The sequence below is a fragment of the Phyllobates terribilis genome, unplaced genomic scaffold, assembly GCF_046119375.1.
Source record: "Phyllobates terribilis strain yellow unplaced genomic scaffold, ASM4611937v1 Scaffold_7__3_contigs__length_470593459, whole genome shotgun sequence".
Classification (NCBI taxonomy): domain Eukaryota; kingdom Metazoa; phylum Chordata; class Amphibia; order Anura; family Dendrobatidae; genus Phyllobates; species Phyllobates terribilis.
The window spans coordinates 358,065,381-358,137,469 of NW_027362767.1; the positions used below are offsets into that span (position 1 = coordinate 358,065,381).

General features: G+C 48.8%; 1 long non-coding RNA gene across 1 annotated transcript; it reads right to left on the reverse strand.

The window, feature by feature from the left end:
• Positions 1-31,402: 31,402 nt before the first annotated feature.
• LOC141153219 (uncharacterized) lies at positions 31,403-52,062 on the reverse strand. Its single transcript, XR_012247267.1, has 5 exons — positions 51,895-52,062; positions 47,981-48,045; positions 47,676-47,768; positions 34,663-35,087; positions 31,403-32,010 (listed from the first exon to the last, which is right to left on the reverse strand). It is a non-coding gene; the product is annotated as an uncharacterized lncRNA (long non-coding RNA).
• Positions 52,063-72,089: the final 20,027 nt, after the last annotated feature.

Consider the following 72,089-nt stretch of genomic DNA (forward strand, 5'->3'; position numbering starts at 1 on the left):
CTTAAATAGTCCGACTAAACCACCTGTGGGATGCGGTTATTGGGAACCGCCGCTGTGGAGCAGTCCACTGAAGCTGATGGTGTGTGCAGCAAGGTGATGTGACTCCCCACAGGAAGAGTGGAGCTTCAGGGCAGCGTGTATGGATGATGGTGGTGATAGTGCCGGGATCAGTAATGATAACACGGAGTCTTTGCAGTGCAGTCCTAGGGTCCTTACTGGTGACAATTATATAGGCCCCAACGGGAGTACTTGCTAGGGATGAGGGCCTGGTCAGTCTGGGAGCAATCCTAGAATCCCCCTGGCCAGGTGGAGTTGTAGGCCTCCCGTTCTGATTGTACTCTTTTGGCTATCCCACTTATAGTCGTGTTGTAGCCCACGTCCCTGAGTGTGATGCGCTGTGCTCACCCGTATGGCTGGCGACTTGGATCCCGTGTATTCCTCGCTCCTCTGTGGCGGTACTGGTCCTTTCGTGTAGCAGAGCCTCCAGGCTTCTGTTGGGCCAGGAGACCTACAATCTCCTGCCGTGTGGTTTCTGCTGCTGGATATACAATCCCCACAGCCTCGCACTCCGGTGTCCGGTTCTCTGTATGTACTCTGGCCAGGACGAGCTAACTTCAGCTCCAGTCCCTGGCTCCTTTCTCCTTAGTGTCCTATCTGACTCCTGACACTAGACTGAACTAACCCCGCCTCCAGACCCAGTTATATAGGGCAGGATCCTCCCCTTTCTGGTCTGGAGCAGGAGGTGTTGCATGTTGTGTGTTCTCTGACCAGGAAACTCCTGTTTTGCTCCCAGACATAGTATTACTACCACTGTGGCAACCAGACCCTCTGGGGTGCCACATTCCCCCCTAGTAAATTTCAGTACTCCGGGACTGAACATATTTTGCAAAAATATAACAGATAACAATATACAATACATGAACATATTACAGTCATTACTGTCTCTTTAGGTCATGGTATCATCCGTAACCAGGTGTCCATTTCACTGAAGATGTAGTTTGAGGGACCCGTCCCAAACCCTCCACGGGGGCCCTGGGGTGGCTACAGGGCATTCATGATCCGGATGTTGGACCACGTATTCAGCCACCTCCACGGGTTTTTGTTCTGTGGTCTGGCACAAAAGGGGCATTTTACAGGTGAAACTATTTACAGGCAAAGTTTTTGGTTATCCATTGTCCATAACCTGAAAGTCTTTTTGGACCCTGTCGGGTAACTGGAAAAACATATTTAGTACACACATATACAACATTTACAATAATACAGTTATACATTACACTTCAAATTCTCCATCGAGCAGGGATCTTACCTCTGATGATTCTGGTAGACCTACGGAGTACACTTTCTGTCAGTGCTCTACCTTGGTCCCCTGTATTTACCCCTGGTGTGGTGGGCACTGTGTGATCTGCACTACTGGTATTTTGAGGTGTCACTGGTAGGTTGGGCAGCTTCCTACGGATCCTTTGGCTTACCGTGGGTACGACAGGCTCGCTACTAGCAGAGGGTAGATTCTCCTGGTCTGCTGGTGTGGAATCTTCTGCCTCCGGGGCCAATGGTTCTTCCAACTCTACTGAAACTTCCGTAGCTTCTTGGGGGGCTGGTTGGAGAAATGTAAGGACTGGCACAACTATTGCATTATTTACTTGTGTCCATGACCGGGGAAATTCTCCGAGTACTGTGCTGACCATTTCTTCCACTTCCTCTGCGGGTTGAGGGATATCTTGGCCTTCTTCAGCATGCTGTAGCTGCTCGGGACATTTCTTCAGGTGGTCTCTGGAAACTGTTGCTGTTGTCTCGCCTCCGTCCTTATTTATGAGGCACACCTTGGTGTTATCATGACTTGATGGTAGAATGGTGTACGGCTCTTCCTCCCACTGGTCATCCAACTTTTGGAGTCGCCTCTTCCTCTTTAGGACTTGCTCTCCAGGTGACAGGGGGGCAGCAGGTGCATGTTGATTGTAAGTCCTCTCTTGCCTTTCTCTTGCTTGGGACAGACTTCTTTCAACACTTTCCTGTACCTTACGGTATCGCTGTTGCCACTCAGTGTCCCACTCCGCATCCGGTGAGGCGTCCTCTGGTGTCAGAACTCCCATATCCAGATCGATGGGCAGCTTACCAGGTCTTGCTCTCATCAGGTAAGCAGGTGTGCAGTTGGTGGAATTCACTGGGATATGATTGTAGAGGTCCACCATGTCTGGCAACTTTTCTGGCCACAGGCTGCGTTCCTCCAGGGGCAACATCTTCAGTAGGTCTATCACCACCTGATTCATCTTTTCACACATCCCGTTGGTCTGGGGGTGATAAGGCATTGTCCTGATCTTCTTGCAGCCGTACAGGTTGCAGAACTCCTGGAATACTTCTGACTCGAAGGCCGGACCTTGGTCAGTTAGCACACGTTCTGGGTAGCCATGCGGGCGGCAGAAGTGCTGTTGGAAAGCTCTGGCTGCTGTCTGAGCCGTTTGGTCCTTGACTGGCACTACTACCAGGAACCGAGAGTAGTGGTCTACAATGGTGAGAGCGTAGATATAGCCTGACCTGCTCGGGGATAGCTTCACATGGTCCAGGGCTACCAGTTCGAGTGGCTGCTTGGTGATGATGGGCTGCAGGGGAGCCCTCTGGCTGTCACGGTCTTTTCTTCTCAGGTTGCATGGTCCGCATTCTCGACACCACCTCTCGACTGCTTTCCTCATGCCAACCCAATAGAACCGTTCATGTAGCAGGACTTCCAGCTTCTTCCATCCAAAATGTCCCGCTCCATCGTGGTACGCTTCCAAGACCATAGACGCATCCCGCCTCGGGACTACCACCTGCCAGACCAGCTCATGTGTCCGGGAGTTGACAGTTCTTAGACACAGCTTCCCTTCATAGATGAACAGCTTGCTCTTTTCTTTCCACAGCTGTTTGGTCTCTTCTGGAGCATCTGAATCAGGGTATGAGTCAATTTGTGTCAGCAACTCTTTGACTAGACGGATAGCCGGGTCACTGTCTTGTGTTTCTGCCCATCCATGGTGGGGCAATGGATTGAACGTGGCTTCTCTGTTGGCAGAGCACCTGTTCTTCACACAAGGGGAGCACTGCTTTATCCCATGGCGGTGGAACGCGGGGATTTCTATCTCTTCCAGCTCCTCTGGGTCTTCTCCCCCGTCTGGCAAGTTAGGCATTCTGGACAGCGCATCTGCGTTTGCATTCTTGTGCCCAGCCCGGTACTTGATGGTGAACTCGTAATTAGACAGTCGGGCCATCCGTCTTTGTTCCAGGGCACCAAGTTTTGCAGTGTCCAGGTGTGTCAGCGGGTTATTATCCGTGAAGACGGTGAATTTGGAGGAGGCGAGATAATGCTTGAAGCGCTCTGTCACGGCCCAGACGATGGCAAGGAACTCCAACTTGAAGGAGCTGTAGTTCTCTGGGTTTCTTTCTGTGGGCCGGAGCTTCCTGCTGGCGTAGGCTATTACCCTCTCCCTGCCTTGTTGGATCTGGGACAGCACCGCTCCCAGTCCCACGTTGCTCGCGTCCGTGTGAAGGATGAAGGGCTGCCCATAATCAGGGTAGGCCAGGACCTCGTCTCCTGTGAGAGCCATCTTCAGCCTGGTGAAGGACTCATCTTCCAGCTTGTCCCATTTGAATGGTGGTTTCTGGTTCTTGGCCTTTCTGGACTGGCCTATCAGGAGGTCCTGCATGGGTGCCGCCATCTTGGTGAAGCCTGGTATAAACCTTCGGTAGTAGCCTACCAACCCGAGGAACTGCTGCACTTCTTTGATGGTGGAAGGTCTCGGCCAGTCCTTGATTACGGTGATCTTGTCGGGGTATGGTGCTACACCGTCAAGCGCTTACCACATGTCCTAAGTACTGTACTTTGGGCTTCAGCAGGTGGCACTTTGATGGCTTCACCTTCAGGCCAAAGCCAGCCAGGGCTTCAAACACTTCCGCCAGGTGCTTCAGATGATCCTCATATGTCTTGGAGTATGCTATGACGTCATCCAGGTACAGGAGGACTGTCTCGAAATTCTTATGTCCTAGATGTGGCACCCCAGGGGTCTGGTTTTCCACAGTAATGTAATGTTATGTCTGAGAGTAGGTGGGAGGTCCTTTGGTCAGGGATCCTGTGCATGCCACACCTCCTGCCCAGTCTTGGGAGGGGAAGAACTTCCCCTGTATAAACCCGGGGCTGAGGCAGGGTGAGTGAGACAAGGAGAGTGGAGAAGAGAAGCAGCATAGGAAACAGCAGAGTTACAAGGAGTCAGGGGCTGGCAGCTACAGAGCTCGCCCTGACTAAGAAGATTCTTTACCGGACTCGGAGTCCGAGGCTGTGGGGACTAACTCCTACCCAGCAGCAGAATCCGTCGGGCAGGGGATTTCAGGTCCTCTGGCCCAGAAGCCCGAAGGCACGGTCACACGCGTGGGACCAGCACCGCCATCGTGGAGCGGAAGCCATTAGAAGGCCCCGAGTCACCGGCCATACGGGTGAGCACCACACGGTACACTCAGGGACGTGGGCTACTTACATCAGCTTCTAGCAAGGTAGCCAGAAGAGTACAGTCAGTTTGGGAGGCCTACAACTACGCCTGGCCAGGGGAGATCCCATCTGCTCAAAGACCGACCAGGCCCCGTTTGCTAGCAAGTACTCCGGGAGGGTCTGTCGTTGTTACCAGTAAAGACCCTGAACTACACCGTACCGTCTCTGAGTGGTTCCTGCTACCCCCATCATCCACGTCGGCTGCCCTGAGGCCATACCCCTCCCGTTGGGGGTTATACTATCACGCTGCACAATCCTACCACCGGCCTCAGCGGTCTGCCCTGCAGCAGCAGCTTCCTGGCTGCACTCAACGGGTGGCGTAGTCATCAACTATTTACTACTAATAGACTGCCGTCTAGTTTGACTCCCTGGGCACGGACCGGGTCACCGCCACGAGATTACAACCCTCCACGGATCCGGCTCCGGGTAAGCTCCCGCGTGCGCACCGCAGCGCGACACAGGCCCAGGGGCGCGTCAACTTTGGCGTAGTCGGCAGGATTTCGTGCCCGCAACCACCGGGTACTGCGTGCCTGAAAAGCAAAGACTGTTCAAACTTACCAGTGGTGAAGGTTTCCCGCCATCCGGCGCCATCTTCTACCTTCTTCCCGCTATCCGCGAAGTTTTCCCGCCATCCGGCGCCATCTTCGACCTTCTTCCCGCCATCCGTGGAGTTTTCCCGCCATTGGACGCCATCTTGAGGACGCCGCGCGGGAAGAAGAGGGGCGTGGACTCCGAAAGCGCGCGAGAACTGAAGCCCCGCCTCACGTCCGGACGTTGCGTAAGGTCCTGGAAGGAGCCCAGCAGACGCCGACGTCACAGGAGCGCGACGGAAGGTCCTCAACCCTGACGATCCACTGCGGAGCCGCGGCCTACGGAAGAGGATCATCGCAAGGTAGGCCACGGTCCACTAGGGGGGAGGAAGATGTCGGATACGGAGGAGAGCTTCACTGCCTCAACCCCCGCCAGCGCTACCGCTGCTGCAGTTATGCCCTTCACCATGCCCTATATCCCGGGAGCAGCTTGGCTACCCCAGTACTCAGGGGAGTCACATACCCTGCATGACTTTAGAGAAAAGCTGGATAGCCTCTTCCAGGTGTACCCCCTCACAGAAGAGCAAAAAGTGAGCATCCTGGTGGCCCAACTAACCGGGGCAGCCAAAAGGGAAGTAAAATCCTGGCCACCTGGGAGGAAGACTGTCGCAGGGATACTAACCCGGCTGAAGGACACCTTTGATACCCGCACCTCAGCCGAGATTAAGCTTAGATTCTACGGGTGCAAGCAGCGAGCGCATGAGAGTATAAGGGACTATGCACTAAACCTACAAGAGGCCCTGAGGGCCATAAAGCAGACCGACCCTGATGGGGTGGGAAACGAGGACAGGCTGTTGACTGAACAATTTATAGAGGGTTTATATTGCAATGCCCACCGAACCCAGTTGCGGGCAATGGCCTTACAGGATCCCCATCTGGACTTTGCACAGTTCAAGGACAGAGCCATCCGGGTGCTCCGAGAACCGGCACCAGGTGGCGTTGTGACCCACAGACGCCCCACTACCACTTACTACCAGGAGGCGGCGCCCTTGTCAGCAGGGCCTGTGGGAGCTGATGCGCAGGCTTTGGACAATGACCCGGCTCCAGACCTACACCATCAGGTCCAAGAGCTAGCTAAGAGCGTTGCTGCGCTAACCCGAACTGTGCAGTCTTTACAGGTTTCCACCCCAGGGAAGATCCAGCTGGCATCCGGACCGGAGGACATCCCGTGGCGTCGACCAAGGAGGACCCCACCGGCCAGAGCAAGACCCAGTGACCGATACAGTGAGGATGGACGACCCATCTGCCGCCGCTGCAATCAACCCGGACATATGGCAAGGTACTGTTCTTTAAACGGGCACAACCTGGGGTAGAGGGCCAACCCCCAGGAAAAAGATCACCAGGCCCATCGAACTGGCGCGACAGATATGTGGGAGGACGTCCAGTCTTGCCTGTGGTACTGGATGGCATTCCCATGAGTGCCCTACTGGACACCGGGTCACAGGTCACCACCATCCCGTACGTGCTCTTCAAGCAGTACTGGAATGACTCGGATATTACCCGCTACCCCGACGACGACTTGAGTATCATCGCCAGCAATGGTCAGCCCGTGCCACAGATCGGATTTAAAGAGGTGACCATCAAAATTGGTAGAGTCGAACTGGCCGCACAGGGACTGATCATTGTAGATATCGATAAACATGAGAGTCACCCAAAAATAACTCTAGGAACTAATGTAATTGAAAATTGTCTTGCAGAGGTGATTTTCCTTTTACAGCAGGTTGCCAAGAATGCCAGCTCCGGCGAGCAGCGGGTGCTCCAGAAAGAGATCCGGGCACTGATGCAACGGCAACAAGTGGAACTCTCCGGCGGTGAGATTGGTAGCGTAAGAATGTGTGACCCTTTTCCTATTGCCATGCCCCCAAAAAGTGAAATGATGATTTGGTGCCGGGCAGCTATTGGTCTGAGAGGTAGAGATTACCAGGCAATGGTAGAACCAGTTTACTCAGACAGTAGGCCCACCATTTTGACAGCACGGGGGGTGGTCAATGTACGCCATGGGAGGGTGCCCATTCGCATAATAAATATCGGGGAGAGGGAAGTGTACCTGCCCCGGTATGCCACGCTAGCCAAATTATATACCACTAATCAAAGTTCTATACAATCTGTGGAACCCTTGCCTCCATCTCACCCGGAGGAAGGTAACGGCTCTAAGAAAGACATGGAGGACTGGTGTCAGCAACTACATTTGGGTACTGACTCCACTCCCTCACATCAGAAACAAGGAGTCTATCGGGTGGTTCAAGAGTATGAGAGAGTGTTTAGTAAACACCCGTTAGACTTCGGGCGAGTCAAGGGGGTAGAACATCGCATCCCCACGGGAGATCATCCTCCCATAAAAGAGAGGTATCGACCCGTACCCCCTGCACATTACCAACACGCCAAGGGGATGCTTAGAGATATGAAGGAGGCTGGGGTAATCCGGGATAGTTGTAGCCCCTGGGCAGCCCCATTAGTTTTAGTCAAAAAGAAAGACAACACCATGAGGATGTGTGTAGATTACCGGAAAATCAACCGTATCACACACAAGGATGCGTACCCCTTACCAAGGATAGAGGAGTCATTGGCTGCTTTAAGATCTGCTAACTTCTTCTCTACCTTGGATCTCACTAGCGGGTACTGGCAGGTTCCTGTAGCAGAGGCGGACCGGGAGAAGACCGCATTCACCACCCCGATGGGACTTAGCGAGTTCACCTGCATGCCGTTCGGACTCTGCAACGCACCAGGAACCTTCCAACGCCTAATGGAGTGTTGTCTGGGCCACAGAAACTTCGAGACGGTCCTGTTGTACCTGGACGATGTCATCGTATATTCCAAGACGTATGAGGACCACCTGAAACACCTGGCGGAAGTGTTCGAGGCTCTGGCGAGTTACGGCCTAAAGGTGAAACCCTCCAAGTGTCACCTCCTGAAACCAAAGGTGCAGTACCTGGGACACGTGGTGAGCGCTGACGGAGTGGCTCCCGACCCCGATAAGATCACCGCAATTAAGGGATGGCCAAGCCCCTCCAGCGTAAAAGAAGTGCGGCAGTTCCTCGGGTTGGTAGGCTACTACCGAAGGTTTATTCCCGGTTTCACCAAAAAGGCAGCACCTATGCAGGACCTCCTGATAGGCCAGTCCCGGAAGGCCAAGAACCAGAAGCCGCCCTTCAAATGGGAAGAGCTGGAAGAAGAGTCCTTCCGCCAGCTGAAGATGGCCCTCACGGGGGACGAAATCCTGGCGTACCCGGATTATAGCCAGCCCTTTATCCTCTACACCGACGCCAGTAACATCGGGCTAGGAGCCGTACTGTCCCAGATCCAGCAGGGGAAGGAACGAGTAATCGCCTACGCCAGCCGAAAACTGCGACCCACCGAAAGGAACCCCGAGAATTACAGCTCATTTAAGTTAGAGTTCCTGGCCGTAGTATGGGCAATCACTGAGCGCTTTAAGCATTACCTCGCTTCTTCCCGGTTCACCGTGTACACGGATAACAACCCGCTGACACACCTGGACACGGCAAGACTCGGCGCCCTGGAGCAGAGGTGGATGGCCCGTCTGTCCAACTACGAGTTCACAATTAAATACCGGGCAGGACGCTCCAATACCAACGCGGACGCCCTGTCCAGGATGCCCAACCTGCCGGACGGAGGAGAAGATCCGGAGGGACTGGAAGAAGTTGAACTCCCTGCGTTCCACCGTCATGGGACTATTCAGTATTCCCACCGGGTAAGGAGTAAGCAGGCTGCTACGTTGAACCCCTTACCCCACTACAACTGGGCGGAAACGCAAGACAGCGACCCTGCCGTCCGACTGGTGAAGGAGATGCTGACTCGGCCGGAGGCTTGCCTTGAACCAGACGCTCCGGAGGAAGCCAAACAACTATGGGCAGAGAAGAGTCGACTGTTCCTTTACAAAGGGAAGTTGTGCCGCAGAATGGTTAACTCCCGGACGCATGAATTACTCTGGCAAGTAGTGGTGCCACGAAGAGACGCAGCCATGGTGATGGAGGCATACCACGACGGAGCTGGACACTTTGGGTGGAAAAAGCTGGAGTTCCTGCTGCGCGAGCGGTTCCACTGGGTAGGCATGAGGGGAACCATCGAGAAGTGGTGCAGAGATTGTGGCCCGTGCAACCTGAGAAGGAAGGACCGAGCCAGCCAGAAGACTCCCCTGCAGTCCATCGTCACCCGGCAACCGTTGGAACTGGTAGCCTTGGATCATGTAAAACTGACCCCAAGCAGAAGTGGCTACGTCTACGCGTTAACCATCGTGGATCATTACTCCCGGTTCTTGGTTGTCGTCCCCGTCAAGGACTTAACGGCTCAAACAGCAGCTAGAGCCTTCCAGCAGCACTTCTGCCGTCCACACGGGTACCCGGACCAAGTGCTGACGGACCAGGGACCTGCCTTTGAAGCGGAGGTCTTTCAGGAATTCTGCAATCTGTATGGCTGCCGGAAGATAAGGACGACACCCTACCATCCGCAGACTAATGGACTTTGTGAAAAAATGAACCAGGTGGTAATGGATCTTCTAAAAACGTTGCCCCTGGAAGAACGCAGTCTGTGGCCTGAAAAGTTGCCCGATCTGGTGGACCTATACAACCACATCCCGGTAGGTTCCACCAACTGTACCCCGGCTTACCTAATGAGGGCAAGACCTGGTAAGTTACCTGTTGACCTGGAAATGGGAGTCCTGACCCCCGAGGACACTTCACCAGAAACAGACTGGGACACAGAGAGGCAGCAGCAGTACCGGAGAGTACAGGAGAGCGTGGAGCGAAGTCTCTGTCAGGCTAGGGAAAGACAAGAGAAAACTTACAACCAGTATGCTCCCGCTGTTCCCCTGGTACCCGGAGAGCAGGTCTTGAAGAGGAAGAGACGGCTCCACAAGTTGGACGACCAGTGGGAGAAGGACCCGTACACCGTACTGCCCTCAAGCCACGAGAACCCGAAGGTCTGTACCATCAGTAAAGACGGAGGGGAAACCACAGCCATTGTATCCCGGGACCACCTGAAGAAGTGTCCCGAACAACTGAGGAACCCTGAAGAGGAACAAGAAGACCATCGACCCGTGGAAGAAAGGGAAGATATGGTTAGTACCGTGCTCGGGGACTTTCCTCAGTCTTGGACTCAAGTCAATGGTGCAGTTGTGGTACCCGTACTCACCTTCCTCCAACCATCATCCCAAGAACCTACGGAGCAACGGGTAGAGCTGGAAGAACAGCCGGTCCAGGAGGCAGAAGACTCCACACAAGCAGAACAGGAGAATCAACCCTCTGCTTATAGTGAGCCTGCCGTACCCCTAGTGAGACAAAGAGCCGGTAGACAGCTGCCCAGTTTACCCTTGACAGCTCCTACACCCTGTAGTTCAGGGCCAGATAGTCAGCTCCGTAGGTCCACTCGGGCCACTAGAGGCCAGTTACCCGCACGCTGGAGAATTTAAAGTGTATAAATTGTTTTATTTATGTTTTTCTGTGTCTTGTTGCTTGTGTATAATTTTGTGTTTCTAGTTATTTTTAGGAAACCTTGGTGGATTTACCGGGAATCCTTGTACATAGTTGGAGCGTAACCCAGGACGGACTAAAGACTGTTAAGGACTCGGGGTAGGACAAACCCCTACCTGGTTACGTCTCCCTGTTTTGGTGAAATGGACACCTTGCTTTTCTTCAAAGACTGCACCCGGTTACGGACATGCCGTAACCAACTTTATATGTTTTTCTTATTGTATTATTAATGTTTTTGCCTTGTTATGTTTTTCTAAATGTGTTTAGTCCCGGAGTACTAAATTTCACTAGGGGGGAATGTGGCACCCCAGGGGTCTGGTTTTCCACAGTAATGTAATGTTATGTCTGAGAGCAGGTGGGAGGTCCTTTGGTCAGGGATCCTGTGCATGCCACACCTCCTGCCCAGTCTTGGGAGGGGAAGAACTTCCCCTGTATAAACCCGGGGCTGAGGCAGGGTGAGTGAGACAAGGAGAGTGGAGAAGAGAAGCAGCATAGGAAACAGCAGAGTTACAAGGAGTCAGGGGCTGGCAGCTACAGAGCTCGCCCTGACTAAGAAGATTCTTTACCGGACTCGGAGTCCGAGGCTGTGGGGACTAACTCCTACCCAGCAGCAGAATCCGTCGGGCAGGGGATTTCAGGTCCTCTGGCCCAGAAGCCCGAAGGCACGGTCACACGCGTGGGACCAGCACCGCCATCGTGGAGCGGAAGCCATTAGAAGGCCCCGAGTCACCGGCCATACGGGTGAGCACCACACGGTACACTCAGGGACGTGGGCTACTTACATCAGCTTCTAGCAAGGTAGCCAGAAGAGTACAGTCAGTTTGGGAGGCCTACAACTACGCCTGGCCAGGGGAGATCCCATCTGCTCAAAGACCGACCAGGCCCCGTTTGCTAGCAAGTACTCCGGGAGGGTCTGTCGTTGTTACCAGTAAAGACCCTGAACTACACCGTACCGTCTCTGAGTGGTTCCTGCTACCCCCATCATCCACGTCGGCTGCCCTGAGGCCATACCCCTCCCGTTGGGGGTTATACTATCACGCTGCACAATCCTACCACCGGCCTCAGCGGTCTGCCCTGCAGCAGCAGCTTCCTGGCTGCACTCAACGGGTGGCGTAGTCATCAACTATTTACTACTAATAGACTGCCGTCTAGTTTGACTCCCTGGGCACGGACCGGGTCACCGCCACGAGATTACAACCCTCCACGGATCCGGCTCCGGGTAAGCTCCCGCGTGCGCACCGCAGCGCGACACAGGCCCAGGGGCGCGTCACTAGACAGCACTCCATCAACCGATGGAAGGTTCCTGGGGCGTTGCAGAGCCCGAATGGCATGCAGTTGAACTCGCTGAGGCCCATCGGGGTGTTGAATGCGGTCTTTTCCTTATCCGCCTCTGCTACAGGAACCTGCCAATACCCACTAGTAAGATCCAAAGTAGAGAAATATTAGCAGATTTTATTGCAGCCAGTGACTCCTCTATCCTGCGTAGCGGGTATGCATCTTTATGAGTTATGTGGTTAATTTGCCCGTAGTCTACACACATTCTCATTGTGCCATCCTTTTTCTTTACAAGAACTAATGGAGCTGCCCAGGGGCTACAACTGTCTCTTATTACCCCAGCCTCCTTCATCTCTCGTAACATCCCTTTGGCATTTTGGTAGTGTGCTGGCGGTACAGGCCGGTACCTTTCTTTGATGGGTTGGTGGTCTCCCGTGGGGATATGGTGTTGAACCCCCTTTACCTGCCCGAAGTCGAGTGGGTGTTTACTGAAGACCCTCTCATACTCCTGGACCACCCGGTATACTCCTTGTTTTTGATGTGGAGGGGTGGAGTCAGTGCCCACATGCAGCTTCTGGCACCAGTCCTCCATCTGTCCCTTGGAGCCATTATCCTCCACCTGTTTGGATGGAGGTAAGGGTTCCACTGTCTTTATAGAATTTTGGTTGACTGTGAATAGCTTGGCCAGGGTGGCATACCGGGGCAAATGGACGTCTTTTTCCCCAATGTTCAGGATGCGGACTGGCACTCTCCCATGGTGGACATCAACCACCCCCCTGGCTGTCAAAATGGTGGGCCTACTGTCAGAGTAGACGGGCTCTACCAGGGCCTGGTAATCTCTACCCCTTAGACCGATGGCTGCCCGGCACCATATCAGCATTTCACTTCTTGGGGGCATGGCAATAGGGAATGGGTCACTCATCCTAACACTGCCAATCTCACCACCAGACAGTTCTACCTGTTGTCTTTTCATCAGGGCTCTGATCTCTCTTTGTAGAACCCGTTGCTGGCTGGAACTGGTGGTTTCCGCAACCTGCTGTAACAAGACAATTATTTCTGCAAGACAATTTTCAATGACATTAGTGCCTAAGGTTATCATGGGATGACTTTCTCGGCGATCAATGTCGACAATAATCAGTCCTTGTGCTGTCAGTTCAACCTTGCCAACCTTTATGGTCACTTCTTTGAACTCCACCTGAGGTACGGGCTGACCATTGCTGGCATAAATGCTGAAATGTTCATCTGGATGGCGGGTGATGTCAGAGTCAGTCCAGTACCGTTTGAAAAGAATGTAGGGGATGGTGGTCACCTGGGATCCAGTGTCCAGCAACGCGCTCATAGGAAAGCCGTCCAGCACGACAGGTAGGACCGGTCGTCCTCCCACATATTTGTCTCGCCAGCTTGATGGGCCTGGTGGTCTTATGCCTGGGGGTTGGCCCTCTGCCCCAGGTTTTGCTCGGTTAAATGACAGTACCTTGCATAATGTCCTGGCTGGTTGCAGCGGCGGCAGATGGGTTGTCCGTCCTGGTCGTAGCGGTCGCTGTTCCTCCCTCTGGATGGTGGAATCCTCTTCTGTAGGCGCCACGGGACGTCCTCCGGACTGGAAGCCAGCTGGATCTTTCCTTTAGGAGACACCTGCAAGGACTGCACAGTTTTGGTTAGCGCAGCTACACTTTTAGTTAACTCTTGGACCTGATGGTGCAGGTCTCTTGACGGGGCACTGTCCAGAGTTTGTGCATCAGCTCCTACAGGCTCCGGGGAAAAGGGTGCCACCTCCTGGTGGTAGGTGATAGCTGGGCGGCGGTGAGCTGTAGCGCCACCTGGTGCTGGTTCTCGTAGCACCCGGATGGCCCTGTCCTTAAACTGAGCAAAGTCTAAGTCAGGGTTTTGCAGAGCCATTATGCGCAGCTGGGTTCGGTGGGCGCTGGACAGTAAACCCTCAATAAATTGTTCAGTTAACCGTCTGTTTTCATCACGCACACTGTCAGGGTCTACCTGTTTGATGGCCCTCAGCGCCTCCTGCAGGTTTAAAGCATAGTCCCGTACACTGTCCTGTGCCCGTTGTTTGCACCCATAAAACTTCATCTTTATCTCTGCTGTAGTACGGGTGTCAAAAGTGTCCTTTAGGCGGGCCAGTATCTCTTTTACAGTCCCTTTTTCCCTGGTTGACCAGGACTTTACTTCTCTCTGGGCTGCACCAATCAACTGGCCTATAAGGATGCTCACTTTCTGCTCCTCGGACAGGGGGTATACTTTAAATAAACTGCTTAGTCTCTCCTTGAAGTCTCTCAGAGTGTGCGACTCTCCTGAGTACTGGGGCAACCATGCTGCCCCCGGTATATAAGGCATGGTGAATGGCATTACGGCGGCAGTGGCCGCTCCGGTGGTTGAAGTCCCCTCCATATCGGGTGTCTTCCTCCTCCCTAGTGAACCGTGGCCTACCTTCCTTCTCTTTCCTTCCGTAGGCCGCAGTTCTGCAGGCGAAGGTCTCCGTCGAGGATCTGGCGTCGCACGTGTCTGACGTCAGCGTTTGCTGTGGCTCCTTCCAGGACCTGGCGCTGCATCAGTGCGTGGGGCGGAGCTTTGGACTTCGTGCCTTTTCAGCGATCACGCCCCTCTTCTTCCCGCGCGGTGACCCGAAAATGGCGGACAATGGCGGGAAAACGGCAGCAGATGGCGGGAAATCTTCACCACGGTATGCGACACAGTCTGTGAAGGCGCGTAGTACCCGATGGTCGCGGGCACGAAATCCTGCCGACTAAGCCAAAGTTGACGCACCCCCTGGGCCGTGGGGATACCCGGAGCTGGGGGTTGTAGTCACCGTCTCGGCGACCCGGTCCGTGACCCAGGGCGGTCAAACCAGGGTAGTCTATGTGTATCTGTTTTAAATAGTCCGACTACGCCACCTGTGGGATGCGGTTATTGGGAACCGCCGCTGCGGAGCAGTCCACTGAAGCTGATGGTGTGTGCAGCAAGGTGATGTGACTCCCCACAGGAAGAGTGGAGCTTCAGGGCAGCGTGTATGGATGATGGTGGTGATAGTGCCGGGATCAGTAATGATAACACAGAGTCTTTTCAGTGCAGTCCTAGGGTCTTTACTGGTGACAATTATATAGGCCCCAATGGGAGTATTTGCTAGGGATGAGGGCCTGGTCAGTCTGGAAGCAATCCTAGAATCCCCCTGGCCAGGTGGAGTTGTAGGCCTGCTGTTCTGATTGTACTCTTTTGGCTATCCCGCTTATAGTCGTGTTGTAGCCCACGTCCCTGAGTGTGACGCGCTGTGCTCACCCGTATGGCTGGCGACTCGGATCCCGTGTATTCCTCACTCCTCCGTGGCGGTACTGGTCCTTTCGTGTAGCTGAGCCTCCGGGCTTCTGTTGGGCCAGTAGACCTACAATCTCCTGCCGTGTGGTTTCTGCTGCTGGATATACAATCCCCACAGCCTCGGACTCCGGTGTCCGGTTCTCTGTATGTACTCTGGCCAGGACGAGTTAACTTCAGCTCCAGTCCCTGGCTCCTTGCTCCTTAGTGTCCTATTTGACTCCTGACACTAGACTGAACTAACCCCGCCTCCAGACCCAGTTATATAGGGCAGGATCCTCCCCTTTCTGGTCTGGAGCAGGAGGTGTTGCCTGTTGTGTGTTCCCTGACCAGGAAACTCCTGTTTTGCTCCCAGACATGGTATTATTACCACTGTGGCAACCAGACCCTTTGGGGTGCCACACTTGCACTTGAAATGTGGCCTGAACATTACTGCTGGTACTTTTCTGTGGGAATCTGCTTGCCTCGCACCAGCCTGGAATATTTCCAGCAAACTATGGTACGACGCCATGGTATTAGCACTGCCCCCAGTACTAGTAATGAAGCCATCCCCAATTCCCTTCTCAGGAATTTTATTTGGTAGACTGAGTGGCGGCCCAAATACATTTTCTCACAAAGGAGCTGAAGATAGAGTGGTAGTAGGTGCAAGTTTCTCCAGCCTGTTAAATATTAGAGGGTAAACGGCAGCACATTGGATCAGTGGTTAACACTGAAGCCTTGCAGCGCTTGGATCACCTTTCTTGAGAACAATAAAATTACATCTTATGCTTAGTTAATTAATCCAGGGACTTAATCTGACTGCCAGATTGGAGTCGGGAAGTGAATTTTTCCTCAATGATGTAAATTGGCCTATACCGCATGGTTTTTTGTTGCCTTCCCCTGGATCAACGCTGCGGAATAGCTGCAGTGCACAAGAAATAGGCTGAACTGGATGGACGCTTGTCTTTTTTCGGCCTTATAAACTATGTAACTATGTAACTATGTAACTATGATCCTGGGTTCAAATCCCAGCAAGGACAGCATCTGCAAGGACTTTGTATGTTCTTCCCGTGTTTGCGTGTGTTTCCTCTTCTGTAAAAAAGCAGCCATAGAGTGTCTGTTAACCTTCCCACACACTTTTCTTAGCCAGGATTGCTTCTTGGCAGGGTTGGACGGTCCCACCAGAGAATCCTCTGGTGTTCCTTGGCTTCTACCTCAGGAGAGTTCATGATAGCGCTAACTTTGCAGCTGCTATGGGGCTCTTGAGCGGGTGAGAAAGGTTAGCCCTCAGAATCAAATCCCCTGGTGGGCACAATGTTTTTCAATCTAAAACAGCTCCTCTGTGGGAGTTATATTTCACCACAGCCATATTCTTTAGGTCGGTGAAAGGACTGGCATAGAGGGAAACCGTATCTACCCCGGCTGTCATTTCTCCGTCACCAGGTTCTGCCCATTGTCACACATGACCATGCCTGGCTGTATGTTCAGCGGTGAGAGCCACAGATCAGACTGCTGTGTTACAGCTTTCAACAAGCGCTGGGCGGTTTGTCAATTAAGCATGTTATCTTCAGCACACCCTGTTGTCGCTTGGCCAAGGCAGTGCTGCAGTGCTGTCAGCTTGTGACTGATGTGGTCATTTCGGAGATGGAGGAGGAGGTGCATGAGCTGAACAATGTGATTACATTGAGGTTAAATTGGTGACGCTGTTTTTTATACTAAAGAAAGATCCTATTGTTTTGTTTTTTTTACGTTATTTTTTAAGACAAATGCATTCACCGGGAAATGTCATTTTAACATTTTACAACCTTATCTGGCAATATGGTGTGTGACACATCATCAGACACATCCTTTTTTATTTATGATGGAGGGACTCTGAAAGTCATAAAGCCTACTTTTATAGGGACATCGGACGGCCCTTACTATTCTTAAAAGGCCAGCAGTCGGCCCTAGCTATTGTTAGAGAGCCATCAGCCGGCTATGATTGTTGTTCCCATTATTAAAAAGTGGGTCTCCTATTTTGACGCAAGCCATTACCCCTTTGAAGAGACATAGAGGAGGGTCTCAATTAAAAAAATGTTCCCATTATAAAGGAGCGGGTCTCCTATAGTGGTAATGCCCATGCTGTGACTGCAAGGGCTACCAAAATTTGGGAAAAACTCGACTAAGAATTTAAAGACACATAGAGCAGGGCCACAGTAACAAGGTACGACATGTTCCCATTAGAAAGGAGAGGGTCTGCTATACAGTTATAGGGTATGCAGTGAGTCCAACGGCTGACCAATTTTAGGAAAAACTCCACTAAGAATTGAAAGACACACGGAGCAGGGCCACAGTAACGAAAAATTCCCATTAGAAAGGAGAGAGTCTCCCATAGTGTTGGCCTATGCAGTGAATGCAAGGGCTGCCAAAAATTTGGAGGCACTTCAATGCCCCTTGACAGAGACGTGGAGGAGGGCCTCATAAAAAAATGTTCCAATTAGAAAGGAGCGGGCCTCCTATACTTGTAATGCCCATGCACTAAGTGTATGGGCTGACAAACATTTACCCCTGGGGGGTATACATGAACATACTGTATAAAAAAATTTTTTTACGGGCATCATAAACACCCTTTAAAAAAATTATGTGGGTGTTGCATCACGAACCACGGTCACCCTGGTGATATGGTGGTGGAGGATGAGGAGAAGGAGGAGGACAAGAGCAAATAGACAAAATCAGGAATCGTATACCCATGTGTGGGTGTGAAAAGATGCATGAGAATTCACCTCCCAAGAAAAGACACTGGATTTGAGTTTATGTTACGCTGCTATCATTCGGTGGTGTTGAGAAGTCTGGCCCAATCCAGCCCTTGTTCATTTTTATAAGAGTCAGCCTGTCAGCATTTTCAGTTGACAGGCGGATGCGCTTATCAGTTATAATTCCACCAGCGGCACTAAAAACCCGCTCTGATAAAACGCTGGCGGCAGGGCAGGCCAGGACCTCCAAGGCATAGAGAGCCAGTTCATGCCACGTATCCACCTTGGATACCCAATAATTATAAGGCACAGAGGAATCACGGAGGATGTTGGTACGGTCGGCAAGGTACTCCCTCAGCATCTTCCCAAACTTTGCACTCCTTGTGAGAGTACCCCGCGCCTCAGGGCCTGTGCGATGGGAGGGTCTGAGAAAACTGTCCCAGAACTTTGACAGTGTTCCCCTGCCTCTGCTGGATTGAAGTTGTGTCTCTCTTGCCTGTACTCCTTGGCTGTCCAACGAAGTGTGCCCTCTGCCGCGAGCGTTTTCAGATGGGAATTTTTTTAATAGTTCCGCAACAAGGGCCTTCTGGTACAGCCCCATTTTTGTCCGACTCAGGAATAAGAGATATAAAGTTCTCCTTGTAGCATGGGTCTAGAAGTGTCACCAACCAGTAATGACTGTCACCCAAAATTTTGAGAACACAAGGATCATGGGAAAGCCAGCGTAACATAAACTCAGCCATGCGTGCCAGACTACTAACAGGCAAGACTTTCGTGTCCTCACCAAGAGGATGACTGACCATGCTCTCCTCCTCCTTTCTGTCCTCTGGCCATCCACGCTGAACAGACGGTATGACAGCTGTGCAGGTAGTACCGTCTATAGTGCATGAAACTAGCTCCTGTCCTTCCTCCTCCTCCTCCTTCTCTTCCTCATTGTCACCCAATCCACGTTGGGATGAGATGAGGCTTGGCTGTGTGTAATCACCCTATATGGTTCCTTGCTCCATCTCATCGTGCTCTGCCTGCAATGCATCCTCTTTGATTGTGAGCAGAGAGCATTTCAGAAGATAGAGAAGCGGGATGGTGACGCTAATTATGGCATCATCGCCGCTCACCATCTTGGTGGAGTCCTCAAAGTTTTGGAGGATGGTACATATGTCTGACATCCATGTCCACTCCTGAGGTCTTATGTGTGGAGTCTGAACTGAATACTGATGGCCTTGTTGATGCTGATACTCAACAACTGCCCTCTTCTGCTCATAAATCCTTCCCAACATCTGCAGTGTAGAGCTCCAACGCATGGGGACATCACACACACCAGTCGGTGAGCCGGAAGCTGCAAACGCTGCTGAAACACTGCAAGGGCTGTAGCTGACTTTCTAAAATGGGCACACAGGCAGCGTACTTTAACAAGCAGATCCGGCAGCGCCGGGTAGGATTTGAGAAACCGCTGAACCACCAGGTTAAGCACATGAGCCAGGCATGGTTCGTGTGTGAGCTCGCCTCGCCCTAGAGCCGCCACCAGGTTCCGGCCATTGTCACACACGACCATGCCTGGCTGTAGGTTCAGCGGTGTGAGCCACAGATCTGCCTGCTCTTTCAGAGCTGTCCACAACTCTTCAGCATTGTGCGGTTTTTCACCTAAGCATATTAGCTTCAGCACAGCCTGTTGCCGCTTGGCCAAGACAGTGCTGCAGTGCTTCCAGCTTGTGACTGATGTGGTCATTTTGGAGATTGAGGCTGAAGAGAAGGAGGAGGCTGAGAAGGATGAGGTGCAGGAGCTGTAGACCGTGGGGGCAACCCTGATTGACCTAGGGCCCGCAATCCTTGGCATCGGGAGGACGTGCTCCGTGCCAAGGTCTGACTGGGTCCCGGCTTCCACTATGTTAACCCGTCTGCGAGATGTACCGTCCCTGCCCACAAGCACTTGTCCACGTGTCCATGGCTAGGTGGACTTTACCGGTAACTGCGTTGTTAAGAGCACTGCTAATGTTTTGGGACACGTGCTTGTGTAATGCGGGGACGGAACACCGGCAGAAATAGTGGCGGCTGGGGACCGAGTACCGAGGGACAGCCGTCGTCAGGTTGTGGAAAGCAACATTTCGAGCGCAAGCAGTCGTGAAATGTGGGAATTTAGTAGTGTGGCCTGTGGGGCGTTGGCTGCATATTTGCGCTTGCGTTCCAAGGACTGAGGTATGGACAACTGAATTCTGGGACAAGGACATGGATGTGCTTCCTGATGCTGCTATTTGAGAGTGTGCAATGACAGGTGCAAGGCAGGAGGCATCATCGCATTCACCATGGACAGGGGATTGGCTTGCATGAACAACAGTGGAAGAAGCAATGGTGCCACCCGCAGACACTGTTCCTGTACCCTGGGGTTCGGCCCACAAAGTCGGGTACTTTGCTGTCATGTGCCTGATTATGCTGGTGGTGGTCAGGCTGGTCGTTTTGCCACCCCTGCTGATGCTGGCCTGGCTGGTGGTGCAAATGGCCTTTTTGAGGTTATTGGCAGAGTCTTTAAAAAGCAACCAGACTCGGGAAGACCTAACAGTTGTTCTGGCAACTTCCTTCGTGTTGGTGTTACGGGGAACTGTTGCCTGCCTTCTGTCTGCGGCGACCACACTGCTTCTTCCTGCCTGTTGGGGTGCTCTGCCTCCCTCCCCTTGTGTGCTACTGTCCTTGCTCTGCATGTCCTCCTGCCAGGTTGGGTCAGTTACTGTATCATCCACCACCTTGTCTTCCACTTCCTCACCCTGGTCCTCCTCCTGACTTTCTGGCAATTGTGTCTCACCATCATCCTTCTCTTGTGACACTTTCCCACTGTCGCCTTCGTGTGACCATGGCTGCTCAAATATTTGGGCATCGCTACACGCGATCTCCTCTTGCCCCGCTTCAAGTGGACCGGGTGAGAGGCCTGAATCTATAAATGGAAAAGTGAACAGCTCTTCAGAGTGTCCAAGTGTGGGATCAGTTGTCTCTGGGTACTCGGCATGGTGGGAGGAAGGAGGATCAGGGTGAGGAATATGCGCTCCTGACTCACGGCTACTGAGACTTGACCATGTGGAAAACAAGGTGGTGGTGGTGGCTAAGTGACTGGAAGCATTATCCACTATCCAACCAACAACCTTTTGACACTGCTCTGGGTTCAATAGTGGTGTGCTGCGGTCCCCTAGAAATTGGGACAGGAAGGTCAGGCGAGAAGATGTGGGTGTTTGTTGTTGCACAATTTTGGCTTGCCCACGGCCTTGTCCTCGGCCTCTGCATGCACCATTAGTATCACGTCCAGTTCCCCGTCGCTTGCCATGTGCCTTGCCCATTTTAAATGGAGGACAGTATCTTCCACGCTCACTACAAATGACTGAGTTTGGAGCGAACTTATATGTGATCCATGTGACAGAGAAAACAGAGTTTTAAATACGTGGCCTGTAGGTAACTAGTTTGACCAGCAAACTACGGTGAACTGCTTCACTGACACACTAAAGGAAGTTTTTAATGGAGGCCAGAAATGGCAGTATTTTCTGACAACGTATATGTGATCCGTGTGACGGAGAAAACAGAGTTTTAAATAGCTGGATTTCTAGCGCTCTAATATGGAAAGGACCTGGCTGTATTCTGCAGTGCCAACAAGCAAATGGCGCAGAAAAAACGATGTTCTCTGGATTGCTTTTTAAGCAAATAATGAGGATTAAGATCCAAAGAAAAGTATTCCTGGCCCCTGAGACCTGGGCCTTTGTATAGAAATATCTAACAGGAGAAGGCAGAATTGGAATGGAGCCTCTTGTGCTATATGCACTGCAGTCTGCTATATACACTGCCTGCCTATACACCCTGCCTGCCTGATATCTCTGCAGATGGATTAGTCCTCAGAAGGACTGCTTGTTAAGATGGTGTGAGGTAGCGCTATTCATCACGCTGGGGGTACTCGCTTCACTGGATCAATTAAAGCACACATGCAACGTCTTTCCGGTATTTCACAGTCCAGCAATTTATTACACATCATAAACTGCACATAACATAGTCCATCTCAGTGGCTCACCGACATATTACACATATAATGGCCAAGAGCCTTTCCAGTGACAGATATGTCCACTTGGCTCCCGATACAGCCTTCAGCAAGGTAACAATATCAATGTCTACATCAAGCAGCGTTTTTACCTTTGCCGGGTTTTAGCTGCTTCTCTCAGCTCGCTTCTGCCACTGCAGGGGCTTTAAGGCTTCCCAGACGTAGTCTCCAAGCCACGTGCCTTCAAAAGGCTACTAGTATCCTAGATCCAGCCTCTGTCTTCCAGGCTTCACCAGGCCTCACCAGGCCTCTCTCTTCCAGCCTCTCCAGGCTAATGGTGTCCCACACACAGGGATCAGGCCTCACGCCTTTCACCCTGTTTCCAAACCACCAGGATTTATATATCCTTTAGTGCACACAGGACCTGAGATGATGTCACAGTCATGTGATCAGTCACCTGAGGGAGAGGTAAATGGTCAGCTAGAGCACACCCCCTGGACCATTACAGTAATGCCACAAGCCGCTGCATTACATATCCCCCCCTCTGTTCAAACTTGTGGGGTTATAACCCACAGTTCACACAGAGACCATGTACTTGACAATTGCGCTGCTCAGCCCCTGGAACATTAGTCATCGACATTAGCCCATTCCTTAGGGACCTACCATCTGTCATTGTCACTGACTTTGTCAAGTCACATTTCCGGGTCGTAACCTTGTCAGACCTCCCCCGCTCCCAGCGGTCAATACAGCAGTGTGACTTACTTGCCCTTGTATCTAAGGTCCGGTTAGACTCCGTACTGTCCCGTACTCTATTGGGTCATTTGTATGGGCCTCTCAGACCTGAGTTACTGGAGGTCTCACTACCTCTAAACCCACGCCCACTACTCTCAGGACATCTTGAAAGGTCTCTAACTTCAGCTGTAGCTGTTCTGTTATTTAGGGGGCCCTTTCTCTGTCTGGTCTCACAATTTCTAGACGGCTGTCACCTTCTGCTGCTCAGGCGATGCTGCCTTTCCATTCGTAGTCTGGCGAGATTCAACTGTTCTACCTCTCACAGGTAGGTCACTCGGTACTCCATCAGCATGGCATGCGTATATATGCAAGATTTTCTTCCATTCCTACAGCGGAGAATGACACCATGGCGTCTTCATCTAGTATCCAGTCCTGACGATCACGTGGACTGCTTACTTTCATCACACCAGACTTCTTTACCATCATTTGCATGGCTTGGCCATTTCTCCCAATGAGCTTTCTTACCAGAGCATGAGGCACCCGGATGACCTCTTCATGCAGACTTTGAGCTTTTCTCATAAGCTCCAGTTGTCTAATGGCTTGTTCCGTCTTCAACCGGACAAACGTGTTTGTGCGAATACATCGCCAGTGCATGTCACTTAGGATAGCCACCCTCTTCACTGTGACTTCGGTTGTGGACAGGACCACCAGTTGTTTAGCTTCTGAGGTCGAGTATACCTTACAGGCTCCCACGGCCTTCTTAAACTCTTCATGCACGGACTCACTGGTGCATTCTTCTCTCAAATCCTCGGGTACATCTATGAGGCACTTGTACCGAGAGGTTTCTGTCTCACCAGTGGTCTCCAAACGATCATCTGGCTCAGTTTTCAGGGGCTACTGACTTTCAGCTTCTTCACCCTGTATGCTTCCCCTGAGCTGACTCACAGCTACAAATTCAAGAATTTTCATCTTGACCACTTCCATTTCATACTTATCTTCTGTTAACACTCTCTTAGCTCTCCTCAGGTCCACCTTCTCATGGTATAAAGGAGTAAGTGCAACTTGTTTGCCCTTTTCCTTCTCCAAGGAGGCCTCGTTCACTGAGTGATACTTTGCCAGGCGACCTTTGAGCTCGAAAACTTCTTCCTCTAGCTCAGCTACTCGCCTCTCAGCAGCCCATCTCTGAAGCTCTTCCTGCTTCAACTGCTCCTTTAACAGTAGAGTTCTCTCAGACCTCTCTGTCTCCAATGCGCCCACTCGGCTCTCAACAGCCAGTCTCTCAAACTCCTCTTGCTTCAAATGGGCTTGTAGCGTCTCCTTGAGCTCCTTGATCTCGGCTCTAACATCCACCGAATCATCCGAGCTCGCCTTATTCGAGGAGGTATTTGCTTCATACCTCCCATCTCCAGTGGCCAACTCCTGGCCCTGGTCTGTGGCTTCTCCGATAGACTCCTTCATCTTTTTCCGCTCAGCTTCCATCTTGCTGATTCTTTCCTTAAGGCACATCTCTGCCCTCTGGAGATTATCACAGAACGTCTGCAGCTCCTTCACCTGAGCTTCCAGACCTAGAGTCTTTCTGCGGAAATCATCATTTACATCACGGGTGTCCTGCACAGTGGTCTCAATCACTTGGCGCCTGTGCTCTGCATCCGCCTTATCATCCTCTAGTTTTTCCTTAACCTTGAGGAGATCCTCATAGTCTCTCTTAGTTTGTTGCAGTTCCCTATTGAACTTTTCATGCCTCTTTTCTGCCTCTTTCAGGGTGGATAGCTCTCGGTCTCGCTTGTACAGAGAGTCCACCAGCCACTCCTTCTCCTGCATTAGAGGCTTTACTTGGTCCTGGAATTGCTGCAGCTCCCTCATTAGTTCACCATGCTCCTTCTTGGATTCACACAGCTCCCGGTTGAACTGTTCGCGCAGTCGTTCTAGGTCTTGATCACGTCCGGAAACTTCATCCTGCAGCCCCCCTTCTAAGGCAGATAGCTCCCTATCCCTCTGGTGTAGACCCTCATCCAGCCTTTGCTTCTCCTGCATCAGATCTAACTGTACCAGGGAGAAATGATCTTTCATCTCGCACAGCTCATCTTCAGACATCGCTTTGTTAAACTGCAACCGAATAACCTCCTCTTGGGTTCTGCGGAGGTCCTCTTTAATTTTCTGGAACATCTCCTTCCATTTCTTGATTTCCTCGCTGCTTTCCTCCAGTTTTTGCTGCCCATCACTCTGACACTACTGCCTGATAGGCTCCAGCTCTTGGTCATGACTGGCCACCTCCTCTTCCAGGGCTGTCAGATCCTGATCCTTCTGTCTCAGTACTGTACCGGAGGTTGCTACTGCAACGTCACCTCCTCTTCTGCCTCTAAAGAAGGATCCACACTTGGAACAAAGGCACACAGCATTACATTTTATTTATTTTCACTTTCAGCAAAGACTACAGGAGCAACCTTTTTGTGGCCCTTGCGCCGTCGACGGCGAGAGGGGGACTTTCTCCCCTCGTCTAGCCCCTCCTGACTGAACTCTCTTTCTACTTTCATAGCGTCACCGTCAGTTGTGGGGTCTGTGTCACTCCCCATGGTGTCGTGGACCAGCAAGTCACCTCCCACCTTGACGTCAACCCCTTCTAGTGGAGCTACCCCGTTATCAACGGTCAAATTGTCATTTTTAGGCGGTACCAACCCACAGCCAGTAACATATTTTGGTTTTCTATACTCCACGCTCTTTTCAAAATCTGCCCCCTTTTTAGACTCTGCCCCTTTTTGGACAACCAAACCTAAAGGGGGTACTTTAACAAAAAAAAACGCAACAGTCTTAGGACTCAGTTCACAACATCTCTTACCACCTCCCCGGGCACTCTGGGACAATACTGGTGCCCCCGGAGAGTTCACAGAATGGTCCACTGCCGCCATTCTATACGGTGCCAACAGCTCCTGCCGTTCCTGCACCATGTCCTGTAGACATTTCTCAAATATCTGCTGCGATTTTAACCGGCACTTTAATCGCTCAATAGCTTCAGTCTCATTTGCTGCTCCGTTCACAGCCATCGCGGTACGCTGTTCACACTAGACACTTCACACCGCTCTTCCCGGAATAATTTTCGTGGCCCCACTGAGCCACAGCAAACCAGGTTTGGGTGCGACGAAAATTTTCGTAACCCCACCGAGTTACAGCCAGATGCTTTAATCTTCGTGACCCCGCCGGGCCACAGCAAACCAGGTTTGGGCGTGACGACAATTTTCGTAACCCCACCGAGTTACAGCAAGATGCTTTAATCTTTGTGACCCCGCCGAGCCACAGCAAGATGCTTGTATCAACACTAGTCGTCCTGTGCCGTTACCCCTAGCAACCAGGCTGCAGTTGCCCGCATTCTCTAACCACATGTGAGGTAGCGCTATTCATCACGCTGGGGGTACTCGCTTCAACGGATCAATTAAAGCACACATGCAACGTCTTTCCGGTATTTCACAGTCCAACAGTTTATTACACATCATATACTGCACATAATATAGTCCATCTCAGTGGCTCACCGACATATTACACATATAATGTCCAAGAGCCTTTCCAGTGACAGATATGTCCACTTGACTCCCGATACAGCCTTCAGCAAGGTAACAATATCAATGTCCATATCAAGCAGCGTTTTTACCTTTGCCGGGTTTTAGCTGCTTCTCTCAGCTCGCTTCTGCCACTGCAGGGGCTTTAAGGCTTCCTAGACGTAGTCTCCAAGCCACGTGCCTTCAAAAGGCTACTAGTATCCTAGATCCAGCCTCTGCCTTCCACGCTTCACCAGGCCTCACCAGGCCTCTCTCTTCCAGCCTCTCCAGGCTAATGGTGTCCCACACACAGGGATCAGGCCTCACGCCTTTCACCCTGTTTCCAAACCACCAGGATTTATATATCCTTTAGTGCACACAGGACCTGCGATGATGTCACAGTCATTTGATCAGTCACCTGAGGGAGAGGTAAATCGTCAGCTAGAGCACACCCCCTGGACCATTACAGAAATGCCGCAAGCCGCTGCATTACAATGGATATATGTAATGTACGCTTTTTCTCCCTACACTACCTAATACACAAGCAAATCTGTCCCTCACGCAGCAGCACCTCTGCCAAAACAAGCAAATGGCTCAGAAAAACGGTGTTCTCTGGATTGCTTTTTAAGCAAATAATGTGGATTAAGATCCAAAGAAAAGTATTCCTGGCCCCTGAGACCTGGGCCTTTGTATAGAAATATTTAACAGTAGCAGAAGGCAGGACTGGAATGGAGCCTCTTGTGTTATATGTAGTGATAACCTCAGCACACCAAATGATATAAAAGGTACTTTTATTAGCAGTCCACAGTAAAGACGTTTCGGTCAACACGACCTTCATCAGTGTACTGCATGTAAACAGAAATATACAGAAATAGAGACATTACAATAATTGTAAAATTACAATTAATATATGTTAGACATATATAAAGAGAAGAGGTCTATGTGTCTATGTAACCTTTATCCAGCAAATAAAACAAGAAGAACGGAGCAACCTACCAAATTACTGGGATGGGAGCAGGAAAAAGGAAGGAGATGGGACCCAATACTGGGGATCCTATGGAGAGAGTGCATGTTATAAAGTTATGTGGAGCTGGAATAGGGTGAGGGCTATAAGAGAGCTAAACATACCGTATTTGTAAAGAGCCTGGAGTGAAGTACTGCCTGGATCGCGGTATCCACCGCTGGATATTTGCAGGGTGTACGTATAGAGGGACTGTCTATAAGTATGGGTGAAGGGGAGGAGGGTTTAGCTGTCAGCCAATGAGAGGAGTGGATGTGCCGGTGAATCGCGCTATTAGCGGTGACGTCACAGGAAGTGACGCGAAACGGGGAGGTGCCGGCTTCTGATTGGTCCGGTGCCGCGCTTGCGCACATGCGTGCGTGTCAGTCGGCGTGCAGGTGCGTTCCAGGGACCAGGAAGTGGTTTCTGTATTGGAGTATGTGATACACTGCCGGAAAAAAGAAGCAGGAAGCGTTTCACCATCGGGAGAGGGGGTAGTAGAGAGCAGGAGAGGTATGGGAGGACGAGGGTGGGTATGGATCCATGATCTGTAACATGAAATAAATTATCAGTTGAAGTTACATGGCACAACACAGTCAAAAGCACATCACAATATTGTTATGATATCCTGTAATAGGTAGGTATGTATCAATCATGATCCTCATGATGAATACCAAATAAAGATTCAATATTAACCCATTCGAGAGTAAGAGGAGTATCCACACATAAGCTAAAGGTCCCTGCTTGAGCAATATAGGATCTGGTGAATTTATATCAATGAGTGAAGATAATAATCCTAGTGTGGTCAAATTACCATATACTAGGTGAATATGCGTCAATCATGATCCTACTGATAAAAGACAAAATCAAGATTAGATATTGACCCATTATGGAGTAGGAGGGATATACTCATATAAGCTAAGGTCCCTATTTGAGCAATTTAGGATCAGGTGAATTTAAATGAATGAATGGAGATCATAATCCTTGTTGAGCCCTTTGGGATGAAGGGACTGCAGTTCATGAATCCAAAATGCCTCTCTCTGTTTGAGGGTTTGGATTCGATTACCCCCACGGCGGGGTGGTCTGATCTGCTCTATGACTTGAAATCGTAATTGGGACACATTGTGTCCTGCTGCTATGAAGTGTTGGGGAATAGGTAGAAGTAGATTTTTGCATCTGATGGTGGATTTGTGTTTGGAAATTCTGTCTTTGATAGGTTGAGTTGTTTCCCCTACGTAGACCAGGCCACAGGGGCATTTCACTAGGTATACAACAAAATTCGTGTCGCAGGTATAGTAATCCTTAATTGTGTATTTCTTGCCTGTTTGTGGGTGATGGATAGTATCCCCTCTAAGGATATTGTGGCACTGATGGCAATGTAGACATGGGAAGGTTCCTTTCTTAGGGGTTTGTAGGAATCTTTGCCGGGGACCGAGGGACGTTGTCCCTATGTCAGCTCGGACTAATGAGTCTCTAATGTTAGGTGCTCTTTTAAAGCAAGGTAGGAAAGGTTGATGAAAGGATTTGATGGTAGGGTAGCCTGTTTGAAGAATATTCCAATGTTTGCGTATCGTGCGGTGTATAGTGTAAGCTAGGGGGTGATATGTGTGTACAAATGGAATGCGATCGGATGCGTCTTGTCGTGGTTGTGTCCGGTGGTGCTGTGATTCGTGTAGAAGATCCTGAGGGTATCCTCTTTCTACAAATTTCTGTGTCATTTCTTTTACTCTGACTTCACGTAATGTCGTGTCTGTCACAATACGTTCAACCCTCCGGAATTGTGATTTGGGAATGGCATGTTTCATGGGGGTTGGGTGGTTACTTGAAAAATGTAGGAGTGTGTTGCGATCTGTGGGTTTCCTGTAGATGTCAGTGGTCAATAGTCCTGAAGCATCTTTGATAACTAAAGTATCTAGAAAGTTGATCTGATGTGGGTGATGGTTGAGAGTGAAATGTAAGCCTGGACAGGAGGTATTAAGAGCCATGAAGAATTCATCTAAGGTGTCCTGGGAACCTGTCCAGATACAGAAGATGTCATCTATGTATCGTTTCCATAGAATGGAATGTTCTTGAAACAGTAAATTACTGTATACAAACTGTGTCTCAAAGGTGGACATGTAAGAGTTTGCGTAAGGGGGGGCTACATTAGAGCCCATTGCGGTCCCCTTGGTCTGTATGTAAAATGTATCCTGAAAGAGGAAGTAGTTATTTGTAAGGACTATTGTTAGGAGTTCTACGGTTAAGTCAATTATTGATGGGTTGGTATCTGAGTCTCTCAACATTTGTGTGACTGCTTGGATACCCCGATCATGGGGAATCGAAGTATAGAGACTGGTGACGTCTAGAGACACTAAGATGGCTTCTGGAGGAACTTGTTTGAGTGTCTTGATAGTCTCAAGAAAGGCACCTGTATCTAATAGATAAGATGGACTTTTTTGGGTAAGTGGTGTGAGGATCTTTTCTAAGAAAATTGCCAGAGGTGATAAGACGGAGTCCGTGGAGGCCACAATAGGACGCCCGGGGGGTTGGGTAAGACTTTTATGGATTTTTGGTAAGACATAAAATACCGGTATAATTGGATGTGGATTGATTAAGTATTCGTACGTTTTTAAGTCAATGACATTGGCTGTTAAGAAACGTTGTAGTGTAGAGATGATGAGTGTTTGTATTTTTGTAGTCGGATCCGTAGGTAGTTTACGGTATGTGGACTCATCATTAAGTTGTCTCAGAATTTCCGTAATGTAATCACACTTGTTCATGACCACTACCGCTCCACCTTTATCAGCTGGCTTTATAACCAAATCTTTGTCCTCTTGCAGGCTTCTTAGGGCCTGTCGGTCAAGGGGAGAGAGATTCGTCTGATAATGTGTTCTGCCTTTGTCAATATTGGAGCGTAATTTTTGAAAAGCCCCATCCACGAACCCGATGAAGGTTTCAAGTGGATGTGTGCCTCGGGGAGGCCTATATTTGCTCTTAGACCGGAGACCTAAATCTTGGGCTGTAATATCGGTCGTAATGACCGGGGGAATGACGTTAGAAGGATTATGTGCAAAGTGAGTTTTCAGACGTAAGGTACGATAAAAGCGTTGTAGCTCCATGTCTAGTTTAAAAGTATTGTATTTGTATGTGGGGCAGAAAGAGAGTCCCTTTTGGAGAACAGATGTTTGTGCAACGTTGAGAGTTTTGGAAGAAATATTTACCACCAGTTGTGGGTCTGTGATCGGGTAATTCGTGTGAAGTCCAGATTTCCCCTTGTTCCTATTGCCTCGCCTCGTCTTCTTCTGTTGGGACGTCTTCGTGTTTGACCTAAAAAAGGAACAGACTGGATAATGGATGGTCTTTGGTCCATGTCGGACCCGGAGGAAGTGTAGTCGGTTGAAGACTTGGCTGTGCGGTGGGTATATTTGTTTGTAGAGGGATTGTCCTGCCATCTATATACTCGGTTCTGTTCGTAGTCCTGGAGATCTCTAGCGAATTTATTCCTTTTTCTGGTTTCGGTATCACGTTTGTGTAGATCAATGTTGGTCTGGATTTTGCTTTGAAGTGCCTGGAGATCCTCAGGGCTGATCGAGGTCGTCAATTGGGATTCGATGTTTTTAATCTGTTCCTTCGTTGTAGTGATTGCCTTATGTAAAAAGTCCACTGTTAGTAGCATCAAATCAAAAGAACATTTATTAAGAATGAGTTCAAATTTGCTACAATAATCAGGAATGTCAGAGAAAAGAGTAGGGCGGATTGGTACCCTCAGTCCCCTAGGGATCCTCTGAACTCTTAGATACTCTGTGAGTGTTGCGCAGTGTAACTCAATATTAGTGAGATGTCTGCGTTCTTTTTCCAGGTCCCGCCCACGTGTTTCACTGGGTGGTACCCTAAGGAATTCGCTGGAAAGGTTGGTTTGGGAAATGATGTTTGATGCTTCATCTGCGTTATATGAAAAAGTTACTGATGACATGACACAACAGTGTGCTTGCGGACAGGAGTAAGTAATAATAAGAAAAAACGCAGCACTACTGGACCTGGGTGCTTGAGTTGGGTCCAAAGCCTTGAGATATAGTGATAACCTCAGCACACCAAATGATATAAAAGGTACTTTTATTAGCAGTCCACAGTAAAGACGTTTCGGTCAACACGACCTTCATCAGTGTACTGCATGTAAACAGAAATATACAGAAATAGAGACATTACAATAATTGTAAAATTACAATTAATATATGTTAGACATATATAAAGAGAAGAGGTCTATGTGTCTATGTAACCTTTATCCAGCAAATAAAACAAGAAGAACGGAGCAACCTACCAAATTACTGGGATGGGAGCAGGAAAAAGGAAGGAGATGGGACCCAATACTGGGGATCCTATGGAGAGAGTGCATGTTATAAAGTTATGTGGAGCTGGAATAGGGTGAGGGCTATAAGAGAGCTAAACATACCGTATTTATAAAGAGCCTGGAGTGAAGTACTGCCTGGATCGCGGTATCCACCGCTGGATATTTGCAGGGTGTACGTATAGAGGGACTGTCTATAAGTATGGGTGAAGGGGAGGAGGGTTTAGCTGTCAGCCAATGAGAGGAGTGGATGTGCCGGTGAATCGCGCTATTAGCGGTGACGTCACAGGAAGTGACGCGAAACGGGGAGGTGCCGGCTTCTGATTGGTCCGGTGCCGCGCTTGCGCACATGCGTGCGTGTCAGTCGGCGTGCAGGTGCGTTCCAGGGACCAGGAAGTGGTTTCTGTATTGGAGTATGTGATACACTGCCGGAAAAAAGAAGCAGGAAGCGTTTCACCATCGGGAGAGGGGGTAGTAGAGAGCAGGAGAGGTATGGGAGGACGAGGGTGGGTATGGATCCATGATCTGTAACATGAAATAAATTATCAGTTGAAGTTACATGGCACAACACAGTCAAAAGCACATCACAATATTGTTATGATATCCTGTAATAGGTAGGTATGTATCAATCATGATCCTCATGATGAATACCAAATAAAGATTCAATATTAACCCATTCGAGAGTAAGAGGAGTATCCACACATAAGCTAAAGGTCCCTGCTTGAGCAATATAGGATCTGGTGAATTTATATCAATGAGTGAAGATAATAATCCTAGTGTGGTCAAATTACCATATACTAGGTGAATATGCGTCAATCATGATCCTACTGATAAAAGACAAAATCAAGATTAGATATTGACCCATTATGGAGTAGGAGGGATATACTCATATAAGCTAAGGTCCCTATTTGAGCAATTTAGGATCAGGTGAATTTAAATGAATGAATGGAGATCATAATCCTTGTTGAGCCCTTTGGGATGAAGGGACTGCAGTTCATGAATCCAAAATGCCTCTCTCTGTTTGAGGGTTTGGATTCGATTACCCCCACGGCGGGGTGGTCTGATCTGCTCTATGACTTGAAATCGTAATTGGGACACATTGTGTCCTGCTGCTATGAAGTGTTGGGGAATAGGTAGAAGTAGATTTTTGCATCTGATGGTGGATTTGTGTTTGGAAATTCTGTCTTTGATAGGTTGAGTTGTTTCCCCTACGTAGACCAGGCCACAGGGGCATTTCACTAGGTATACAACAAAATTCGTGTCGCAGGTATAGTAATCCTTAATTGTGTATTTCTTGCCTGTTTGTGGGTGATGGATAGTATCCCCTCTAAGGATATTGTGGCACTGATGGCAATGTAGACATGGGAAGGTTCCTTTCTTAGGGGTTTGTAGGAATCTTTGCCGGGGACCGAGGGACGTTGTCCCTATGTCAGCTCGGACTAATGAGTCTCTAATGTTAGGTGCTCTTTTAAAGCAAGGTAGGAAAGGTTGATGAAAGGATTTGATGGTAGGGTAGCCTGTTTGAAGAATATTCCAATGTTTGCGTATCGTGCGGTGTATAGTGTAAGCTAGGGGGTGATATGTGTGTACAAATGGAATGCGATCGGATGCGTCTTGTCGTGGTTGTGTCCGGTGGTGCTGTGATTCGTGTAGAAGATCCTGAGGGTATCCTCTTTCTACAAATTTCTGTGTCATTTCTTTTACTCTGACTTCACGTAATGTCGTGTCTGTCACAATACGTTCAACCCTCCGGAATTGTGATTTGGGAATGGCATGTTTCATGGGGGTTGGGTGGTTACTTGAAAAATGTAGGAGTGTGTTGCGATCTGTGGGTTTCCTGTAGATGTCAGTGGTCAATAGTCCTGAAGCATCTTTGATAACTAAAGTATCTAGAAAGTTGATCTGATGTGGGTGATGGTTGAGAGTGAAATGTAAGCCTGGACAGGAGGTATTAAGAGCCATGAAGAATTCATCTAAGGTGTCCTGGGAACCTGTCCAGATACAGAAGATGTCATCTATGTATCGTTTCCATAGAATGGAATGTTCTTGAAACAGTAAATTACTGTATACAAACTGTGTCTCAAAGGTGGACATGTAAGAGTTTGCGTAAGGGGGGGCTACATTAGAGCCCATTGCGGTCCCCTTGGTCTGTATGTAAAATGTATCCTGAAAGAGGAAGTAGTTATTTGTAAGGACTATTGTTAGGAGTTCTACGGTTAAGTCAATTATTGATGGGTTGGTATCTGAGTCTCTCAACATTTGTGTGACTGCTTGGATACCCCGATCATGGGGAATCGAAGTATAGAGACTGGTGACGTCTAGAGACACTAAGATGGCTTCTGGAGGAACTTGTTTGAGTGTCTTGATAGTCTCAAGAAAGGCACCTGTATCTAATAGATAAGATGGACTTTTTTGGGTAAGTGGTGTGAGGATCTTTTCTAAGAAAATTGCCAGAGGTGATAAGACGGAGTCCGTGGAGGCCACAATAGGACGCCCGGGGGGTTGGGTAAGACTTTTATGGATTTTTGGTAAGACATAAAATACCGGTATAATTGGATGTGGATTGATTAAGTATTCGTACGTTTTTAAGTCAATGACATTGGCTGTTAAGAAACGTTGTAGTGTAGAGATGATGAGTGTTTGTATTTTTGTAGTCGGATCCGTAGGTAGTTTACGGTATGTGGACTCATCATTAAGTTGTCTCAGAATTTCCGTAATGTAATCACACTTGTTCATGACCACTACCGCTCCACCTTTATCAGCTGGCTTTATAACCAAATCTTTGTCCTCTTGCAGGCTTCTTAGGGCCTGTCGGTCAAGGGGAGAGAGATTCGTCTGATAATGTGTTCTGCCTTTGTCAATATTGGAGCGTAATTTTTGAAAAGCCCCATCCACGAACCCGATGAAGGTTTCAAGTGGATGTGTGCCTCGGGGAGGCCTATATTTGCTCTTAGACCGGAGACCTAAATCTTGGGCTGTAATATCGGTCGTAATGACCGGGGGAATGACGTTAGAAGGATTATGTGCAAAGTGAGTTTTCAGACGTAAGGTACGATAAAAGCGTTGTAGCTCCATGTCTAGTTTAAAAGTATTGTATTTGTATGTGGGGCAGAAAGAGAGTCCCTTTTGGAGAACAGATGTTTGTGCAACGTTGAGAGTTTTGGAAGAAATATTTACCACCAGTTGTGGGTCTGTGATCGGGTAATTCGTGTGAAGTCCAGATTTCCCCTTGTTCCTATTGCCTCGCCTCGTCTTCTTCTGTTGGGACGTCTTCGTGTTTGACCTAAAAAAGGAACAGACTGGATAATGGATGGTCTTTGGTCCATGTCGGACCCGGAGGAAGTGTAGTCGGTTGAAGACTAGGCTGTGCGGTGGGTATATTTGTTTGTAGAGGGATTGTCCCGCCATCTATATACTCGGTTCTGTTCGTAGTCCTGGAGATCTCTAGCGAATTTATTCCTTTTTCTGGTTTCGGTATCACGTTTGTGTAGATCAATGTTGGTCTGGATTTTGCTTTGAAGTGCCTGGAGATCCTCAGGGCTGATCGAGGTCGTCAATTGGGATTCGATGTTTTTAATCTGTTCCTTCGTTGTAGTGATTGCCTTATGTAAAAAGTCCACTGTTAGTAGCATCAAATCAAAAGAACATTTATTAAGAATGAGTTCAAATTTGCTACAATAATCAGGAATGCCAGAGAAAAGAGTAGGGCGGATTGGTACCCTCAGTCCCCTAGGGATCCTCTGAACTCTTAGATACTCTGTGAGTGTTGCGCAGTGTAACTCAATATTAGTGAGATGTCTGCGTTCTTTTTCCAGGTCCCGCCCACGTGTTTCACTGGGTGGTACCCTAAGGAATTCGCTGGAAAGGTTGGTTTGGGAAATGATGTTTGATGCTTCATCTGCGTTATATGAAAAAGTTACTGATGACATGACACAACAGTGTGCTTGCGGACAGGAGTAAGTAATAATAAGAAAAAACGCAGCACTACTGGACCTGGGTGCTTGAGTTGGGTCCAAAGCCTTGAGATATAGTGATAACCTCAGCACACCAAATGATATAAAAGGTACTTTTATTAGCAGTCCACAGTAAAGACGTTTCGGTCAACACGACCTTCATCAGTGTACTGCATGTAAACAGAAATATACAGAAATAGAGACATTACAATAATTGTAAAATTACAATTAATATATGTTAGACATATATAAAGAGAAGAGGTCTATGTGTCTATGTAACCTTTATCCAGCAAATAAAACAAGAAGAACGGAGCAACCTACCAAATTACTGGGATGGGAGCAGGAAAAAGGAAGGAGATGGGACCCAATACTGGGGATCCTATGGAGAGAGTGCATGTTATAAAGTTATGTGGAGCTGGAATAGGGTGAGGGCTATAAGAGAGCTAAACATACCGTATTTGTAAAGAGCCTGGAGTGAAGTACTGCCTGGATCGCGGTATCCACCGCTGGATATTTGCAGGGTGTACGTATAGAGGGACTGTCTATAAGTATGGGTGAAGGGGAGGAGGGTTTAGCTGTCAGCCAATGAGAGGAGTGGATGTGCCGGTGAATCGCGCTATTAGCGGTGACGTCACAGGAAGTGACGCGAAACGGGGAGGTGCCGGCTTCTGATTGGTCCGGTGCCGCGCTTGCGCACATGCGTGCGTGTCAGTCGGCGTGCAGGTGCGTTCCAGGGACCAGGAAGTGGTTTCTGTATTGGAGTATGTGATACACTGCCGGAAAAAAGAAGCAGGAAGCGTTTCACCATCGGGAGAGGGGGTAGTAGAGAGCAGGAGAGGTATGGGAGGACGAGGGTGGGTATGGATCCATGATCTGTAACATGAAATAAATTATCAGTTGAAGTTACATGGCACAACACAGTCAAAAGCACATCACAATATTGTTATGATATCCTGTAATAGGTAGGTATGTATCAATCATGATCCTCATGATGAATACCAAATAAAGATTCAATATTAACCCATTCGAGAGTAAGAGGAGTATCCACACATAAGCTAAAGGTCCCTGCTTGAGCAATATAGGATCTGGTGAATTTATATCAATGAGTGAAGATAATAATCCTAGTGTGGTCAAATTACCATATACTAGGTGAATATGCGTCAATCATGATCCTACTGATAAAAGACAAAATCAAGATTAGATATTGACCCATTATGGAGTAGGAGGGATATACTCATATAAGCTAAGGTCCCTATTTGAGCAATTTAGGATCAGGTGAATTTAAATGAATGAATGGAGATCATAATCCTTGTTGAGCCCTTTGGGATGAAGGGACTGCAGTTCATGAATCCAAAATGCCTCTCTCTGTTTGAGGGTTTGGATTCGATTACCCCCACGGCGGGGTGGTCTGATCTGCTCTATGACTTGAAATCGTAATTGGGACACATTGTGTCCTGCTGCTATGAAGTGTTGGGGAATAGGTAGAAGTAAATTTTTGCATCTGATGGTGGATTTGTGTTTGGAAATTCTGTCTTTGATAGGTTGAGTTGTTTCCCCTACGTAGACCAGGCCACAGGGGCATTTCACTAGGTATACAACAAAATTCGTGTCGCAGGTATAGTAATCCTTAATTGTGTATTTCTTGCCTGTTTGTGGGTGATGGATAGTATCCCCTCTAAGGATATTGTGGCACTGATGGCAATGTAGACATGGGAAGGTTCCTTTCTTAGGGGTTTGTAGGAATCTTTGCCGGGGACCGAGGGACGTTGTCCCTATGTCAGCTCGGACTAATGAGTCTCTAATGTTAGGTGCTCTTTTAAAGCAAGGTAGGAAAGGTTGATGAAAGGATTTGATGGTAGGGTAGCCTGTTTGAAGAATATTCCAATGTTTGCGTATCGTGCGGTGTATAGTGTAAGCTAGGGGGTGATATGTGTGTACAAATGGGTGAGGGCTATAAGAGAGCTAAACATACCGTATTTGTAAAGAGCCTGGAGTGAAGTACTGCCTGGATCGCGGTATCCACCGCTGGATATTTGCAGGGTGTACGTATAGAGGGACTGTCTATAAGTATGGGTGAAGGGGAGGAGGGTTTAGCTGTCAGCCAATGAGAGGAGTGGATGTGCCGGTGAATCGCGCTATTAGCGGTGACGTCACAGGAAGTGACGCGAAACGGGGAGGTGCCGGCTTCTGATTGGTCCGGTGCCGCGCTTGCGCACATGCGTGCGTGTCAGTCGGCGTGCAGGTGCGTTCCAGGGACCAGGAAGTGGTTTCTGTATTGGAGTATGTGATACACTGCCGGAAAAAAGAAGCAGGAAGCGTTTCACCATCGGGAGAGGGGGTAGTAGAGAGCAGGAGAGGTATGGGAGGACGAGGGTGGCTCTTTACAAATGCGGTATGTTTAGCTCTCTTATAGCCCTCACCCTATTCCAGCTCCACATAACTTTATAACATGCACTCTCTCCATAGGATCCCCAGTATTGGGTCCCATCTCCTTCCTTTTTCCTGCTCCCATCCCAGTAATTTGGTAGGTTGCTCCGTTCTTCTTGTTTTATTTGCTGGATAAAGGTTACATAGACACATAGACCTCTTCTCTTTATATATGTCTAACATATATTAATTGTAATTTTACAATTATTGTAATGTCTCTATTTCTGTATATTTCTGTTTACATGCAGTACACTGATGAAGGTCGTGTTGACCGAAACGTCTTTACTGTGGACTGCTAATAAAAGTACCTTTTATATCATTTGGTGTGCTGAGGTTATCACTATATCTCAAGGCTTTGGACCCAACTCAAGCACCCAGGTCCAGTAGTGCTGCGTTTTTTCTTATTATTACTTACTCCTGTCCGCAAGCACACTGTTGTGTCATGTCATCAGTAACTTTTTCATATAACGCAGATGAAGCATCAAACATCATTTCCCAAACCAACCTTTCCAGCGAATTCCTTAGGGTACCACCCAGTGAAACACGTGGGCGGGACCTGGAAAAAGAACGCAGACATCTCACTAATATTGAGTTACACTGCGCAACACTCACAGAGTATCTAAGAGTTCAGAGGATCCCTAGGGGACTGAGGGTACCAATCCGCCCTACTCTTTTCTCTGACATTCCTGATTATTGTAGCAAATTTGAACTCATTCTTAATAAATGTTCTTTTGATTTGATGCTACTAACAGTGGACTTTTTACATAAGGCAATCACTACAACGAAGGAACAGATTAAAAACATCGAATCCCAATTGACGACCTCGATCAGCCCTGAGGATCTCCAGGCACTTCAAAGCAAAATCCAGACCAACATTGATCTACACAAACGTGATACCGAAACCAGAAAAAGGAATAAATTCGCTAGAGATCTCCAGGACTACGAACAGAACCGAGTATATAGATGGCGGGACAATCCCTCTACAAACAAATATACCCACCGCACAGCCTAGTCTTCAACCGACTACACTTCCTCCGGGTCCGACATGGACCAAAGACCATCCATTATCCAGTCTGTTCCTTTTTTAGGTCAAACACGAAGACGTCCCAACAGAAGAAGACGAGGCGAGGCAATAGGAACAAGGGGAAATCTGGACTTCACACGAATTACCCGATCACAGACCCACAACTGGTGGTAAATATTTCTTCCAAAACTCTCAACGTTGCACAAACATCTGTTCTCCAAAAGGGACTCTCTTTCTGCCCCACATACAAATACAATACTTTTAAACTAGACATGGAGCTACAACGCTTTTATCGTACCTTACGTCTGAAAACTCACTTTGCACATAATCCTTCTAACGTCATTCCCCCGGTCATTACGACCGATATTACAGCCCAAGATTTAGGTCTCCGGTCTAAGAGCAAATATAGGCCTCCCCGAGGCACACATCCACTTGAAACCTTCATCGGGTTCGTGGATGGGGCTTTTCAAAAATTACGCTCCAATATTGACAAAGGCAGAACACATTATCAGACGAATCTCTCTCCCCTTGACCGACAGGCCCTAAGAAGCCTGCAAGAGGACAAAGATTTGGTTATAAAGCCAGCTGATAAAGGTGGAGCGGTAGTGGTCATGAACAAGTGTGATTACATTACGGAAATTCTGAGACAACTTAATGATGAGTCCACATACCGTAAACTACCTACGGATCCGACTACAAAAATACAAACACTCATCATCTCTACACTACAACGTTTCTTAACAGCCAATGTCATTGACTTAAAAACGTACGAATACTTAATCAATCCACATCCAATTATACCGGTATTTTATGTCTTACCAAAAATCCATAAAAGTCTTACCCAACCCCCCGGGCGTCCTATTGTGGCCTCCACGGACTCCGTCTTATCACCTCTGGCAATTTTCTTAGAAAAGATCCTCACACCACTTACCCAAAAAAGTCCATCTTATCTATTAGATACAGGTGCCTTTCTTGAGACTATCAAGACACTCAAACAAGTTCCTCCAGAAGCCATCTTAGTGTCTCTAGACGTCACCAGTCTCTATACTTCGATTCCCCATGATCGGGGTATCCAAGCAGTCACACAAATGTTGAGAGACTCAGATACCAACCCATCAATAATTGACTTAACCGTAGAACTCCTAACAATAGTCCTTACAAATAACTACTTCCTCTTTCAGGATACATTTTACATACAGACCAAGGGGACCGCAATGGGCTCTAATGTAGCCCCCCCTTACGCAAACTCTTACATGTCCACCTTTGAGACACAGTTTGTATACAGTAATTTACTGTTTCAAGAACATTCCATTCTATGGAAACGATACATAGATGACATCTTCTGTATCTGGACAGGTTCCCAGGACACCTTAGATGAATTCTTCATGGCTCTTAATACCTCCTGTCCAGGCTTACATTTCACTCTCAACCATCACCCACATCAGATCAACTTTCTAGATACTTTAGTTATCAAAGATGCTTCAGGACTATTGACCACTGACATCTACAGGAAACCCACAGATCGCAACACACTCCTACATTTTTCAAGTAACCACCCAACCCCCATGAAACATGCCATTCCCAAATCACAATTCCGGAGGGTTGAACGTATTGTGACAGACACGACATTACGTGAAGTCAGAGTAAAAGAAATGACACAGAAATTTGTAGAAAGAGGATACCCTCAGGATCTTCTACACGAATCACAGCACCACCGGACACAACCACGACAAGACGCATCCGATCGCATTCCATTTGTACACACATATCACCCCCTAGCTTACACTATACACCGCACGATACGCAAACATTGGAATATTCTTCAAACAGGCTACCCTACCATCAAATCCTTTCATCAACCTTTCCTACCTTGCTTTAAAAGAGCACCTAACATTAGAGACTCATTAGTCCGAGCTGACATAGGGACAACGTCCCTCGGTCCCCGGCAAAGATTCCTACAAACCCCTAAGAAAGGAACCTTCCCATGTCTACATTGCCATCAGTGCCACAATATCCTTAGAGGGGATACTATCCATCACCCACAAACAGGCAAGAAATACACAATTAAGGATTACTATACCTGCGACACGAATTTTGTTGTATACCTAGTGAAATGCCCCTGTGGCCTGGTCTACGTAGGGGAAACAACTCAACCTATCAAAGACAGAATTTCCAAACACAAATCCACCATCAGATGCAAAAATCTACTTCTACCTATTCCCCAACACTTCATAGCAGCAGGACACAATGTGTCCCAATTACGATTTCAAGTCATAGAGCAGATCAGACCACCCCGCCGTGGGGGTAATCGAATCCAAACCCTCAAACAGAGAGAGGCATTTTGGATTCATGAACTGCAGTCCCTTCATCCCAAAGGGCTCAACAAGGATTATGATCTCCATTCATTCATTTAAATTCACCTGATCCTAAATTGCTCAAATAGGGACCTTAGCTTATATGAGTATATCCCTCCTACTCCATAATGGGTCAATATCTAATCTTGATTTTGTCTTTTATCAGTAGGATCATGATTGACGCATATTCACCTAGTATATGGTAATTTGACCACACTAGGATTATTATCTTCACTCATTGATATAAATTCACCAGATCCTATATTGCTCAAGCAGGGACCTTTAGCTTATGTGTGGATACTCCTCTTACTCTCGAATGGGTTAATATTGAATCTTTATTTGGTATTCATCATGAGGATCATGATTGATACATACCTACCTATTACAGGATATCATAACAATATTGTGATGTGCTTTTGACTGTGTTGTGCCATGTAACTTCAACTGATAATTTATTTCATGTTACAGATCATGGATCCATACCCACCCTCGTCCTCCCATACCTCTCCTGCTCTCTACTACCCCCTCTCCCGATGGTGAAACGCTTCCTGCTTCTTTTTTCCGGCAGTGTATCACATACTCCAATACAGAAACCACTTCCTGGTCCCTGGAACGCACCTGCACGCCGACTGACACGCACGCATGTGCGCAAGCGCGGCACCGGACCAATCAGAAGCCGGCACCTCCCCGTTTCGCGTCACTTCCTGTGACGTCACCGCTAATAGCGCGATTCACCGGCACATCCACTCCTCTCATTGGCTGACAGCTAAACCCTCCTCCCCTTCACCCATACTTATAGACAGTCCCTCTATACGTACACCCTGCAAATATCCAGCGGTGGATACCGCGATCCAGGCAGTACTTCACTCCAGGCTCTTTACAAATACGGTATGTTTAGCTCTCTTATAGCCCTCACCCTATTCCAGCTCCACATAACTTTATAACATGCACTCTCTCCATAGGATCCCCAGTATTGGGTCCCATCTCCTTCCTTTTTCCTGCTCCCATCCCAGTAATTTGGTAGGTTGCTCCGTTCTTCTTGTTTTATTTGCTGGATAAAGGTTACATAGACACATAGACCTCTTCTCTTTATATATGTCTAACATATATTAATTGTAATTTTACAATTATTGTAATGTCTCTATTTCTGTATATTTCTGTTTACATGCAGTACACTGATGAAGGTCGTGTTGACCGAAACGTCTTTACTGTGGACTGCTAATAAAAGTACCTTTTATATCATTTGGTGTGCTGAGGTTATCACTATATCTCAAGGCTTTGGACCCAACTCAAGCACCCAGGTCCAGTAGTGCTGCGTTTTTTCTTATTATTACTTACTCCTGTCCGCAAGCACACTGTTGTGTCATGTCATCAGTAACTTTTTCATATAACGCAGATGAAGCATCAAACATCATTTCCCAAACCAACCTTTCCAGCGAATTCCTTAGGGTACCACCCAGTGAAACACGTGGGCGGGACCTGGAAAAAGAACGCAGACATCTCACTAATATTGAGTTACACTGCGCAACACTCACAGAGTATCTAAGAGTTCAGAGGATCCCTAGGGGACTGAGGGTACCAATCCGCCCTACTCTTTTCTCTGACATTCCTGATTATTGTAGCAAATTTGAACTCATTCTTAATAAATGTTCTTTTGATTTGATGCTACTAACAGTGGACTTTTTACATAAGGCAATCACTACAACGAAGGAACAGATTAAAAACATCGAATCCCAATTGACGACCTCGATCAGCCCTGAGGATCTCCAGGCACTTCAAAGCAAAATCCAGACCAACATTGATCTACACAAACGTGATACCGAAACCAGAAAAAGGAATAAATTCGCTAGAGATCTCCAGGACTACGAACAGAACCGAGTATATAGATGGCGGGACAATCCCTCTACAAACAAATATACCCACCGCACAGCCTAGTCTTCAACCGACTACACTTCCTCCGGGTCCGACATGGACCAAAGACCATCCATTATCCAGTCTGTTCCTTTTTTAGGTCAAACACGAAGACGTCCCAACAGAAGAAGACGAGGCGAGGCAATAGGAACAAGGGGAAATCTGGACTTCACACGAATTACCCGATCACAGACCCACAACTGGTGGTAAATATTTCTTCCAAAACTCTCAACGTTGCACAAACATCTGTTCTCCAAAAGGGACTCTCTTTCTGCCCCACATACAAATACAATACTTTTAAACTAGACATGGAGCTACAACGCTTTTATCGTACCTTACGTCTGAAAACTCACTTTGCACATAATCCTTCTAACGTCATTCCCCCGGTCATTACGACCGATATTACAGCCCAAGATTTAGGTCTCCGGTCTAAGAGCAAATATAGGCCTCCCCGAGGCACACATCCACTTGAAACCTTCATCGGGTTCGTGGATGGGGCTTTTCAAAAATTACGCTCCAATATTGACAAAGGCAGAACACATTATCAGACGAATCTCTCTCCCCTTGACCGACAGGCCCTAAGAAGCCTGCAAGAGGACAAAGATTTGGTTATAAAGCCAGCTGATAAAGGTGGAGCGGTAGTGGTCATGAACAAGTGTGATTACATTACGGAAATTCTGAGACAACTTAATGATGAGTCCACATACCGTAAACTACCTACGGATCCGACTACAAAAATACAAACACTCATCATCTCTACACTACAACGTTTCTTAACAGCCAATGTCATTGACTTAAAAACGTACGAATACTTAATCAATCCACATCCAATTATACCGGTATTTTATGTCTTACCAAAAATCCATAAAAGTCTTACCCAACCCCCCGGGCGTCCTATTGTGGCCTCCACGGACTCCGTCTTATCACCTCTGGCAATTTTCTTAGAAAAGATCCTCACACCACTTACCCAAAAAAGTCCATCTTATCTATTAGATACAGGTGCCTTTCTTGAGACTATCAAGACACTCAAACAAGTTCCTCCAGAAGCCATCTTAGTGTCTCTAGACGTCACCAGTCTCTATACTTCGATTCCCCATGATCGGGGTATCCAAGCAGTCACACAAATGTTGAGAGACTCAGATACCAACCCATCAATAATTGACTTAACCGTAGAACTCCTAACAATAGTCCTTACAAATAACTACTTCCTCTTTCAGGATACATTTTACATACAGACCAAGGGGACCGCAATGGGCTCTAATGTAGCCCCCCCTTACGCAAACTCTTACATGTCCACCTTTGAGACACAGTTTGTATACAGTAATTTACTGTTTCAAGAACATTCCATTCTATGGAAACGATACATAGATGACATCTTCTGTATCTGGACAGGTTCCCAGGACACCTTAGATGAATTCTTCATGGCTCTTAATACCTCCTGTCCAGGCTTACATTTCACTCTCAACCATCACCCACATCAGATCAACTTTCTAGATACTTTAGTTATCAAAGATGCTTCAGGACTATTGACCACTGACATCTACAGGAAACCCACAGATCGCAACACACTCCTACATTTTTCAAGTAACCACCCAACCCCCATGAAACATGCCATTCCCAAATCACAATTCCGGAGGGTTGAACGTATTGTGACAGACACGACATTACGTGAAGTCAGAGTAAAAGAAATGACACAGAAATTTGTAGAAAGAGGATACCCTCAGGATCTTCTACACGAATCACAGCACCACCGGACACAACCACGACAAGACGCATCCGATCGCATTCCATTTGTACACACATATCACCCCCTAGCTTACACTATACACCGCACGATACGCAAACATTGGAATATTCTTCAAACAGGCTACCCTACCATCAAATCCTTTCATCAACCTTTCCTACCTTGCTTTAAAAGAGCACCTAACATTAGAGACTCATTAGTCCGAGCTGACATAGGGACAACGTCCCTCGGTCCCCGGCAAAGATTCCTACAAACCCCTAAGAAAGGAACCTTCCCATGTCTACATTGCCATCAGTGCCACAATATCCTTAGAGGGGATACTATCCATCACCCACAAACAGGCAAGAAATACACAATTAAGGATTACTATACCTGCGACACGAATTTTGTTGTATACCTAGTGAAATGCCCCTGTGGCCTGGTCTACGTAGGGGAAACAACTCAACCTATCAAAGACAGAATTTCCAAACACAAATCCACCATCAGATGCAAAAATCTACTTCTACCTATTCCCCAACACTTCATAGCAGCAGGACACAATGTGTCCCAATTACGATTTCAAGTCATAGAGCAGATCAGACCACCCCGCCGTGGGGGTAATCGAATCCAAACCCTCAAACAGAGAGAGGCATTTTGGATTCATGAACTGCAGTCCCTTCATCCCAAAGGGCTCAACAAGGATTATGATCTCCATTCATTCATTTAAATTCACCTGATCCTAAATTGCTCAAATAGGGACCTTAGCTTATATGAGTATATCCCTCCTACTCCATAATGGGTCAATATCTAATCTTGATTTTGTCTTTTATCAGTAGGATCATGATTGACGCATATTCACCTAGTATATGGTAATTTGACCACACTAGGATTATTATCTTCACTCATTGATATAAATTCACCAGATCCTATATTGCTCAAGCAGGGACCTTTAGCTTATGTGTGGATACTCCTCTTACTCTCGAATGGGTTAATATTGAATCTTTATTTGGTATTCATCATGAGGATCATGATTGATACATACCTACCTATTACAGGATATCATAACAATATTGTGATGTGCTTTTGACTGTGTTGTGCCATGTAACTTCAACTGATAATTTATTTCATGTTACAGATCATGGATCCATACCCACCCTCGTCCTCCCATACCTCTCCTGCTCTCTACTACCCCCTCTCCCGATGGTGAAACGCTTCCTGCTTCTTTTTTCCGGCAGTGTATCACATACTCCAATACAGAAACCACTTCCTGGTCCCTGGAACGCACCTGCACGCCGACTGACACGCACGCATGTGCGCAAGCGCGGCACCGGACCAATCAGAAGCTGGCACCTCCCCGTTTCGCGTCACTTCCTGTGACGTCACCGCTAATAGCGCGATTCACCGGCACATCCACTCCTCTCATTGGCTGACAGCTAAACCCTCCTCCCCTTCACCCATACTTATAGACAGTCCCTCTATACGTACACCCTGCAAATATCCAGCGGTGGATACCGCGATCCAGGCAGTACTTCACTCCAGGCTCTTTACAAATACGGTATGTTTAGCTCTCTTATAGCCCTCACCCTATTCCAGCTCCACATAACTTTATAACATGCACTCTCTCCATAGGATCCCCAGTATTGGGTCCCATCTCCTTCCTTTTTCCTGCTCCCATCCCAGTAATTTGGTAGGTTGCTCCGTTCTTCTTGTTTTATTTGCTGGATAAAGGTTACATAGACACATAGACCTCTTCTCTTTATATATGTCTAACATATATTAATTGTAATTTTACAATTATTGTAATGTCTCTATTTCTGTATATTTCTGTTTACATGCAGTACACTGATGAAGGTCGTGTTGACCGAAACGTCTTTACTGTGGACTGCTAATAAAAGTACCTTTTATATCATTTGGTGTGCTGAGGTTATCACTATATCTCAAGGCTTTGGACCCAACTCAAGCACCCAGGTCCAGTAGTGCTGCGTTTTTTCTTATTATTACTTTCTTGTGTTATATGCACTGCAGTCTGCTATATACACTGCCTGCCTATATACCCTGCCTGCCTGATATCTCTGCAGATGGATTATTCCTCAGAAGGACTGTTTGTTAAGATGGATATGTGTAATGTACCGTTTTTCTCCCTACACTACCTAATACACAATCAAATCTCTCCCTGACACAGCAGCAGCACCTCTCCCTACACTGTCTGATCCGGAGTGACTGTGACCTGCACAGCGGCGCCAGATCTGATATAGACATGATGACGCTGTGCGGCCAGCCAATCACTGTAATGCCCACAACCAATATGGCTACGGCATTACAGTGCATGGCAGGCAATCCCTGCATGTTCATTGGCTCTCTAAAGAGCGTCAAACGTGCAGGGCGGAGACCCGAGCTCCCGCCGAGCAGCGCCGGAAATACTCGGCAAGCGCCGAGCATCTCGAGCAGTGAGATGCTTGGGCGAGCACCGAGCAGTAGCGAGCATGCTTGCTCATCACTAGTTAATAACCCTCATGGTGACGCTTTAGGGAGGTTGGAAACTTACTGCCAGGCTTTCCCTCTGATCATAGAGAGTCACTTTGGGTTCAAGGAGCAGAACAGTTTTTGAAAACTTATTGTCAACCAACCTGTACAATGAAATAGGGATTATCAGAACACCTTTAAATATTACACAATTCCTATTGAAATCACTGGATTGACTGCAACAGACTTTATCTTTTTTTATTGAAGCATCTCATGATGGTGTGCAAAGGTCATTGTGAAGGGAGGAGGAGAAGGTGAGCTGTGACATAACTTACTGTGAATGGTGGATCTTGTGTTATCAGCTGGGTATAGACGTTACTGACATTGTTATCCTGTCTGTGCTGGAAATGAGACTTCTGAAAAGTTTTCTGTAAATAGCAGAAAGAATAAGTCTAAAATAGTCCCAGGTGCCAGTTTGCAATTAAAAATTAATCAGAAACCTTGAAATTTTCAGATTGTGAAATTGAAAAAAAAAATTCAAAAAATTCAAAAAACAAAATGTATAACACAAAACCTGACATAAACAATAAGTGAGTAATGTAGGAGATGTTGTAGATATAAATCCGTTAAGTCTTCTGACCTGAGATGGAAGGCTGTAACAAGGGCCCATTGGATCATCTTCAGCCCCAGCAGCTCGGCAGCATCCTATTCATTGTGCATTTATAATGACAACATTGGAAAGAAGATCGGGGAAAAAAGTACAACAATTTTAAAGTAAAGCTTCAAATTGGATATTACCTGATCTATATAAAAAGACAATTCGGAACCATGCAAATACCTATACAAAACCGAAAATTACCAGTTTCTGCATGTCAAAATTGATTACTGCTCATATGGCTAGGGTCACACGATTGTTTTTCTCTCATTCGAGAAAATCGGTCTGATTAAGCTAATCACATACTGATTAGAGTTTGATCCAATTTTCTTGGATGTCGAGAATTAAAAAAAAAAAATCTCTGTGTGCTATATTCTGTCAGTCCATGAAAATCATATCGCATTCGGACGCATAGACATGAATGGCTGAGTATGACCCGGATGCAACTTGGATGCAAATCAGACATGTGCACGGCCCCATAGAGTAACGTGGGGACAGGTACTATCCGTCAAATGACAGATAGCACTTGTCCAATTTTTACGGTCGTGTGCACGAGTCTGATAAACTTGTATATAGCCAATTTTTCATTTTTTGGAAATGTTTTTTTTAAGTGGAAGCGTTCCCCAAGGGCAGTGCATAGATACTAACTTTTTAGTTTACTACCGATAATTATCCAGGTCTTTCGTCCAAGTAAATTTCTGTTTCACATAGAGGATCTTGGCTTTGGCACCTCGCGAGTGCAGAACCATGCTGATAAATTCCACAATCACTTCCTGGCAACATCCCCAGTGATCTGCAGTTTCTTCTAGCAGCTAGAATCCAGCTTATCTCTGCTACCTGCCCTCACCCAGCTGCGCACTGTGAATTGGTCAAGCACAAGATATTCTGCTTTTTGGATTTTTCTTTTTCCGGGGGTGACTTATGATGAATGCAAGTTTGGAGAATGACTTATGACATACCGAGCATTAAGATTATTTTCAACTTAAGTCACAAATGACCCGGTGAATAGAGTCTTGCATATTTGCGGTTGACGGGGATGCTGGCACTCAGACAAGCCAGAGGTCAGGACAATGTGCACTTTGTTAGTGTTTCAGACCCAGACTATCTTATAATGTGACGGCTATTGTCTCCAGCAGGATTTGACTCATGCCTCCTGTAGAGTTGCACAATGCTTTACATGCAGTCCTCAGGCAGGACGATTTTTACTTGTCTGAATACACAAGGCTTACCTCATTAAAATATAGCTTGGATCCACTGCTGTAACTATATCACTTGTTAATGTACCCTAAATACAGCACCCCTTATAATAAGATGAAAATCACAGTATTTTTTTCAAACTTTTAAATAATCCCTATAACACATTTTGTAGCCCCCCCTACACATAAGACAAAAATGGGCCGACGAACCGTCTCTCATGGGCTGAAAAACCCATCTCAGACTGCATCGGCCACGTTTCATTTGTTTTGGCCAATGATGCAGCCAGTGTTTACCATCGGCAAAAAAAAAAACCCAACATGCCCAAATGTTGTTTTAGACGATGACGATTGTTCCTTGGTCGGGCATTGGTAGAAACGAACAATCGTTCATTTCCCTGCAGCAACCAAATATCGTTCATTATGGTCAAAATTGGACATTTTGGCTGACTTTCATCTGATGTGTATGGGGGCCTTTAGACTGTACTCGGATGGCTGCACACAATGGTATGTCATTTATAATGACATCGTAAGTTTTACATTTTACTTCAATATAAGATTTTTCTTTAAACAGAGATTTTCAAAAAGCCCAAACCTCTTTAAATGAATTGTTGTACTGCAAAAAAATGGAGCTCACATGGCAAATGATAACACTTTCTAATATTAGTCCTGTTTTCTAATAAGTCCAGTTTTGTTCTTCTCTACTTCTGATTTCTTGACTACCGCAGCGATAGAGACACTGTTTAGTTTGGTAACTCCACACTTCTTTACCGTATTTTCTAAGGGACTTGGTTCGCATCATGTTTCATATTTGGTTTCTACATTTGGCTTATACGTCAGCTATAAAGAGTCAGACAATTAGTTTTAGGATAACCACTTCTCCTAGGCGGTACATTGCGAGCCGGTAGAATAACTGATTTGCATACTTTTCTCCCATGATGCATTTCTTGTAGACTCCATACCCAGCTGGTCCAGAACCAGTACTTACCTAGCATTGTATATACGTCAGTAAATTCTCCTATAATTCTAACATAACCACAAAGTGGAAAAGACCCTAAAATTCTGATGTGACGATACAGCCTAAAATCTTAATTAGCCAGATGATTAGATTTGTTAATCCAAAAGAAATACATTATTGTGTTTTATTAGAGATTGCTGGCTGTGTTTTACTAATGTTCTGCTTGCTCGTTAGTTTATGTACACTAATTTAACTTGTAAAGTGTCCAGCATTCCACTAATCTCATTAGTATCTCAGGAGCCTCTAACCATTGTTCAAAAAATCGTCTAGGCCCATTGTGTAAGTGTTGAAAGAAGATCCGGCGGAGCCTTCACCACAGGGAGTCTCACATTTAGACCCAGGTGATGAGGTCACCTGAGAAAGATACCTCCACTAATGCACACTTAGCTTTGGGGGTTGAGGATGAGAGCAGTTCTGCCATTCAGGGGGCTGAGCCCAGAGAAGCACAAGGGACATGTGCTTTTGTAACAGTCAGACTTGGGACAGAGAACCAAGGAGCATCAGAAAGACTTTACAAGGAGAATGATAGACATCCTTCAGGAAAATAGATGGATAGCATGGCACCCAAAGAGACACAGATTTGAATTCTATATGATTCTAGCCTAAGGGTACGGCCCTGACTGGAAAGATACGGATCTGCTCCATTAACCCTAGAACGCATGACCATAAAAATCTACACTTTCATATACCTGGGGCCTTTTAGGCCCGTGAGCAAATAATAAATAAATGACCAACTGGAAATGACAAACAACTACTGTATATACCTGAGGAATACCTAGAGTTTCAAAATTCTAACTAAAGAAATCTTGCAGAAAATAGAAAACAATTAACAGGGCGGGCCTGCGAGGCCCCTGGTATGCGTTGTAGGGTTAACCAGCAGAGAGACATGGATACATTTTGGGGAGACCAGGGTTGGGACGAAGAAGTCACCTGGCCCCATGGATATGTTGTTTGGGGCTGCCAGGAGGGGTCCACCTGTCACCTGCAACCCACGGAGACATTCGGAGAAGCCAGATTGGGACCCACCGGTCATCTGGCTCCATGGAAACTCTCGGAGAGGCCAAGTTGGGACCCTCGGGTCTCCTGGCCTTGCACCTCGATGGACTGCTAGCTTCCTAAGCTTGCCGCTACCATCTCTCTGTGGTGGCCCGCCAGAAGTGGGGGGCCACTGGTTGAGGTAGTCGGCCCTGGAAGTCTCCAAAGTCGCAGCTGTTCTATCCCAGGTGAGCGGAGAAGGAAGGGTGAGACTGTGTAACTTTGTACCATCTTGGGTATTTGTTGGGACTGATCTGTGTGTTTATTTTCCGCTTTGTGGTTCAATAAAGTATTGCCACGCTGTTTTACCTTCACCCCGTATTGTCTGAGTAGCGTTACACCCACGGAAGATCCCGGGTCTTCACAGCTGATTACAAAATTGTTAACAGAATCCATTATGGTTTCTATATCTATCTAGATACAGTATGTTTTATCATTGAAGTTAAAGGGTAACAGAATAAAAAAAATGCAAACTACATCACTATATATTCAAACTGCTAGGTAGTACCCCCTAATCTGCCAAAGCTGGCATTAAATCCAATGTATACATAAACACCAGCTACAACCTATGTTAAAGGGGTTATCCACCACTCAGACAACCCCTTCTCAATCCATATGTTTTGTCCCAGTAAAATAATAACACTTATAGTCACCTCCGGGGCCGGCGCCGTTCTAGTGGTGTTGGTGCTGACTCTCCTGGGGCTCATGTGATATTGTTACATCATGGGATTCCTGAGGCCAATCAGCACTAGCTTCTTTCTCCCTGCCTTTGGACAAATCACATATATTCAGTGGAGGTGTGAGTTGCTGCTTGCTTACTTCCTACGAATGTATGTGAAAGGTACAAAGGTGGGGAGAGTGAAGCGGCCGCTGATTGGCTACAGGTGTTGCGTTACATAACAATGTCACACGAGCAAGAAGAGAGACAGTGCCTAGACCACTAGAACGGCGCGGGAGGTGAGTATAAGTGTTATCATTTTACTGGGGGGAAATATATGGATTGAGAAGGGGTTGTCCGATTGGTCTACTCTACATCATACCGAGGCTGCCACTCACTTATAATAACTCATCATACATATGATCTTCGTCCAAACAAATAGGAGGAATACATTTTCCATAAGAAACTTTGAAATGTATCTATAACTGTTTCCTTCTACTCTTATGAGCCACTTCTATGCCTCCCTACTGCTTTCTGAACTCACCAGTCACGCCGAAATACAGCTAAAATCCATCTTGCTCAAGACTAGATGGACTGCCATCCCTTAGAGGGATCAGACTATGACTGAATATTAAAGTTAATAGAGAGGAGAAAGAGAGAAGGAGAAATACAGAGAGAGACAGAGAGATGATGATGTTGCTTTCTAGTAAGTGTTTTTTTCTCAACCCAGAGCTCCACAGCTCAGTACTGCTGTACAATGTCCTCCATGCAGCTGAACATCTACAGAGAAACAGGAGAGCAGGAACCACTCATGTCTGCGTGTTCTGCGTATGGAGATGACTCGCCCCCTGGGCCGTGGGGCACCCGGAACCGGGCTTTAATGCGATGATGAGGGTAGTAGTGGCAACCCGATCCCGTGGCTCAGGGTGGTCAGACCAAATGCTGTGGCAGTCTATTTGTAGAGTTATGAATGTCCGACTACGCCACCCGTGGATTGCGGTCAGGGATGACCGCCGCTGCAAGGCAGACCGCTGAGGCTGGTGTAGGTGTGCAGCACAGGGATCGGATAACTCCCCACGGGAAGAGTGTCGCCTCAGGGCAGCGTATGCGAATGCTGGGGGTGATAGTGCAGGCCGCAGTAATAAGAGTTCTAAGTCTGCTTCAAACAGTCCAGGGTCTTTACACTGTGTTCCAAATTATTATGCAAATAATATTTTCTCAGATTTTCCCAAATTACCTATATGAATTGCAGTCATTGTAATTTTCCAGTCAAATAACTATTAGAGTACAATTGAAAGGTTTTTGTACAAACTGCCTATGATAACAGTATATTTTTAAAAAAATAAAAAACTCAAACTGCACTCAAAATGCATGTTCCAAATTATTATGCATAGCAGAGTTTTCAACTTTTTCATTTTAGAGAGTTCAGAAGCTCCTTTCGAACAAGCGGTCCTATGTGCAAATGTAACATCACCTAGAATAAAGTTTTGAGTTGAAAACTGTTTGATTTCAGTTTGTAATAACCTGCTAATGCTTATAATTTCAGAAATGACCATTTTTTTGTTCTTTATTAAAATGAAAAGGTTGAAAACTCTGCTGTGCATAATAATTTGGAACATGCATTTTGAGTGCAGTTTGAGTTTTTTATTTTTTAAAAAATATACTGTTATCATAGGCAGTTTGTACAAAAACCTTTCAATTGTACTCTAATAGTTATTTGACTGGAAAATTACAATGACTGCAATTCATATAGGTAATTTGGGAAAATCTGAGAAAATATTATTTGCATAATAATTTGTAACACAGTGTATTGTTGGTATTACTAATGACCCAACAGGAGTACTGGGTAGGAATGGGCTTGGGTGTCTGAGAGCATTCGGGCGAGCCCCACTGGTCAGGGTGAGTGTGAAGGCCTACCGTTCTCTCTCTGCCCTTGCTGACTATCCCCCTTTTCGTGGTGTGATAGCCCACGTCCCTGAGCTGGCCGTGTACTTTGCCTGTATGGCTTGCGACTCGGGCCTTAGGTACCTTTTGCCTCTCCGTGCTGTACTGGTCCCTCTGTGTGGTGGAGCCTCCAGGCTTCTTAGGCCAAGGGACCTGAAATCCCTTGCGGGTTGGTTCTCTGCTGCCGGGCTTGCAACCCTGACAGCCTCGGACCCCAATGTCCAGTAGTGATTCTCTCAGCCAGGACCGGCTCTCGTCGCCTCTGTCCCTGGCTCGCAGCTTCTCCTCTGCCCTTGGCTACAGCTGAACTGTCCCTCCTTCTCTGGGACTAGTCTCAGTCCTGAGCTAGGTCGTCCAGTTCTCTCTAACCCTGCCCTCAGTTCCAGCTTTTATAGGGGCAGCCTGCTCCCCCTACTGGCATGGGACAGAAGGTGCTGTATGCTAATTGTCCCTGTCCAGGGAACCTCCCTCCTGCTCTCAGACACAGCCTTTAATATTTGTGGCATCCAGGCCTGGGGTGACACATTCCCCCCTAGTAAAATTTAGTACTCCGGGACTAAACAGGAAACACAAATACAGGGTATAAATGACAACATTAATACATGGCAACAAACAAAACACAATTGAGTTCTTTAGGTCACAGTGTGGTCTGTGACCGGGTGTCCATTTCACCAACACAACGGGAGCCTTAACCAGGTGGGGGTCTGTCTTTTCCCCGAGTCCTTGACAGTCTTTATTCGTTCCTTTGGTTAGGCTCCGAACATATTTACAAGGAAGTCCCGGTTACTCAAAGTTCATAACCTGTTAGTCCATGTATCTAGAAAAACTGGGAAAACAGTATTAATAACCAGGGTACAAACAGAAAACATTAAATATATACATTGTGCATTTAGATCTTCCAGCGAGCTGGCATTTGACCCCTAGTGCTCCGGGTTGACCTACGTAACCCACTGTCTGGTGGTGGTCTAACCTGGCTTTCCCCACTAGCATTTAGGGTACAGCTACTAGCTGGGTTTACAAGCAGGGCAGGCAGCTGTCTGCGGGTCCTTTGGCTTACCGCAGGCATGGCAGGCTCACTGTCAGCAGAGGGTTGACTCTCCTGGGCTGCTGGCATGGGTTCTTCTGCCTCCGGAGCTGCTTGTTCTTCTTGTTCTTCCTGCTCTCCTGTAGGCTCCTGCTGGGTAGGTTGAAGGAAGTGTAGGACGGGTACCACTATGGCATCGTTTATCCGAGTCCAGGACCGGGGGAACTCTCCGAGAACGGTGCTGACCATTTCTTCCTTGTCCACTGTGGGCTCAAGGTCATCCTGATCTTCACTTGGACTGTGTAGTTGCTCGGGGCACCGTTTTAGGTGGTCTCTGGAGACAGTGCTAGTGGTTTCTCCTCCATCCTTGGTAATCACACATACCTTCGGGTTGTTGTGGTCGGACTGCAGTACTGTGTACGGATCTCTCTCCCACTGGTCATCCAGCTTGTGAAGCCTTCTCTTCCGTTTCAGGACCTGCTCTCCAGGCTCCAGGGGACCAGCAGGAGCGTGTTGGTTGAAGAACCTCTCTTGCTTTTCTCTCACTTGAGCCAGACTCCTCTCCACACTCTCCTGTACCTTCTTGTACTGTTGCCGCCGTTCCGTATCCCAGTCCGAATCTGGGGAGGTGTCCTCGGGTGTCAGGACTCCCATCTCCAGGTCCATAGGCAGCTTACCTGGTCTTGCTCGCATCAGGTAAGCCGGGGTGCAGTTGGTAACATTCACCGGGATATGGTTGTACAAGTCAATCAGGTCTGGCAGCTTCTCCGGCCACAGGCTGCGTTCTTCCAGGGGCAACGTCTTGAGGAGATCAATGACGATATTGTTCATTTTCTCACACAGCCCGTTGGTTTGCGGGTAGTAAGGCGTTGTCCGAATCTTCCTACAGCCGTAGACGTTGCAAAACTCCTGGAAGACTTCCGCCTCAAACGCTAGACCTTGATCTGTCAAGACCTGTTCCGGATCCCCTTGTGGACGGCAGAAGTGTTGCTGGAAGGCTCTGGCCGCTGTTTGGGCTGTCAGGTCTTTAACAGGAACCACCACCAGGAACCGGGAATAGTGGTCCACTATTGTCAGGGCATAGACGTAGCCCGACCGGCTTAAAGCCAGTTTCACGTGGTCCAGAGCTACCAGCTCAAGAGGCTGCCTGGTGACGATGGGCCTCAAGGGTGTCTTCTGGCTGGTACGGTCCTTCCTTCTGAGGTGACATGGGCCGCAGTCCCTGCTCCACTTCTCTATGGCCCCTCTCATACCGATCCAGTAGAACCGCTCTCTCAGTAGGAACTCCAGTTTCTTCCACCCGAAGTGTCCCGCTCGGTCATGGTAGGCCTCCAGGACCATCGCTGCATCCCGTCTCGGGACCACTACCTGCCAGGTCAGCTCGTGCGTCCGGTGGTTGACAAGCCTTCTGCACAGCTTACCTTCGTAGAGGAATAGCCTGCTTTTCTCCTTCCATAACTGCTTGGCTTCCTCTGGAGCGTCCGGGCCAGGGCTAGTGTCTGCCTGGGTTAACAGGTCTTTCATCAGGCGAACTGCAGGGTCACTATCTTGCATTTCAGCCCAGCCGTGGTGGGGTAAGGGGTTGAACATGACGGTGGTTAGGTCTTTGTCTCTTACCCGGTGAGAATACTGAGTGGCCCCATACCGGTGGAATGCAGGGAGCTCTACTTCCTCCAGCTCTTCCGAGTCTTCTTGTCCTTCAGGTAGGTGGAGCATTCTTGATAGGGCGTCTGCGTTGGCGTTGGTTCTGCCTGCCCAGTATTTGATTGTGAAGTCATAATTTGATAGCCGGGCCATCCACCGCTGTTCTAGGGCACCTAGTCTTGCATTGTCCAGGTGTGTCAACGGGTTGTTGTCCGTGTACACGGTGAACTTTGCGGAGGCCAGGTAATGTTTAAACCATTCTGTGATGGCCCACACCACTGCCAAGAATTCTAGCTTGAAGGAGCTGTAATTCTCCGGGTTCCTTTCAGTGGGCCTCAGCTTCCGGCTGGCGTACGCGATCACCCTTTCTCTGCCCTGTTGGTTTTGGGACAGTACAGCTCCTAACCCCACATTACTGGCGTCTTTGTGGAGGATAAAAGGCTGGCCATAATCGGGGTAGGCCAGGATCTCATCCCCCGTGAGGGCCATCTTCAACTGGGGGAAGGACTCCTCTTCCGGCTTGTCCCACTTGAAGGGTGGCTTGTGACTTCTGGATTTAGACTGACCTATCAGGAGGTCCTGCATTGGAGCTGCCATCTTAGTGAGCCCGGGGATGAACCTTCGGTAGTAGCCTACCAACCAGAGGAATTGCCTCACTTCTTTGATGTTAGAGGGGCTTGGCCAGCTCTTGATGGCTGTAACCTTGTCGGGGTCGGGGGCTACTCCCTCAGCACTCACCACGTGCCCTAGGTACTGTACCTTCAGTTTTAACAGGTGACACTTTGAGGGCTTCACTTTCAGGCCATAGCCTGCCAGGACTTCGAACACCTCGGCCAGGTGCTTTAGATGGTCCTCGTAAGTCTTCGAATAGACAATCACGTCATCCAGGTAAAGTAGGACCGTCTCGAAGTTTCAGTGCCCTAGACAGCATTCCATCAGCCTCTGGAAGGTCCCTGGTGCGTTGCAGAGCCCGAATGGCATACAGTTGAATTCACTTAATCCCATCGGGGTGGTGAAGGCGGTCTTCTCCTTGTCAGCCTCTGCCACAGGAACCTGCTAGTACCCGCTAGTAAGGTCCAAAGTAGAGAAGAAATTAGCTGATTTTAGTGCGGCTAAAGACTCCTCTATCCTATGTAACAGGTACGCGTCTTTATGGGTGATACGATTGATTTGTCTATAGTCCACGCACATTCTCATGGTACCGTCTTTCTTTTTTACCAGAACCAAGGGGGCTGCCCAGGGGCTACAGCTGTCTCTAATGACCCCGGCTTCTTTCATTTCTCTCAGCATGCCCTTTGCGTTCTGATAATGTGCAGGGGGTACAGGTCTGTGTCTCTCTTTTATTGGTGGGTGGCTCCCCGTGGGGATGTGGTGTTCTACCCCTTTCACCCTGCCGAAGTCTAGCGGGTGCTTACTAAAGATTCTCTCGTAGTCCTGAACCACCAGGTAGACTCCTTGTTTTTGGTGCGAGAGAGTGGAGTCAGCACCCACGTGGAGTTTCTGGCACCAGTCCTCCTTGTGTTTCTGGGAGCCATTATCCTCCACCGGTGGAGATGGAGGCAAGGGTTCCACGACCCTGAGAGCATTGTGTTCGACAGCAAACAATTTGGCTAATGTAGCGTACCGGGGCAAGGGTACTTCCCTTTCCCCAATGTTTAAGATCCGGACGGGCACCCTTCCATGGCGGACATCAACCACCCCCCGGGCTGTCAAAATGGTGGGTCTGCTGTCTGAGTACACGGGTTCTGCCATGGCTTGGTAGTCTCTCCCTCTTAACCCGATTGCAGTCCGACACCGGATCATCATTTCACTTTTGGGAGGCATGGCAATGGGGAACGGGTCGCTCATCCTCACGCTACCGATCTCACCACCAGACAGTTCTACCTGTTGCCGTCTCATCAGGGCTCTTTTCTCTTTCTGGAGGACCCTCTGTTGGCTGGAGCTCGCATTCATCGCCACCTGCTGCAAAATTACAATTACATCTGAAAGACAGTTTTCAATCACATTAGTACACAAGGTTATTTTAGGGTGACTTTCACGACGGTCAATGTCCACAATGATCACTCCCTGTGCCGGCAGTTCAACCTTACCAATCTTGATGGTCATCTCTCTGAACCCCACCTACGGCACGGGTTGACCATTGCTGGCGATGATGCTCAAGTCACTGTCTGGATAGCGGGTTATGTCAGTGACGCGCCCCCTGGGCCATATTCTTTAGGGGAATACCCGGAGCCGGATCAGATGGGAGTTGTAGTCTTCCGAGTGGCTGTGACCCGGTCCGTGCCCAGGGTGTCAAACTCAGTTGTATGTGGCAGTCCTACAGATGTTATTAAGTTCTTAATGTCGACTACGCCACCCGTTGTATTGCGGTCACTATGGCCGCCGCTGCAGCAGGGTCCGCTGAGGCTGATGGTGTTGGTGCAGCTTTTGATAGTATAACCCCCAACGGGTGGGGTATAGCCTCAGGGGGTCAGGTGCAGAGGATGGGGGTTGTGGTGGTGCAGCATAGATGTTAAATGAAGACAGAGTCGGGTTGTGCAGTTTAGGGTATTTACTCACTGCTGATGTTCCGGTCACTCCAGCTTCAAGTGACCACCCGAGCCGTGCTGCGTCCACCAGGTCCTGGATTCAGCAAACCCCCAAACAAGTCCGGAGCGTGACCCTGAGCTCTCCTTCTGCTGTTCTTTCCTCTGGCCGTCCCCACTAGTGATCCACCTAGGTCCAGCTCCCTCGGGCCTTCTGCTCCACTCTCTCTCTGCAGGCTCATCTGGACCTCTGCTTCTTACTCCTCTGCAAAGACTGACTGACTGACCCTGTTCTTAGATGGTGCCCACCTTAAATACTCCCTCTATGTGTGAGCTCAGGTGACCAGCACCCAATGAGCTCCTATCTTTACCCAGGCTGCTCCCCCTATCTGCCCCTACACTACTTGGGATGTACCACCCCCCTCCCACTCCAGCCAGGAACAGACTCGGTCGTACCTGCACATTTCTAAGTGGGAGTACCGTTGGTCTGTTCCTCGGAAATGGGATGTGTGTAGTGCATGCAGCTTTCCGAGCTCAGGTCCACACTCCATCCTTACCCGGGAGTGGAATATCACACCTCTGGGTTGAGGTGCAATACCCCTGTAGCAGCCGAATCCTCAGGGTGCTACATTCCCCCCTGGTAAATCACAGCACGTCCTCGGGCTGTAAGAGATAAAACATCACAAACATACATTTTTTTTTTTATATAAACAACATAATAAAACACATAAAACATATATTAGCAGCATCATAAAACTTTTCATATTAACATTCTTTCTTCTGGTTCCTCCTCCGGACACTGTGTAACGTGTGCCCGGGAAAAGTGCAACAGTCTCTTAAAGAAAATGGTTTCCTATAAAACCGGTAGGGGGCGCTTTAGGAAGCGCAACTATATACAAGGGATATGGCCGCTCTCAGTCCTCGGCCAGGTATTAGGGAGGAATGACCGCTCTCAGTCCTCGGTCAGTGAGATTTAAGGGATAAACGGGTAAACAGTTCACACTTGCTGGTCCCAACGGGGACTATATTAGCAACAGTTCACTGTGCCCCGACGGGCAACTATATACAGCTTGTACTCTGCTGTACTTAACGACGGCGTCCTCCTGCTCTTTCTTTGTGGTTACCTTTAGCTTCAGACCCGTCCGGGTCCTCTTGCTCTTCCTCCTCACACCGCAGCTCTTCCTCCGTCAGGCGATGCACATGGAGGGCGTAGGGTCCTTTGGCACACTTGTGCCGGGTGAAGGTGACCTCGTCCCCGATGTAAAGGTCACGACCCCTGTGTCCCTCCGGTAGGTGGGACTCAACGTCTCTCCTGGTCACGAAGACGTCGCCTAGGGTGCGGTGGTCTCGGATGAAGCCCCACCCATGCTGCATGTTAAACTTTATCACAGTCCCGGTGGTGCGGGGACTATGCGCTGCACGGGGGTCTCTCCTGGCCCGGCTCTTCTGCTCCGCGCTCCTTATTTGAGCTTGCTGTTCCCGGACCCGCCTCTCTCTCCGCTCCCTCTCAAAGACCTCGAGCTGTTGGCGGCAGCACTCAGCACGCTCCGCTGCAGCTGCCCGAGTCTCCTGAGTGAACCCCATGAGGTCTTCTCCGGTGGGGTCCCACTCAAACTGGGTCTCTTCTAGCGGGGGCGAGATCCTCTTTACGGGCTTTGGAGCCGGGATCAGGGGTGCACACATGGCCCCAGCCTTCCTCTGCCGTTCCAGTTCATGATATTCCTGGGGCCAGATGAAAGGCTGCCCATCCGGGCACGTGTGTTGGGTAAACAGGTCCTCTCCCAGATGCGGCACTTTTGGTCTTATGGGCGCGGTGGTGTTAGCGCCCGGGTTGCCCGGGCCTTGCGGCCAGGCCTGGGGTATCTGGAAGGTGAAGGGCACCGTAAGGACGGCGGCACCCTGGGCTACTTGGCCCTGCGACCAGGCCGGGGGCTCCGCGGAGGTAGGGGGCGCTGTTGGTATTGCGGCGCCCGGGGGTACTAGGCCTTGCGACCAGGCTGGTGGTACTTCCTGCTTGGTCACGCTCGGGGTCGAGGCGTGTGACGTCACAGGGGTCGCGGCTCCCGTTTGAGGCCTAGTCTGCGGCGGTGACGTTGCAGCGACGGGCACGGCAGGATAGACTTCGGGCTCTGCGACGGGGAGCTGGGGCAGGTACACGGTTTCCCGGTTTGGGGTATAGACGTCCCCTTTACCTGCCTCCACTCGTTCGGCTCCCTTCTCGGCGCTGTCTCCGGCCTTCAGTCCTCCTGCGCCATCCTCAGAGGCGGTCTGTCTCCTCGTCTCGGGTGGCGTGCTCCGCTGACGGGTCTCGGTCTGCTGGGCCATCTCTCGGCTCCACTGCGCCAACGTCTCTCGCTGCACCCGGGCCATCCTCCGTGCGAGGCCCTCCAGAGCGGTCTGCGCACACTCCCGGTCTCGGGGGAGCTGTGCTAGGACCTCCACTAGGCCTAGTGGGGTCGTTGTTTCCAGCAGGCTCCTGACCAACGGGTCGGTGCTGCTCTGCTCTCCTACAGTTGTCTCCAGCAGGCTCCTGGCCAGCGGGCCGGTGCTGCTCTGCTCTCCCTCCTCTGTTTCTAGCAGGCTCCTGGCCAACGGGCCGGTGCTGCTCTGCTTTCTCGCCATCTCCGGGTAAGCTCCTCCGATACTCTTCTCCAGGCTTCTTGCCTCCGGGTGCGCTCGCTCCAGACTGCTCCAAGCGACACCCATCTTTTCTCTCTTCTTCCCAGTCCTCCCACTTCGAGGGCGGTCCCGGGGCCACTTGGTGATTGTCAGCTCCAGGGGCAGTTCTTTCACGCTGACAGACACCTCTAGCATCACAGTCTGTGTTGGTGGGGGCGGTTTCCACTTTTGGCGCCATTTTCGGTCCTGGCCCACGATGGGAGGTGGCCTCTTGCCACCCTCTGGCACGCCCATAATGGCGTCCGCTCTTCCAAGGCGGGAAACCTTTGGAAATGGCGGGAAAAAGCTGTTAATGGCGGACAACCGGCGGGAATCGATCTGTGATGGAGTCCGATGGCGGGGACCCTCCGGAACCGGCAGGAGACTTCTTTTTGAGGTAAACTTGTTCTTTTCTTCAGGCACGCAGTACCCGGTTGTTGTGGGCACGTAATCCTGCCGACTACGCCAAAGTTGACGTGCCCCCTGGGCCATATTCTTTAGGGGAATACCCGGAGCCGGATCAGATGGGAGTTGTAGTCTTCCGAGTGGCTGTGACCCGGTCCGTGCCCAGGGTGTCAAACTCAGTTGTATGTGGCAGTCCTACAGATGTTATTAAGTTCTTAATGTCGACTACGCCACCCGTTGTATTGCGGTCACTATGGCCGCCGCTGCAGCAGGGTCCGCTGAGGCTGATGGTGTTGGTGCAGCTTTTGATAGTATAACCCCCAACGGGTGGGGTATAGCCTCAGGGGGTCAGGTGCAGAGGATGGGGGTTGTGGTGGTGCAGCATAGATGTTAAATGAAGACAGAGTCGGGTTGTGCAGTTTAGGGTATTTACTCACTGCTGATGTTCCGGTCACTCCAGCTTCAAGTGACCACCCGAGCCGTGCTGCGTCCACCAGGTCCTGGATTCAGCAAACCCCCAAACAAGTCCGGAGCGTGACCCTGAGCTCTCCTTCTGCTGTTCTTTCCTCTGGCCGTCCCCACTAGTGATCCACCTAGGTCCAGCTCCCTCGGGCCTTCTGTTGGGACACCCTTGGCCTTGGGTTCCCTGACCCTCCACGTGGTATGCCTTCGGGGTGGATGTGGTGGGTGGCCGTGGCAGACGCTGCCCACGGCCTCCGGTCTCTGGCTAGGGTGTGCTTTTGCCCCCACCAGTTTGGGATCCGGTACCCTATTGCCGACTCTTCACCCGGGGATTGAATTTGGGTTCTCAGAGTCCTCTCTTTGTCCCCTCTGGGTCTTTCCTTCTCTGCTCCACTCTCTCTCTGCAGGCTCATCTGGACCTCTGCTTCTTACTCCTCTGCAAAGACTGACTGACTGACCCTGTTCTTAGATGGTGCCCACCTTAAATACTCCCTCTATGTGTGAGCTCAGGTGACCAGCACCCAATGAGCTCCTATCTTTACCCAGGCTGCTCCCCCTATCTGCCCCTACACTACTTGGGATGTACCACCCCCCTCCCACTCCAGCCAGGAACAGACTCGGTCGTACCTGCACATTTCTAAGTGGGAGTACCGTTGGTCTGTTCCTCGGAAATGGGATGTGTGTAGTGCATGCAGCTTTCCGAGCTCAGGTCCACACTCCATCCTTACCCGGGAGTGGAATATCACACCTCTGGGTTGAGGTGCAATACCCCTGTAGCAGCCGAATCCTCAGGGTGCTACATCAGCGTCACTCCAGTACCGCTTGAAAAGTACATAGGGTATGGTAGTCACTTGGGACCCGGTGTCTAGCAGTGCACTCATGGGGATACCGTCCAGCACTACGGGTAAAACCGGGCGTCCCCCTACGTACTTATCACGCCAATTAGACGGGTCTGATGACCTTATGCCTGGGGGTTGGTCCTCTGCCTCAGGTCGGACCCATTTAAAGTACAGTACCTGGCTACGTGTCCCGGCTGGCTGCAACGGCGGCAAATCGGCTGTCCATCCTCGGTGTAACGGTCGGCGGGCCTCCCTCTGAACGACGGGATCCTCTTCTGTCGACGCCATGGGACATCCTCCGGACTGGAAGCCAGCTTGATTGGTCTTGACAGTTCCATCTGCAATGACTGTATGGTCTTGGTCAGTGCAGCCACACTCTTTGTTAGTTCTTGGACCTGATGGTGCAGGTTTGCTGGCTGGGATGGATTTAGGGCCTGCGCATCAGCCCCCACAAGGTCTGCGGGGTAGGGCGCCGCCTCCTGGTGGTAAATGATGGCAGGGCGCCAGGAAACTACAGCGCCACCTGGTGCGGGTTCTCGGAGCACCCGGATGGCCCTATCTTGGAACTGCGCAAAAGTCAAATCGGGGTTCTGTAGGGCCATGAGGCGCAGCTGGGTTCTGTGGGCGCTGGACAGCAGACCTTCTATGAACTGGTCAGTCAACAGTTTATCGGTGTCCTGCGCGCTGCCAGGGTCAGCTTGTTTAATTGCTCCCAGAGCTTCTTGCAGGTTCAAGGCATAGTCTCTGATACTATCTTGGGCTCGCTGCTTACAGCCATAGAACCGCATTTTGATTTCTGCTGAGGTACGGGTGTCAAAGGTACCCCGCAGCCGGATCAGAATGTCCTTTACAGTCCTTTTCTCCTCATCTGACCATGATTTCACTTCCCGTTGGGCTGCACCCATTAGCTGTCCCGTCAGAATGCTCACATTCTGTTCTTCTATCAGGGGATAAACTTTAAATAAACTGTGCAGTCTTTCCTTAAAGTCAGTTAATGTATGGGATTCCCCTGAGTATTGGGGCAGCCAGGCCGCTCCGGAGATGTAGGGCATGGAGAACGGCATCACCGCTGCTGCAGCCACGCTGGTGGTAGAAGGTCCCTCCGCGTCCGTCATCTTCCTCCCCCCTAGTTAACCGTGGCCTACCTTCCGTTGATCCTCTTCCGTAGGCCGCGGCTCCGCTGGTGCTGCTCCGGGCGAGGACCTTGCGTCGCGTCCTGGTGACGTCAGCGTCGCTCTCTCTCCTTCCAGGACCTTGCGCAGCGTTGGTGCGTAGGGCGGGGCTTCAGGTCTCGCGCGGTTTGGACGTCCACGCCCCTCTTCTTCCCGCGCGGCGTCCCGAAGATGGCGCCCGATGGCAGGAAAGCGGCCGAGGAAGGCGGGAAACGGCTGAAGATGGCGGGAAACGGCTCCGAATGGCGGGAAACTTCACTCAGGTAAGTATAAAGTCTTTTTCAGGCACGCAATACCCGTTTGGTGCGGGTTGGTCACAATCCTGCCGACTACGCCAAAGCTGACTCGCCCCCTGGGCCGTGGGGCACCTGGAACCGGGCTTTAGTGCGATGATGGGGGTAGTAGTGGCAACCCGATCCCGTGGCTCAGGGTGGTCAGACCAAATGCTGTGGCAGTCTATTTGTAGAGTTATGAATGTCCGACTACGCCACCTGTGGATTGCGGTCAGGGATGACCGCCGCTGCAAGGCAGACCGCTGAGGCTGATGTTGGTGTGCAGCACAAGGGTCAGATAACTCCCCACGGGAAGAGTGTAGCCTCAGGACAGCGTATGCGAATGCTGGGAGTGATAGTGCAGGCCGCAGTAATAGGAGTTCTAAGTCTGCTTCAAACAGTCCAGGGTCTTTATTGTTGGTATTACTAATGACCCAACAGGAGTACTGGGTAGGAATGGGCCTGGGTGTCTGAGAGCATTCGGGCGAGCCCCACTGGTCAGGGTGAGTGTGAAGGCCTACCGTTCTCTCTCTGCCCTTGCTGACTATCCCCTTTTTCGTGGTGTGATAGCCCACGTCCCTGAGCTGGCCGTGTACTTCGCCTATATGGCTTGCAACTCGGGCCTTAGGTACCTTTTGCCTCTCCGTGCTGTACTGGTCCCTCTGTGCGGCGGAGCCTCCAGGCTTCTTAGGCCAAGGGACCTGAAATCCCTTGCGGGTTGGTTCTCTGCTGCCGGGCTTGCAAACCTGACAGCCTCGGACCCCAATGTCCGGTAGTGATTCTCTCAGCCAGGACCGGCTCTCGTCGCCTCTGTCCCTGGCTCGCAGCTTCTCCTCTGCCTCACGGACTCCTTGGCTACAGCTGAACTGTCCCTCCTTCTCTGGGACTAGTCTCAGTCCTGAGCTAGGTCGTCCAGTTCTCTCTAACCCTGCCCTCAGTTCCAGCTTTTATAGGGGCAGCCTACTCCCCCTACTGGCCTGGGACAGGAGGTGCTGTATGCTTATTGTCCCTGTCCAGGGAACCTCCCTCCTGCTCTCAGACACAGCCTTTAATATTTGTGGCATCCAGGCCTGGGGTGACACAGAGACACCTTAGCAGCTCAATTCCACCCATTCATTTATTGCCTACCATATATTGGGGCCCCTTCATATGTCCGTGTTTCAAGTACATGTGGTATCCATTTATTTTTCACGTGCAAAACACAAGGAGACATGTCCATTTTTTTCTGGCAGCACGGATGACAAGGGCCAATACAAGTCCAAGGGTCTGGGAAAAACACGTACAGCACACGGATGGCATCCATGTGCCAACCGTGTGCCTTCTGTGTGCTGTACGTGTTTAACATTACAAAGTAATGAGAAGCTTTGTAATTTCATTCTTTCTTTATGTTACACGCACGCCACTAGGTTCAGATAGGGCGAGACGGGTTTCATGAATTCTTTGGAATCCTGGGGGAACCGTTACTCAGGGCGACCATAGGCTGCAGCTTCTCTCAGGCACACGATAGATTCATTTGCTGACCAGACACATCAGACAAAAGTCTTCATAAACAGTTGAACAGTGGAGTTTAAACAAATACGGCCAGTACCATTTAACTCTTTGAAGCAACAGGCTTCACCCCAGTACAGTCTATTAAAGCAGGCACAGTAATGTCAGTCTCTTCAGTAGCATACTTCAGCACAGATTAAATCTCTTTGCAGAACACTTCCAAGCATACACAACCACAGGTTTTTCCTTCCAAGGACACAATAGTGCACAGCATTCTTTATCCGGCATTGAGATGGAGGGGGGAGGGTCTGATGAGGGAGATGATCCCTGTGACATGATTCCTTCCAGTCCTTATATTTTTGCCTGATAATTCTCTGCACTGTTAGTTCAGGTAGTCTATCTGACCCGTGTTTAGCTTCCCTCCTGACCTGAATTCTGTTCACTTGCCTTCTGTGAGATACAGATCATGCACAACCTTTTTCTTCGGCTCCAGCCAGACTAGTAAAAAAGTTCCCCACAACCCCCCTGGGGCTCTGCTAAACACTCCCTGTCTCCTGTGACTGCGTTAACCCCTCTAGTTGCTGGATGCTTTTGAAGCCCCACACTTCCTGTCTCTTGTGACTGTGTTAACTCTTATAGTTGCTGGATGCTTTTGAAGCAACAGCACTACTTCTGCATGTCACATTTATCTATTCCAGAAGCACATGGATGGCACACTGATGGCACATTGATAACACACAAATGGCACACTGATGGCACTGATGGCTGTCACAGGTGTATCGGAGGTTACAGACAGTCACCCTGCAGTTGGTTGCAGGAGATCTCTAAGTTTGGCTTTACAGACATCTTCTTAGATGAGAGGCTGTCTCTAGGAGCTAGCGGCTTCCTCCCTCTGGTAATTAGCTCCCTGGCCTGGGTGTACATATATCTGGTGTGTCTGAGAGGAAGGTACTGGATATATTCATTTCTACTTGTGAAGGCTTATCAAGAGCCGCACTTTGTCCTCTCTGGAGCTTGAGGCCGAGTTTGCATTTGTCTGGAGTCATCTAAAGCTAAGCAGTCTTCCCCTGTTTGTGTACCCTTGTTGTCTATAGAGTTTAGTGGAGATCGACTAGTGCTCATCTCCTCCCATCCTTAGCCATATGCCAGGGAAAGACAGGGCGAGGCACGCGTGCCGCAATTGCTGTAGAGGCAATATAGGGACAGTAGTTGAGACAGGGTGACACTAGACCAGACTAGGAGGTCTCCACTTCCCCCTTTCCCTAGTGTCTGGGCTCCCTTTCCCTCTTCCCTCTGTGTTGCACTACGTCTTTCCCACACCTGGCGTGACATTATAGCCGACCGAGCACGTTTTAAAAAAGGAAAAAAAAAAAATCTGACATTTTTTTTTTCTTTGTGTTTTTGGGCGTGCACTTTTTTTTTCTTTTCTACCTTGGTATGGGTTCAGTTGCAGAGCTTGCAGAGAGGCTGTACAGGTTGTCTCTGGATGTGAATGACCTCCGCGGTGAGGTACAGCAGAAGTATCAGCGCTTACAGGTCGCCAATGTGGGGGTCTCAGCACGTTGGCCTGTCCAGCCTGAACCCAAGGTTGCCCTCCCGGACAGGTTTTCAGGAGGTAGGGACAAGTTTTTTGTATTTAATGAGGCATGCAAATTGTATTTCAAACTTCGTCCTTACTCCTTCGGTAATGAGGAGCAACTGGTTTGTATTGTGATCTCTGTATTGCAGGGAGATCCTCAGTCATGGGCGTTTTCGTTACCGCTGGACTCGGTTTGTCTCCAGTCTGTGGAGGGGTTTTTTGAAGCTCTGGCCCTCATCTATGATGACCCTGACCGAGTCGCCTTGGCTGAGTCTAGGATACGTCGTCAGAAGGGAATCGGTCAGTGGAAACTTACAGTTTGGAATTCCGTAGATGGGCGCCGAATTCCAAATGGAGTGACTCAGTCCTCAGAAGGCAATTTTGTGAGGGGCTTACTGAAAGGTTGAAAGATACCTTGGAAGTATATGAAACACCTCAGTCCTTTTGAGGCTGCCATGTCTTTGGCCATACGTCTTGATAGACGCCTTTGGGACAGACGGATGAGACCACCTTCTCTGGGGCCGTCTTGTCGGGGTTGTGTACCTCTACCAGGGAAGAGGTCTGGGGGTGAACCAGTAGTGGGGAGGTGGAGGAACCCATGCAGTTAGGGATGTCTCTACATCATAAATCTCTCCAGAGATTCGCAAGAAAAAAGGTGTGTTTATTTTTTGGGAAAAATTTACATTTTGTTGGGACCTGTCCTTCAATTCCTAAACAAAAACAGACTCGATTAACTCTTGGTAGTCTGGAGTTGGATAAACAAGGAGTGCATTTGTGGCCAAACTGCAGTTCCCATTTTGTCCTGACAGCTGAGGTGGTGCTAGAGAGCAAAACCGAGAAAATTTCTGTGTTTGTTGACAGTGGAGCCGGAGTCAGCATGGTTGATGCTGAGTTTGTGAAAACTCATGGTCTTGCTTGCTGTGCTTTAGCTGAACCTATTTCCATCTTTGCCATTGACTCGGCGCCACTTGCACAGAAAGCATTTACTCAGATTGTACATAATGTAAAACTGAGGGTGGGGTCAGTTCATTGTGAAATGATTCCTTGCTATGTTCTGGACAATCTTCCCACACCGATTGTCTTGGGTATACCTTGTGTTACGGATCCGGGTGGTGGAACCTCTGTGCTGCGGTGCAAGGAGGGACCAGAGGGGCGTAACTAGGTATCAACTCGGACCGACCAAGGCCGTACGGCGGCTCAATCGACTCTGTGACCAGGGAAGGACCGAGCAGAGGGACCAGGTGCTCCTCTGGGGACCAACCTTGTATGAGAGCAGGTGACTCCCACGGGTCAGAAGGCAGGGACTGACCGGTACAGCAGATGAGCACGGCAGGCAGGCTGACGGGTGATCCGGGCAGACGGACTGGCAGGCACGGCAGGTAACAAGCAGGAGCCTCCAGGTAGGCTGGCTGGTAGGCATGGCAGGTAACAGGCAGGTGCTTCTAGGTAAGCGAGCTGGCGGGCACGGCAGGTAACAGGCAGGAACCTCCAGGTAGGCTGGCTGGTAGGCACAGCAGCTACAACCTTGCACGGGCACCTCCATATTGGAAGAGGTGCCTTTTATAGGGGAAGTCCGGGGACTTTTTAGGACAGCGCGCGTGGCCCCTTTAAGAGGGAGGGAGCGCACGCGCCCTAAGCACAGAGCCGGGGAGGCTGCGTGCACCAGCAGCAGCTGCAGGGAGGCCAGAAGACGCCGGAGCAGGACCATGGCGGTAAGGGGGACGGCGTCTCTGCCGGGCTGGAGGCAGAGACGCCGATGCTACACCTTGGCTTGGTAAACATAATCCACTGGGGATTGGCAAACCGGGCAAATTATTGAATGGGGAGATTACTGCCATGAGGACTGTTTAGATATTTCCCTTGCTACTGTCTCTATGGAAATTTTATCTGCTTTTCTGTCTGGTTTTGAGGATGTTCTTTCTGAGAGGGGTTGTCAGGATTTGCCTCCTCATCGAGATTATGACTGTCCTATTAATCTGACTCCCGGAGCTAAACTACCGATGTCCAGACTGTATAATCTTTCTGGCCCTGAGAGACAAACCATGAAGGGTTTCATTGCGGAAAGTCTGGAGAAGGGACATATCAGACCCTTATCTTCGCCCGTGGTGGCAGGGTTCTTCTTTGTAAAGAAAAAAGATTGCGGTCTACGTCCCTGTTTAGATTTCTGGGAATTAAATCAAATTACCATCCGTGATCCATACCCTCTTCCTCTGATTCCTGATTTGTTCAGCCAGGTTGTGGGAGCTATGGTATTCTCCAAGTTTGGAGCCTACAACCTGGTTAGAATCAGAGAAGGGGACGAATGGAAAACAACATTCAATACCCTAGAAGGACATTTCGAGAGTCCCGTTATGCCTTTTGGTTTGACCAATGCATCTGCGGTATTCCAGCATTTCATAAATGATATCTTCCATCATTTGGTGGGGAGGTTTGTAATGGTCTATCTGGATGATATTTTGGTTTACTCACCTGACTTTGAGACTCATCGGGGCATGTTAAGAAGGTGCTCCAGATATTAAGGGATAACAAACTTTATGCCAAACTAGAAAAATGTGTTTTCACTGTTCAGGAGGTGCAGTTTTTGGGGTACTTGTGGTCATCTTCAGGTTTTTGGATGGATCTGTGCAGTCCTTGACTGGGAACGTCCCGAGAACCTGAAGGCTCTACAACGTTACTAAAAAATTGTCTTCGGCTGAGAGAAATTATGACGTGGGCAATAGGGAACTTTTGGCGATCAAATTGGCATTCGTGGAATGGCAACATTGGTTGGAGGGGGCTGTCCATACTATTACTGTTATTACTGATGATAAGAACCTGTCATATCTCCAGTGAGCTAAACGTCTCAACCCTAGGCAAGCCAGATGGTCCCTGTTTTTTACTAGGTTCAATTTTGTTGTCACTTTTCGTCCAGGGGTCAAAAATGTCAAGACTGATGCTTTGTCCCAGAGCTTACCTGGTGGTGGTGACCATGATAAACCTGACCTGATATTACAGAAAGGGGTAGTCATTTCGGCACTTTATCCTGAACTGGAGGGTGAGGTCTTGGAGGCACAGGGGGACACCCCTGCCTCCTGCCCTTCAGGAAAGTTATTTGTACCATTTGATCTGCGCTGCAAAGTAATTAAAAAACATCATAACTCTGTGCTTGCTGGGCATGCAGGTGCTAAAGCAACCGCGGACCTCTTCACTCGTCATTTTTGGTGGTCGGGATTGCATCAGGATGTAATTGAACACGTAGCTGATTGTAGTGTTTGCGCGCGTTCTAAGGTTTCGCATACCTGTCCGTCTGGTACTCTTCTTCCGCTACCTATCCCTAGTAGGCCATGGACACACTTGTCCATGGATTTTATTACTGACCTACCAGTTTCTGCTGGCAAAATGGTGGTTTTGGTCAGAGTAGTAGGTTCAGTAAAATGGTTCACTTCGTCACATTGCCTGCACTTCCAAATGCCAAGACACTTGCTCAGGTGTTCATAAATGAGATTGCGAAGCTTCACGGGGTTCCCTCCGATGTGGTGCAGATCGGGGGACCCAGTTTGTTTCCAAGTTCTGGAAGGCATTCTGTTCTCGACTTGGGGTGCAGCTGTCTTTTTCCTCTGCCTTCCACCCTCAGTCGAATGGTCAGACCGAGCGTGTCAATTGGAACTTGGAGACCTACCTCAGGTGTTTCGTCTCCGAAAATCAGGAGGATTGGGCATCCTACTTACCGCTGGCAGAGTTTGCCATTAATAATCATCGGCAAGAATCCACTGGCAGGTCACCGTTCTTCGGTGCATACGGTTATCATAAACAGTTTGGTACCTTTAGTTGGGGAGGGGCTTCAGGAGTTCCTGAGGAGGAACTGTTTGCTTCGTCGCTCTCCTCAGTATGGAAGTGTGTTCTGAGTAATTTAAGGATCATGAGAGACAGGTATAAAAGTATGGCTGACACAAAACGCTTGCCAGGTCCAGACCTGAATGGGAATGACTTTGTGTGGTTGTCTACCAGGAATATAAGATTAATAGTTCCTTCTTGGAAGCTGGGACCTAGGTTTATTGGTCCCTATAAATTAACCGCCGTCATTAACCCAGCAGTGTTTCGTCTTGAACTTCCTCAGGCCCTTAAGGTCCACAATGTGTTCCACATGTCCTTACTCAAAAAGTATGTGGAACCTCTTGAGCCCTCACCTCTACCACCAC